The 61,806-nt window shown below is 42.6% G+C and overlaps 2 protein-coding genes across 5 annotated transcripts; one reads left to right on the top strand and one right to left on the bottom strand.

The window, feature by feature from the left end:
• Positions 1-2,078: 2,078 nt before the first annotated feature.
• IQCB1 (IQ motif containing B1) lies at positions 2,079-25,361 on the bottom strand. 3 transcript variants are annotated; one of them, XM_017740157.1, is made up of 15 exons: positions 25,174-25,361; positions 24,620-24,855; positions 23,653-23,815; positions 21,884-22,013; positions 19,151-19,244; positions 18,004-18,103; positions 17,450-17,622; positions 14,836-14,948; positions 13,657-13,766; positions 8,752-8,894; positions 8,186-8,334; positions 7,594-7,722; positions 7,057-7,213; positions 5,751-5,980; positions 2,079-4,770 (listed from the first exon to the last, which is right to left on the bottom strand). In XM_017740157.1, the coding sequence occupies exons 1-14, from the start codon at positions 25,344-25,346 to the stop codon at positions 5,751-5,753; spliced, it is 2,100 nt and encodes a 699-aa protein (XP_017595646.1). In that variant the 5' UTR covers positions 25,347-25,361; the 3' UTR covers positions 2,079-4,770. The 3 variants fall into 3 exon arrangements, with proteins under 3 accessions (XP_017595646.1, XP_008636475.2, XP_017595647.1); XM_008638253.2 differs by lacking the exon at positions 2,079-4,770 and adding an exon at positions 5,183-5,470; XM_017740158.1 differs by lacking the exon at positions 2,079-4,770 and having other exon boundaries at positions 5,183-5,980; positions 25,003-25,266.
• Positions 25,362-25,483: 122 nt separating this feature from the next.
• EAF2 (ELL associated factor 2) lies at positions 25,484-38,596 on the top strand. Of its 2 annotated transcripts, XM_008638252.2 has the most exons (6): positions 25,484-25,668; positions 27,948-28,042; positions 28,719-28,855; positions 29,620-29,765; positions 33,017-33,283; positions 37,751-38,596. In XM_008638252.2, the coding sequence occupies exons 1-6, from the start codon at positions 25,566-25,568 to the stop codon at positions 37,795-37,797; spliced, it is 795 nt and encodes a 264-aa protein (XP_008636474.1). In that variant the 5' UTR covers positions 25,484-25,565; the 3' UTR covers positions 37,798-38,596. The 2 variants fall into 2 exon arrangements, with proteins under 2 accessions (XP_008636474.1, XP_017595648.1); XM_017740159.1 differs by lacking the exon at positions 28,719-28,855 and having other exon boundaries at positions 25,492-25,668.
• Positions 38,597-61,806: the final 23,210 nt, after the last annotated feature.

Raw genomic sequence — 61,806 nt, 5'->3', positions numbered from 1 at the left:
GGGGACAGGGCGGGGGGTCCTCGCGGGGCCGGGGGGCAGCGGCCCCGCAGCCCCGGCTTTAGTGCGCTCGTCTCTCGTTGCCCGCCCTTCTCCCCAGCCCTGCGCCCCTCCTTCCCCAGAGGGCCGGGCAGTTCCGAGCTGGGTTTAGGTTAGCCCTCGGCTTCCTCTTACAGTGCTTGGGATCCCTCATTTTCCATATCCGTAGCTTTTCTTTAGACTGGCCACCTCGGGAGTCCCTATCTCCGGTCACAGATCGCACGTTCTTTTGTCCTACAGCAAGCTCGGCTCTGGTGACTCTCTTGACTATCTTCCTGCATCAGCCTCCACAGGCTCTTACACGTGACGGGCAGTCTCTGGAAAGAGGGGAGCTGCTCTGAGAATAAAGCCAGCACAGGGGTAACACCTCCGTTTATCCCTGTTCCTGGGCATAGGAATACGAATTGTATCCTGCATTTACAACTGTTTTAATTGACCATTCATTTTAGGGATAACTATGACAGCTTGAACCTCTTCCCTTTCAGTCAGTACGGACTTGGCAAATTAATGGTTATGTTGATTGTTTCTAGGATTAAGTGCCGCAGTTCACTGGCTTTATAATGTAATACTAGATTGAGCTGGGTCCTGTTACCAGACTTGTACGTGTGTGTGTGTTCATCTCGTTCCGAACAGGCACATTCTGGACTGGTGACACATGTTAAAAGGAGGGTCCCTGATCAGAATTGCTCACATTCAAGGGGTTTTTTGAGTGATCCAGCATAGGTAAAGACATTGTTTCTGTTTAAGGACATTAATTAAAGAACTAAATTCTGCAGAGAAAAGTTGATTATGGAGAGAAATAAATAGCATAGCAACCCTGAACTCTTTTTGTGTGTTCAACACCTGATTATACAATTTTTTTTTTTTTTTCTTTCTGAGGTCTGTCAAACTCCCATTTCACCTTAGTAGAAAGGGATTTCAGTGGCACAGGGCTCACGACATCTTCCACTGAAGGCTCTTAAATTACAAATAAAACATACGAAACCTCTTCTGCCTCATCTGACAGAGGAAAAGACAGAGACAGAATGTGCTCAAGGTCACAGAGATGTTCTCTGGCACAACTGGGAAAAACTGCCAGAGCTGTGGCATCCCATCCTTGGTCTTCATCTGCCAGACTTTGCCATTCTGTCCCAAGAAGGCACCTGGGCTAAACCCAGCCCTGCCTTCAGGGAGGGCAGGGGAGAAGGAACAGGAGGCAGCTGTTCTTTAGTTCCCCTTGGTCAATCTGGGCCCATATTGCTCATGCAGTAAACAATCTCGTTATTAAAGGGTTTCTCACTGGAGACAAGGATGCCCGGGGGATGACCTAATGTTACTGTGCTGTAAAGAAGGATGATAAGGAGAACTTGGAGACTACTGTGATGGTATTTGCAGCTTCCCCTGCAATGAGCTGCCTCCTTTTCTGATGCATGCTAATTTATAAATAGCCCTGGTTCTGCTACTAGGAGAAAGCTTTTGTTTCTCCTTGTACTCAATATATGTGATACTCTGCAGTGGAGAGCAGATGTTTGTACCAGATTCTGCTCCCATGGAAATGGGCAGCACAAGACTCAGAGGCGAGGGGTGAAATAGCATCGGGGTTATCTCTTATCCTCAGCTCAGAGCTCCTGTTACAGCCAGTCTGAAAGGCCAGGAGACGCCCTTGGACTTAGCAGCACAGTCTCGAGTGTATGCCTGTGTCTCTGCTGGAAATGAACATCCTGTTGTTTGCAGAGTCCAGTTACAGCTAAAGCTAAAAAAAAAAGTATCTGTCTGCATAAACAGGAATTTTCCTCAATTGCAGGAGCCAGCAGAGGACACTGCTTTGTCTCTGTCTCTGAAAGGGCTGAGTAATGGTTTGTTTGTTTGTTTTGTTCTTTTTGTTGCCTTCTTCCAGCTCCATGACTTTGGTGGCGCCTTTGGCAGAAGAACAGTTGCCATTGCTTCCATTTTATCCATATCCACCAGAGGACTTTGTTTTCCAGATTGTTTGCTGCTGCTAAAGCCATAGCAATAATGCTCCTGTATGGCATTACTTAAGGGAGGGAAGAAACAAAACCACATGACAAATTGGTCCAATTTATCACAGCAACAGAAACCTGCAATTCAGCTCAATCGCCCCCACAGGCCAGCTTAGACAGCGTCAATATTTAACGACCTGAGTGCCACTGCCTTCGCAGCTCAGGCTCCACCTCTGCCCCTCTCGTCATCGCAGGTACCCCCCCAGGCGTGGCACTCCACCAGTGTGGAGAGCACCCCTAAAATTCCTCTTGGTGAGCAAGGTCTGCCTTCAGCCTGCCAGGTCAAGCCTGCTTGCTACCCAAAGGGGCACAGCCAAGACCTGCTGGATACAACCAAACTCTGCCCCTTTTTCCTGCCTGGCTAGACTACCCATGCTGTAGGTTTATGACCAAGTAACAGCTCCAGGCTTTCTGGGCATGCCTGTGGTCTGTGGCAAACAGGAAAGCAGGAGTAGGACTGGACCATCACAGCTCACGACCTCTCCTACAGTCTTGTTTTGGGTAATTGTATAACCCAGACAGGACTGTTCACTTGGTAGCAAGCTGGAGGTGACTTCTGTTCAGATGTCTGTATCTGTGCCCATTATTCAGGCAGGAGTATTTTATTCCAGAAGGAGCTGCAGTGAAATAAAATGCCAGCAACATGTCCTGCCCATGGTGCAGGAAGACTTGAAAAGAGGATGAGTCAAGCTATGCCAAATCCCTCCCACTGTGAGCAAAGGTGGGCTACAGAGGAGGCTGGGAATCTCTTTTACTGGGCCCAGGCTCCAAACTGGCCACAGCAACTGGCATCCAAGAACATCTCCCAGCTCCACCCCATCATGTGACCCCTTTCTGGCTCGCTCTTCCTGGGACAGTAACAGGAACAGGTGACAGGTTATACAGCTATATATCGCCATAGGCATATTCCCTCATGGCTCTCTTGCCTCAGGTTTCCTGGTCTGTAAAATGCAGCTGACTGTGATTTCCTGGTGACAAGCACAAAGTAAAACAAAGCATTTTTATCAGGGCTGTGGTAGAGCAGAGGAATTTGTGCTGCTGGACCAGCAACTTGAGTTCCTCCAGCAAGACAGCATCTTCCACTAGGCTCTCTGTTCACTTGAAAATCCCCATGACTTAGCAATTTGCATATTCCAAAGGGGGAGTTCATTATCCACTCCACTGGCAGTGAGTGGCAGAGGCCATTACAATAAATGGCTTTTTGGGAGGATGGCTCTCTAATTCACTTGGTATTTAACACTGGCCATGGGGGTCAGCTGTTTATATAAGATAGATTCAGCAAAGCCCTTTTGTGACCATCTTCCTGCACTAAGGAGCTGTTAGAATAAGTGTGACTAGGAATAAATATAAGAGAAGAGGCGTCTGCATCAAAATCGTTTGGGCCAGTGGCTGCACAGCTGAGGGGACAATGATGTGCACAGAGGACTCAGGTATTCAGGAGGGAAAAGCTGGTTTGCTGCAGTTCATCCAGAGGTGTTGGGCCATTTCCAGTGCCAGAGCTTGGCTGCTGAGGGATAGCTTCCATCCCATGGAGCACTTGGTCACTGCCCCCAGACCCTCTGCTCTTGTACTTGTAGGGCACTTGTCTTGTTATGGACATGACTCAAATGCCCAACAGAGCTGTGCAGAATAATATGTAACTCAACAGACACCTGCAAGTGCCCTAGCAAATACTTAATGGATTGTTCCACCAGTTAAGTGTCCAAGAAAGGAATTGTGAGCCAATTCAGTGCATTCCAAATCACAACTCTGTTAAAAAAAATTAACATAGAGCACAGCTCTTCCTCCTGGCAGCCATCCAGTTATTAATTTCCATGTATCAGCTGCATCTGAATGGGCTTGGTCTTCTGCCCACTGTTTCTATTTATTTGTTTTCCATTCATCTCCACTAAAATTAAAACTCAAAGCCTTCCAGAGAGAATGGAAAACAAACATGCTGAACCAATACTGCTGCCCACATACAATCAGCAGAAACCACTGCACTTTTTCCTCCTCTGCAGTGAGGCATGATCTAATTTTTGAGACTCTGGTCTTTCACCTGAAAAATAGCACAGGTAGCTATGGCACTAGCAGAGCCTCAAATTCTTCTTCCAGACACATCACTAGGCAGCACCATCCAGCTCTTGACTAGGGTTTACTGTCCTCCAGGTCACAGTGACTGCAGAGGCCCTGCGCTGGAGATCTTTCTGGATTAAGCAACTTCTGCTTGGTTTAAAAAGACAGAGCTGATGGTCCAGATGGTCACACTGGCTGAAGTTTATGGGTCAGGATTAAAGGGAAGGTAGGGACTAGTGACATTATAGTAGGGGTCTGCTTCAGACTGCCCAAACAGGAAGATTGAGCTGATAAAGTCCTCTACAAACAGATAGAAACAGCATCATGTTCACAAGTCCTGGTCCTCATGGGGGACTTCAACCACCCCAATACCTGTTAGAGGGACAACACAGAGGGGACAGGCAGTCCAGGAGGTTCCCAGAATGCACTGCTGATTACTTCCTTCTCCAAGACATAGAGGAACCAACTAGGAGAGGTGAAATGCTGGACCATGTCCTCATCCACAGGGAGGGGCTGGTGGGGAATGCAAAGCTCAAGGGCAGCCTTGGCTGCAGTAACCATGGAATGGTGGAGTTCAAGGATGGCAAGGAGGGTGCGCAGCAAGCTCACTGCCCTGGACTTCAGGAGAGCAGACTGGCTTCTTCAGGACCTGCTTGGTGGAGTACCCCGGGACAAAGCCCTGGAGGGCCCAAGAAAGCTGGTTAATATTCAAGAATCACCTTTTCCAAGCTCAGGAGCAATGCATCACAATAAAAAGGAAGCGGGCAAAGACACCAGGAAGCCTTCATAGATGAATAAAGAGCTCCTGGACAAAGTTAAATAAAAGGAAACCTACGGAGGGGGGAAGCAAGGACAGCTATGTGGATACTAAAAAACTAGCAGAGAAATTTTCTAGCTTTCTACAGCTGCCTGTGAAAGTCTCCTTTCTCGCGCAGACTAGCTGGGAAACAGTTTGAGATTTTGTAAACTATCTCACAGGTGCAGAAGTGTTTTGGTATACTGGGAAAAATATTTTGGAAATGGGTGTTATACCATTCAGCCAATCACTCTGGTAGGTAGTTGATCAATGGACCAATCATATCATTCCTCTATTGCAAGCCAAGTTATAAAAGACAGATTTAATTCATTAATAAATCGGCCATTTATCCTGGACTTGAATTCTGTGCTGTTCTTCTCACCATCCCCGGTACAACGGCGACACAGCTATTCTGGGAGGCAGAATACAAAGAAAGCATCCAGCCTCCCTCATGCTTGCTTGATTTCTTACTGGTGTCTTGGTTTGTTCTGGATCCATCTCTATTTCAAAGCATATCACCCAATAAAATGTTTTCCTCTAAAATCCCAGGCTTTTACAATGGCCTGATTCTTTATGCATCCCACTGTGAATAACCGAAAAACCAAAGGTTATGAACTTACTTTTAAAGTGATACAAATTACAAAATACCCTCATTTACAAATACAGTATTTAAATCCTATTTGCAACAGCACAATCAATAGGGCCCAACTGTTGATGTACAAGAAGGGATTCTTACTAAGTAAAATCCACTAAAATAAGGCTTTGGTCTTTTTCAAATGTTTTCCTTCTATAAAAGCATACACAAGTGAGTGCATAGTGCTAGATACGAGTCTGGTTGAATATGAAATTCATCTGCTTGTTACCTAAAAGGATTTCCTTCCTCCAATAAAGAGAGTTTCCAGTTCTGTGTTTATGGCATCGTCAGGAATTACATCATCCTCCATAAACTCATCCCCAAGCTTCTTCCACCATGGCCAACGAGTGTATTTCAGCATAGTGTTGTGGGTTTGTCTTGCCTTGGTAGCTACAGGGATTGATCGACTCATAAAGGCACCAAGATCTTTTTCTGTGGTCTCTGCTAAACCTGGAGCATCTGCAAGAACAAGGAGGAGAGTTTTCTGTATTTTGTTTGTGGTTTTATGAGTATTTACAAAAAAAAAAGGAGTACTACCCTCCCACTTCCCACTGTCCTAGGTCACTCCTTTCCCTGTGCGGGCATCGCAATTTTATGACTACATGATAAATCATAAATCTGATTGGAGAGGCAATCCAAATAAAAATAAATACATAATACATTGGGCAGAAAGAAGAAAGGGGAAAGATGGACTACTTCTTTCAGGTGCAGTGGTGGCATCCACCAAAATGACTTCCTGTGGAAGTATAACCTCAGAGAATGTCCTGGTCACTACTGCTGGATCAGTGTTCCTGGTACAGGGTGACATCAGCATGGTGTTCCCACTGCTCCGGCGCCGGAGCACTGTGAATTCCCTGCTTGGGGGACCCAGCACAGTGTAAGAGTGCGTTGTTGATTTGCCTGCTCAGGGAGTGATGAGCTGCAGTGACACAGCACGTGACAGACTAAATAATGGAATTCAGTAACTTGCTGAATTCTGCCCGGCTTGGGTGCTCTCTGGTGGCTGCAGTTTGCTACTCTCATTCTTTCATGCAGCCACTTGTCTGGGATTAAGACAGCACAGTAGGGAATTCTGTTTCACCTAAAGCCAGGCCAGATAAAATGAAAACGTGGAATTCACAGCTCAAAGATTTCCCTCTTTATCTGGAAGGGGTGAGAGTGCTTTAACCAGCAGCTTACTTACAACACAAGAAAACAAACCAAAGCAAAAAAAATGTGGGTGAATATGTTGTGTGAGACCCCCTTTGAAGAAATTGTATGTCTGTTACAGTGCCATTGCTTTTCTTGTGAACATATCAGAGAGACACTTTCAGAAGAAGAGTAAGATGCTCCTTGAAAAACAGGTGTGTATACTTAACCTACAGCAGCACTTGGATAATCTCTAATAAAGTCTGAATCTCAAGATAAGGCATATGGCAAATGAAGAAAGATATTTCAGTTTTGAAATGAGGCTTTACCACTGCTCACTCTAATTTTCCCTCTAAATTGGTTTAATCCAAATGGTAATCAAAGCCATGATCAGAGCAGTCACATACTCATTAGCAGCTCCACGTCGGTGTTGACCTGAGCCAGTAAAGCCTCTCTCCGCTGCGCTGCTCTCTGATCCAGCCTGCTCCTCAACAGGAACTGTGCCAGCTTTGCCTGAGCCTGCATATGCAATTCTTTACTCATTTCTTCTGACATTTGGGAAGCCTGGAGGAAAGTAACAGTTTGTTACCATTAGGAGCTAGTTATTTTAAAACTTTTGGGGGAAGAATAATGCCAAAACAAGGAAGGCAAATGCTGTTCTTAATTGTTAACTTCATAATTTTGCTTCCTCTGCAACTCTCTCCAAAGTTATCCATCATCATGTATACAAATTTTCCAATTACAGTTTGCTTTCACACTTTTTATTAGATTAATGGTTAAAATCCCCAATATTCTAGCGTCTTGCTGTCAAACAAGCAGGGTTAATACATACATACCTCAAATGGATTATCTTGATCAGAATTTATGAAGCTGAATATATTTCATCCCTACAGTATTTTATGTTGCATCATTAATGCAAATTACGAAATGACTAAGAAACAGACCGGATGCAATTTGATGTAGTCATCCACCTTCTGCTGCAAAGCTAGTCTCTGCTCATCAGTCAGTCCCTTGGGCTCTTTCCAAGGAGAGAGAGGTCTCCTCCTTCTTCGTTTCTCCAAGAATTTACAAGCCTTTGTAAGGAACATATGAGAATATGACAATCACAGAGAGAAGGTTTGTCTTCCTGCTTTGTTTGTAATTGATCAGCAAAAGAAAAGTGTTTTAGTACTGCATCTGCTAGAGCCTAAATGCAGCTATTATGCTGAAAAGACAACTCACAACGTCAGCATGAACACTAAATAATAAGTAACAACACTCATAGTAAGTTACTGACTCATTTGTAGTATGGTGACATTCCAAGCCTGGGTTTCAAAGAAGCAGCTTTCATATTTTAGTTCATGACTGTATTAGGCTTTATAGCCCGTACAAGGTTTAACCCTTTAAAGCAACTTGTGGCTCTAGACTATCACCCCTTGAGTAATTTTTTAATAAATTATGGCTACATTGACAGTAAGAGAATGAACAGGGTTTTATGAGCCTTCACAATAATCTGCTCAGTCCTATCTACTGTTAGAACAAAGTATAAATACTTACAGCTCTCTGAATGATGACAGCTGCCTTATACTCCTTAAGAGATTGCTTCTGCTGATGAAAAATTCTTCTTGCTCTATACCCTCGCCAGAACCTCTGGATAGTTAATGCTGATTTCTCCTCCATTTCCTCCATGTATTTATTCACCTGACCTACAAAGGTAACAAAAACCCAGTTACAAGACTGTAGGTTGGGTTCTCTTAACAATTAACATCGTTAATCATCAAACTAGATAGTACCAAAAAACTTGGGTGCTCTCAGTTAAAAGCCCCCAAGGTCTGCCAGCTGTTGGCCAAGTCTTGCAGATCATAGCTACAATGGAGCTTTGTAACACAAGAAAACTGGCTCTCCCTTTCCCCTGCACCATTTTGAAGGCAGCAGATCTTGATCAGTAGTTACTGAGCCCTGGGGGAATTAGCACATTCTCTTTCAGATAACTGGGTCAGGAGAAGAGACAGTAAGACTACAGTGCAAACAGACATGCAAGATTAGGAAATAGATTTGGGGAAATTGTTCCTAAGGAGTCCCCTACAGTTTAATCTTCTGCTATAGTTTAATATCAATCATACTGGCATGGACAACTTCCAGTAAGGCCAGCTGTCGTTCATGGAAGAGTCTCATGGCCCTCTGTCTCTGAAGTTGCATTTGCAGTTTTAGAGCTTCATCTTCCTTCTGTTTTGTTAAATGCTGCAGCTCCTGTTCCCGTTTAGCTCTGCAATACAAAAATCATTAACAATTACCTTAAGCTGTACATTTCTTTAAAGTATCTCTCTTTTTATTTGTGTTAAGTGGTCCAGCATCAAGAAAGAAAATCCACAAAACACTCTGCTATGCCAGCTGTTGGATGCAGAATGACACCAAGCAATGAGAAGTCTCCTGCAAACTAACAAATTACCACGCTATCTATAGCCATGAAAAACTCTGAACCACTCTATGAAATCAAAGTATAAATCTTTACTTAGGATAAAGTTCCAAAAACCCTGAAGGGAATGATGGGACATTCACAGCCAGAATGAACTGGAACAAAAATTTTGAGTCCATCATCTGGGGCAGAGGTAAAGCAACATTAGCCATCTGCTCCAGCATGCACCTTTTCCAGTCCATCCATCAGCATGCATGGCACCTGCTTCCCATAATACATATCATTATTTCTGTAGTGACTGCAAAACTAGATCAGAATTTTGGCTGCCAAACCTCACTTCTTAATTTTGGAGGGATTTTTTTTCTCCAGGAAATACAGACTGACAGATTTGCTCCATCAGCTTTGTTAAGAGAACACTATGAAAGAATTTTCCTGCAAATTCCTCCTGATCGGTTCTAGATTTGATGTTAGGATGTTGCCCTGCTCTGCACTCAAAAAGCCGCAGCAGATGTTTCACAGATGAGACAATTGAAAACCTCTGCAACTGGCCCTGGCGTGTTTAAGCTAATAACAACATGTACATCAGTTATACACATAGCAACATATCTATGTAGAGTCTAACATATAAATACTTTACATACTTATGTATCAATACTAGTAATTTGTGAGATCACTTGGCCATGCTCTCAGTGAAGTATGAGGAGGTGTGAGCTGAGACTCTCCCTCCCTTCACTGCCCTTCTCATCCCCATGGACCCAACCCCATTAGCAGGTTAAGGCCTGAGAATGTACAACTTTACCCCACAACAAGGTAACAATGGGACTTCTCTGTTCCTATTGCAGCAAAATCACTTCCCCACTTAGAACCTGAGTACTCCCACTGGGCCCACAGCCCTGCATCCTGCTCTCCTCTAGCACTTTTCTGGGGACAATGAAAGAAGTGCTTTAAGCACTAGGAAAGAAAACCAATAGACAGAGCAGAGTTATAAGGGATGCTAGAGGAGGAAAATGTCCACAGACTAGAACTAATGTCCAGCAATTTTGCTATTGCTGCATGGTACATGCCTTTAGATTCACAGTACTACTGAACTATTTGTGTGTTTCCCATCACTAGTATAAATTGAGCTATAATTTTTCCACCAACCATAATTTCTCTTCAGTCTTTTTAACTGGTTGGAGAGAGATTGGGATGAAAGATGTTGCGTAAAAGAGATGCTCTGGATTTAAAGATCTGACCCTAACAGATAAAAAAGCCTACACCACAATCTGACAGACCATAATCCTTTTACAACTGTAATGCAGACTTGAGGTGTGCCCATACACCTACCTACAGAGACAGATCATGATACATGTGATTATATCAGAATGATTTCAAGGAAATTAAAGGTTTTCAGCCCACACATTTCTGCAAATTAGAGCTGTAAATTTTTACAATTTTAATTCAGGTAATTAATATTTAAATCCAAATATTATATTTGTAAGGCGAATGAAGTCACAGGACCAAACAGGACTTCTGGTGTCATTTTCTTGATAAAACTATTAATATTTTGCCCATCAATTTTTAATCAGCTTCACTACATTGAAAACTACAGAAATGTTTCATGAACTTCTCAGATGCACATCTGTGAAACCAAGAGTGTCTGTCAGGTATTTAAATGATTCTTTGATACTGATTCTTTCCTATGTAGTCTGCAGAACACATGGTCTTAATCCTCTGTTTCTCCTAATGATAGATGTATTTGTTTGCACGAGACCACACCGTGACAGGGAACTGCCTCTGAGCTAAAGTAAAACACACACAGAGAGATCTAAGCTTCCTTCAGCAGTTCATGGCACAGAGCAGCCTCCCTCTGGTCATCTCTTTAGAAATGTAAAATGGTTTCATTTTTGATGCATTATTAATAAAAATTCTTGCCATTTTAAATATCCTACAATTAGCTATGTAACAGTGAACTAGCTTCAAGGAGAGACTACAGGCTTTAACATTCACTGAGGAGATATTTCTGAAACCACAGTTTAAAAGTTTATAACTTGCAGAGTTTAAGATCCTCCTCTGCAGCTGCAGGTGAGCAAAGTTTGGAGTTTCAGTCTCAGCACTATTTAACCACACTTATTCTAAAATAAATCTGTGAACATAACCAGAACCCGACTGCTAAAAATTAAAAAGTCCTCTTAAAAACTCATGTTTACAATATTCCAAACACTATTTTTCAGTGTAATGTTTTGACCTAGACAGAAGAAAACCAATACTGGCACTCGACAGTTACTGTATTTGCTCAGTACACTGGCACTGAGTGAGCCATGAACACTGTAAGTTTCCATTCCTCTCAATATTAAACAAACACTTTCAAAAGTCCATTCAAATGACTCAAGAACTACTTAAAAGGCACACACTAATGCTTACAATATTGAAAATACGACACAAGGGAGTCAAGCAGCTTGGTGGCTGCTGATAGTCACACCACCCTTTCACTGCTGCTTTTCCATGTTATGTCTGAGCCCATTAACCAAATTTTTTGGGTTATGAGTTTGGCTTGCAGGCCTGCAAGGTGCCTGATGAGGGAAGGAATATTGGCTTCAAGTGTATAAGGAATATTTACTTCAAGGAGTAAAAAGGAGTGACAAGGATGCCTGACTGCAGCACAAAAGTGTGGTGATCAGTAGCCCTCAACAGACACACTGCTTGCCACTGCAAACCTTTCAGAATTTAAAGATTACACCTTAGATAGTCCAATAACCTCTTAAGGCCAGTCTAGACAATAAAGCATAAATGTTTGCTTTGTCTTACTTTGGTCACAATGCAATGTAATTTGACAATGATTTCTAAGATCTACTTTTGACACAGTAATGATCAACATGCAAGAAAAGTTTGAAAAACCTGCTGTGGAGTCTGCATTTGATTTAGATTCCTTAACCTACATTGGATTCACACTAAATTTCTCAAAAGAGCTAGCCTAACAGGTGCTAACATTACTGCTGAAATCTTATTCAAGTGAGACAAGCATTATTTACATAGCTTCCTTCTTTTGTGCTGCTCCAAGGCAGAGGATACTATTTCTAGGTCACTGAAGTGACTCTACTTCTGAGAGCCAAAGATTTAAAAAATTAATGAAGAACAAGGTCTTGAAAGCACAACACTGAGCAAGCACTATGGGCCTTGGTTTCTGCAGCACTCTGGCATGTGGAAGCTCCAGGATAGCTCCAATATAATTTACAATTTTGTGTCAAGTTAACTGTGAATCAGTTAACTGTCCTACCACCAGTATATCATCTTCTAGTGCTATTTAGTGCGATCCCATGCCACAGTATGCCACACTTTCAGTTTTCCATATGCCACAAATTTTTACACAGAAAACATGAAAGCATCACAAAAGTAAGTTTTTTCCATGGAGAAGTCTGGCAGCTGGGAAAGGGACAGTTGGAGCTTTTGGCACCAGAAGTGGCAGCTTGGTACTGCTGAAAAAGCACATTGTTTGGATGTTTCTGCTAAAAAAATCTGCAGTGAAAAAGCTTGTATTGGCATTACATTACCTTTATGTTTGAGAAATAACAGCTGACTGGAAAAAGGCATCTTCAATGAAGGAACACTTGGTCAGCCCAAACTTAGGGCCTGGGACATGGGAACAAGTTCTCAAGGAAGCTATATCCAGGAAGGACAGGAAAGTGAATGGGAACAGCCAGCATAGACTTATCACAGGCAAATCAGATTTGACCAGCTGAATTGCATTCTGTGATGACTGGCTCTGTGGATGAGGGGAAAGCAGTGAATGTCATTTTCCTTGACTTTACCAAGGCTGTCATCACAGTCTCCCACGCAGGGCAGGGCTGACACTCAGAGAAACCTCCACAAACACAGAAAATGCTTCAATAAAAGCCACATGAAGTTCAAACGGGAAATTCTACACCTGGTACAAAATAACCTCATGAACCAGCACAGGCTGGGCACCAACTACCCAGACAGCAACTCCACTGCAAAGGGGGAACAGGCTGGACATGAGCCAGTAGTGAGCCCTTGCAGGAACAAAGGCTACAGCTTAATGGGAAGATTATTTGGCTTTACTTGGCAAACCTGGAGCATTGGTCACACTCTACTGGGCCCCCCAATGGAAGCCCAATACTGACAAATGGGAGGGATAGACACTGTCCAAACAGAGACAATTAGGGCCATAGAACGTAGGATATATAAGGACAGACAAGGTGTGTTTAGCCTAAAAGAAGGCAAATCTGTCTCTCACTACCTAAAGAAGTATTATAGAGCAGACACAGCTAGACTCATGGGGGTGCTCAGAATAAAGACAAGAGGCAGTGATAAAGAGTGCAACAAGGAAATTCCCACTGCCTGTAATGGAAGAATTCTTCCCAAGGCAAATCACCTAGCACAAAGAAAGGGATCAAGTGAGATGGTAGGATCTCCATCCTTGGAGACCACCAAAACAGGATGTGACCCTGAGCATCCAGATCCCATTTTGAGGCTGGGCCTACTTCAAACAGGACATTGAATTAGATGACCTGAATTTTTCCTGCCCCTTTGTAACTTGAGAAAACCCAGCCCAACCCAAACCTTCTTACTAGATTCTATTCTTTACCGTTTTTCACAAAGCCATGCTGTTTACCTGAAGCTTCTCTGTAAAGTGATCACTGCTTGGGGTAGCTTTTTCAGCCTTTTCCTTGTCTGAAATCCCCGCCACGCAGCCTGGATTATACAAGCTGCTTGATGCTGCTTCTGAAATTAATAAAGCAGTTGTTAGAATATTTTCTAAGCATATGAAAACACTTTATTATGGCTTGCATAATTGGACAATCTCAACATTTGGCCAAACCCCATCAGTTTTAAAATGCATCAAATTGGGGAATTTAAAGTCTTACAAGACAGTTATTATCATGAACTCCATACTTGCCCCAAAAGCAGCTAATCTGATCACCTGTATTGATGCTCTCTGTGGTAAACAAATGAATCTACAGCACATACACACAAAAAACCCCATATATATTATCAATATTAGAAATTTGTATTTAAAACACATGAAGCACTTGATATTTCAGATGGTGATTCAATCAAAACACCTACACTAGAGAGGACAGAAAGACAAGTTTGGAGAAAGAGCAGCAGGAAAAATGTTACATTTGCAGTATGATCAGAAGTCACTGAAATGCAAACATGAAAAAAAAATCAATTCCATTCTTAAATGGATTTTAAAAAACCTCACAAACAAACAAACAAACAAAACACCCTGCTCTGTTGGAGATGAAAGCAGGTCTCAGCAAACATAACTCTGATTTTCTTTAAAGTATTGTCTCTGAGAAACCTGCATGTAAAATTTTTTTAAGATGATCATGAAACACACATTGTCTCTTATTGGGAACATAGTCCAGGTGGTGTTCTTACTGCACATTTTCTGCATATGACTTAGCTCTATGTAAATGCTGCCTAGAATTCAGAGATCTAAATTTATAACACTGATGTCAGAAAAGCAGATGCAGTTATTTTAATTTTACAGTTAGCAAAAAAATAAATTATTTTGCCCCGTTGTTATATTGAAATCTATGGTGAATCTGCACAGAAAGTCAGTCTCTTGAGTCACAGTCCCATATCTTAATGACTGAGCAATTTCTTGATGTTTTAAAAAAACCACAATAAAATAAATTTTAAAAGGTAATTAAAAAATTAACATAGTGAAATAATAACACAAGTTTTAAAAAGTGTCTACAAAGTGATATAGTAAATCCATTCTAAACATACACAAATCACATGTAAATAGGATTTCACATCTGAAAGTCTCATTAAACTTCACCTGCATTTCTCCTTTTCCATTGGATTGTTCCAAATATAGCAGGTCCAAGAGCTGATTGAGCTCCCTGTCAAATCCTTTGCCAGTCCACTGTTTACTTAAAAGCCCTTTTAATCCTAAGAAAAAGAGAAGTTGCTAGTTCACTAAAGTGAATTTTTCTTTTCAGGCTTTTAAAGTAACAAACTGCAAGTCAACAAATCAAATGTGATTCTATGTGCAAAGGAGCATGAGAGCTGAACAGCATGAGCCATCTTTTAAGTGTCAATGCATAATCTTATCAAAGAATATTTGATGCTCCAACTATCACAGAGAAGTATTATCAAGTGATTTTGTATGTCCAAGGCAGTATTGTGTCTATACCACTGGCAGTCAAATTGCCAATGTACTTTCAGTGTCTTATCAGTAAGTCATTTTAAGGTAATAAAAAGAATTCAAAGCACCACACAAGTGCTGGGTGTTATTAACACTCTTCTCATATTTTTCATTATATATTTTATTTATTTCTAACTGGAATTGTTTGATGTCTTATCTGTACAGCATAGTTTAACTCTGAGTGCATCCAATCCATGAGACAAAACAGCTTTTTGGGTCTGCAGTAGCTAAAAAGCACACTTGTACTCCCCCACAACACACACATGTGCTAAAATGTTTGTATCAGACAAATCCCAGAGCCTAAGGGCTCTGCAGAGAGTTGGAGGGAAGAGGAAGGAGGGCCTGAAGTAGGCACGTGTTCGCCTTCTGAACTGCAGATTCAAGTAACTTTTCCATCTTCAAATCATTGTCCATAAGCATATTCATACACTGGGCAACTCCAACACTCACATGTACTTACAGGATCTGGAGCACACAGAAATGGCACCTCTGTGGCACCATGTGCACCATTTTGGAAAGACAACAACAGTTAAACACTTCAGGAGAGAGACAGGCAGGAGTGTAAATGGAGTCAGTGAGTGCCCAAGGCTGCCTGAGCCCTGCAAAAGCAGGGAGCTAAGCTACACAAGAGAAGGGCTGCGGGTCTGACACAACCATTTGCCAGTCTCTGTACAGACTACACAGCCATATGCACCTTTTGGCTACTGACAGGGAATACCTCAAATGTGTCTCACAGATGTGTCAACCCATGCAGACAAAAGGCCAGGCCCTCCTGGAAACCTGACTGTGCTGGTCTTGGAGATGCCGTCACCTCTGGCAGGCTGCCTTCACTGGCAAAGGTCACACCAAAGCACCTCACACTGCTGACAGCTCTGAGCCACTGTGAAGCCAAGGGACTTCAATGGCCAGATGGTAGAAAGGCTGTAATGCTTTCTTTGTTGCTTTTATTCCTCAAAATCTCTAAAGGATTCCAAAGCCTGAGTTAAAACTAACAGAAGGATTCTAACTTAAAAAAAAACTAGAGTAAAAAAGTAATTTCTTTTTCTTTTCTTAGTGGAAAGATGAAACGTACAGGAGACAGATGAAGAGTTTCTAAATGACTGTGGCATACTGTGATTCTAGAGCAAAATAAAGCATCCTTTGATGGAGATTTGCACCTCTTTAGACAAATCAGCATTCTACAGCTGGGATGATCAGACCATCACAGCAGCTTCCCAAGAATCTACAATGTGATACCAGCCTTAGGCACACTATTCTTAATTCCATACTATAAGGAATCCCTCCTCTCAGTTCTGTAGGCAAAAAGGTGGCAAAGCTGTTCACCTGGTCCAGAAATTTATCTGGCTGGTACTGTATAATAAGTAGTCAGCACAAATGCAAAAAAGGGGAATTGGGCATTTTTGCCTAGCACTCCCTCTTCTTAATGTCCTTGTCTTTAACGGACTGAGGCTGCTCACAAGTAGTTTTGACCAACAATAACATCCAGAATATAAAAGACCTGGCAAACATTATGCCTCTTCCCTAGTCTCCATGGGCATGATAGTGTACAAAGGGGTTTCCTGGAGCTCCCTGCTAGGCTAGAGACAGAAGCATTAAATGGGGCACCTGATTAAAGAATGAAAAACATGGAACAAATTATACACATACTCAGCCTCATCATCTGAAGGCATCAAGACAAAATGATAAACTCATTTCATGAATTCTTCGAAAGAGTTCATTCCAATTACTTGGATATCAAAAGACAGCTCCTGGATAACTAAACAGCCCCTTATCAGATGAGCAGTCACTGCAGCAGCCAGGGTCAAAAGGTTTACTTTATCTAAGTAAAACTTTCATATTCTGGATTAGTGAGCCTTAGCACTGTGGCAGATGTGACACAGGGCTCCCTGACTGTGGCAGTACAGGCACCCTGCCAGCGGATTCCTCAATAACCAACCTGCACAGGGAAACAGAAAGAAGTAAAGCCCATCAGGTTGGAAGTGACAAACAACAGCTTTAAAAGACAAGCTGCCACATGCAGAGTCCTCAATATGCAGAAGAAAATAAATCTAGGAAACAAAAAGAGGAGTGGTACCTTAAACTGCAATGAAAATGAATAGAAGGGAAAAAAAAACCAAAGCAACACAGCACTGTAGTTTCCACCTGTACTGGAGAGTTATTGAACCACAATGGGAAACCTGTCTTTTTATTTTCACGGGGAATGTAAGAGGAGGCTTAGTGATTGGTCCCATGCATGTTTACAAACCTTTGTAGCGAGCTGTGAGTAACTGCACAAGCTGTTTGCAAAGTTTTGCCACCAACAACAGCAGTTTTGTGGCAGCACTTCCTACAGCAGGATTGGTGGTAGAGGAAAGCTTGTAAACAAGTTCATCCAAAACAGAGTGAAGGGTCTCTTCTTCAACTTGAAGCAAGACAGAACTTTAAAAATAAGAAAGGAAAAAAAAGAGGAGGGGGACAGAAGTGTTCACTAAAAAACATGAGCTTTTTAACAGTGACTTATTTTTAGCTATGTCAGGCTATATACAGCAACCCAAGATGCCCAGCTAGCTGGAGCAGGAATCTAATCCAGGCAGTACTACTGTTTCAATCAGCCAATTACCACTTCCTCAATTTAAGAACACTAAAAACCTAGCTCTTTAATGTTTTCAATTTCTACAACAAAGACTAGAGGGAAAAAAAAAAACCCAAACAATAAAACAGAACAATGCTTGTATATGAAAAAAAATTATTTTACCAAGCAGTAACAAACTACCTTTTATATTTATTATCAAGAAAAATAATGATATGAAAACAACTAACCTATTGATCCTCAAAATATTGTGTAACACAGACATCATTATAATTCCTGTTTCAACATCATCTGTTATTAACAACTGTAGGAAGCGATCATTTTGCAGTACTGAAAAAAAAACCAAAACCAAGCAAACAAGAAATCATGCAATTACAACCAGACTTGAAAATACCATAAAACAAATTAACTTTGTCATAAGCCATAGCAAGTAAAACCAGACACTGTTTCTGGAACAAATTCCTTCATTTATAATTCTTATACTGAAACTTACTGAGATAACTACTTCAACATCCAAAAAACATGCTGAACCCTGTTTTTTCTGCCTTTGGACATCCCTCAGACACTGATGCAATGGAATGAAAGCTTTAAACCCCTTCATGTTACACTAGTACCCTTTTTCTGCAACAACAGTGGAATTAACACTGGGGCAACAATATCCAAAAAGGTTACGGACCTCCACCTTGGCAGTTTGTTACCCCAGGTTATTTAATTCAAGTCCACTGATGTCATTAAAGCACCATCTTTTTTATCCTAGTGTATCTCTAGCTACATATTCAGTAATTTTTTTGACCATGTGTGGTTTTAGTTACACATCTTATGATCCTTAGGTTTTTGTTCAATACTAGAAACAAAACCAAATTCTGTTTTTCAAAATCAGTGTGATTAACATCAGTTTAAATGAAAGCTTATTTTGGTTAGAAATACATAGTTAAGTTTGCTAGATATTAGTAAACTTTCCCATCATGGCAAAATTTTCAGAAATCTGTCTCCAACTCTATCTACTCGTCAGGCCCAGAAATGTACTCTGGTCAAATTTCTGCATATTTTAATCACACACAGGAAAAGATCAACTGTCCCTTACTGGAAAAAAACCCCAAAACTATTTTTAAAAGGTATAGACTTACAAAGGGAAATTACAGGATGACACTTTAAATATTTGTCTCTGAAAGACTAGAAGGGGAGCTCTTGAGTATTTCCCTTTAGAGGATGTTTACCATTTTAGATATTGCTGTTGAGCTAACTACTTAGAGAGACTGATTTACCATCTACTCCAATTTAGAAGACTAGGTGGAGATTAGCTTAAGAGTGATTCTTGGTACTTGTAGCTGCCATAAATAAATGTTCAGGTGTTCTGTGGGTTGACATTTCCCTTACCACATGCTGCTAGTTGAATATGCCCACCAAACAGCCAGCAGATGGCATCAGTTACTATTTGGAACCAGTGTAAAAAGTCTTGTTTTTCCTTATCCTAAACAAAAGAGAAGTAGGTAAAAACACGTGTATGTATCTTCACTAAGGACTTCAGCTTGATGTCATGGGAAAGTTTGTATGCCTCAGGAATCTGGAGACCAAACCACCAAATTTCCAAATGAGGTTGGTTAAACTGTAGGAACTAGTGAAAAAAAAAAACCAACCCAGCTTGTGAGATCTTTAAGGTCAGAGATCAATCAAGAAGATCTGAATATACTGAAAAAAAAAAAGGCATCCATTTGGGAAAAAAAAAAAAAATCACAACAAGGAGAGAGAAAGCTTCATTTACTCCTTAAAAATATTTGATGGCATAGGAGGGATAAGAAGACAAATAATGGCTCAGCAAATATGCATCACAGATTGAATGGACTAAGTGGGAAATATATTACTTTAACGAAGTCAAAATGAAAAAGATTCCTGAAAATTGATATGGTGAAGCTTCAGCAGCACCTCCTAGTTGGAGGTCTGGGAGCAAATACCAAACCACTATTTAGCTGAAATTTGATCTATTTGCCAAACAGACTACATTATGTGCTTGCTTGTGATAACACTGGACTGGAAAAAAACACAGAATCAATCATAGAATGGTAGGGTGGGAAAGGACCTTAAAGCCCATCTCGCTCCAGCCCCATGGGCTGGGACACCTTCCACTAGACCAGGTTGCTCAAGCCTAGCCTTGAACACTTCTGTGGATGGAGCATCCACAGCTTCTCTAGGCAACCTGTCCCAGTGTTTTACCACCCTGACAGCACAGAATTTCTTCCCAATATCTGATTTAAACCTCCCTCTTTCAGTGTAAAGCCATCACCCCTTCTCCCGTCACTACATGCCCTTGTAAAAAGTCCCTCTCCAGCTTTCTTGTAGCCCCTTTAGGTACTGGGAGGTGACATAAGTTCTCCTCAGAGGCTTCTCTTCTTCACACTGAACAACCCCATCTCTCTCAGCCTTTCTTCACTGCAGAGGTGCTCCAGTGCTCCCCTATGACCAGCAGGAATATTCAGGTTTTAACATGTGAATGCACATACAGATGCACATTCCAGTCTTTATTCCAAGTGTGAGCCACAGGCTACTGGAAATCTGAAATCCTGGTGTGTGGAAAAGCAAAGGGGCGTTTGACAGTACCACAGTGCTGACAAATGCTGTTACAAAGCACATGGCCTTATATTAAGCCTTAACTGAGCCTCCACAAATGAAACCCTGGGAAGCTTATTCCTAGATCCCTGCTGGAGCCCCAGTCCTCAGTCAAGGTTTAACTTTGTATTTCGTCCATACTGACAAGGAGAGATACAAAATAACACTAATAAGTTCAGCTGTGATATTATCTGCTCTGTGTTTTGGCAACATGTGAGTTTCTGAAAGCTATTTCAGTACTTCCCTTGACTTCAAAGACTTGTACAAAAAGCAAAAGAGAGCAGAATAAACTTCAAATCTCCACTGGTAGAGTGGGATTTCCAAAATTCCACTGAGCAAGCACCAAGTCTGGGTGCCCAGTCACCTCTGAGACCACGAAGTTTAAAAGCCAAAGTACTAATTATAACGTAGACTGGATTTGCATTCAAAAGAAATCTTTGCCCACAAGCCTGACTCAAGTAGCATGTAGGCTGAGACATAATAAGAAAGTATAGGGGAAATTACATATTGTGGATAAGAGTCTCCTGGGATGTCATTTAGGAAGCTTCCTCCTTAAGCACTATATGCACTTCTCAAGTACTGGACTAACAGAAACCATGTCATTGCACTGGTGCTTTCTGAGAATTTATTGTTTGTGGTGTCTATCACAATACTTTGTAGGAAAACTTTGACTAAGAGCAAGAAGCCAGTGGGCCAAGAAATGAGATAATATGGGGAAATGGGGATATTAAAAGAAACTGTCAGAATCCATGAAGTTGGTTATTTAAATTACTCATGGGTTTTTGTTTGTTGGGGTTTTTTTTCCTTCTGATTCTAGAACTTGCAATGCTTCAGAAGCATGAGGGAACCTAGCCAGGCAAAACCCTTCTTCACTGAAAAAAAGGAGGGAAATTTGAGAAAGTGCTTAAATCTATAAATTAATGAAGTCTGCCTTTGGTATTCTCCATGTGCAAGTTCAGAAGCAGTGAGCATTCTTGGTATTTTTTTGCCAATTATGCAGCAGAAATTGAATGACAAAATAAACTTCAGCAAATCTGATTTAAAATCTTAATACTTCCTAAACCATTTTTTGTAAAGCTGAACAAAATCAGTGGGAACTAAGTTATTACAAAGGCTGAACTAATGGTATGCAAAGTTGAGACACTACCATGACTGGGATGCTGCCTTTTGTAGGGCTTTTTTTTTCCCATCTCATACTGCTCTAATTCTTCAATCCTTCTTGTAATTGCACTTCTTCCCTCTACCTTTAAAACTTGTGAAAAGTAGTAGCCAAACTATCTAAACAGGCCTATGGTAACAGAGTGGCTTTGCACAAGTCACGGAGCAAATGCTGCACAATGACAGATTTCAGCTTCAGAGCTCCAAGGCATAAGAAAAACTACTGCAATTTCTGGAAAATAAAGTTTCCTAATACCATGTCCCTAGAATAACATCCTACTTATCCAGTATGTGACCTCAGAAAGTTAGCAGGCATTCTCTGCTCCTTTAACTATGAAACTTAAATACCTTGATTGCTCGGATAAATCGTGCTTGCAAGCGTTTTCCCAAAACCAGCAGGCTGTCTATAGCTGAAGGAAGAAACTTCTTGTAAAATTCCTCAGGATCTTCTTTCACCTCTAGCCCTACACAACAATGACTGCAGAGGAGGAAAAAAAAAAAGAAAAAAGAAAAAAAATCAATCTGAATAGTCAAAGGACTGTTTGAACAACTTTGAATGAATGTCACATCATCAAAGAAATGCTTCAGTGCCATGGGATAATTCCCCCCTGAACAACAGCTCACTGCTGTGACTGGCTCCAAGGTGGCTGCCTCCAAGGAAGAGCAATCACTTGCAGGTTGGAGACCATATTACTACTTATTACGGCATCTCTCAGTTAAAAACATATCCAAGGCACTTTCTCCTTCAGCTTCAAAGAATCTGTTCAGGCTTGTTCCATATTCTAGGGAAGGGCTCTGATGGTCATAAAGAAGCAAAAAAAAAGGCAAAATAGAAAGGTAGAAAAGAAAATTATAAAGGAAGCCTGATGATGAAGAGAGTGCACATCAGGCAGTGAAAATATGTATAAAAAAAATATACCACAAAACCTTCAGCGAGCCTGCCTACAACTTTTCTCTAACTGGGGAAGACATGTGGGCTAGAAATCAGTTCCTCAGATCTCAGCTCTCTTATTTTACTCACCACAACACGTTGGTTGTTTCTGGAAGACTTTTTACAAGAAACTGCATGTTTTACAACTGGTAAGTTGTTTCAATTCTGCACTCGGCACTGATATCAGTGCAACAAAAGAGTCTTCCTGACTTTTTATGAATTTTGCATTCTGATATCTTATCTAGGCTATGTTAGCTTTTTGGGAAAGCACACACATAAAGATGTCTACCAAAGCCCTTGGAAAACAAATTCTAGGCATGAAGCTGAGATTCATCTAGTTACAAAAGGACATTTTTACAGCTAAAATAAATTTCAGTATTCTCTGCAACTGAAACAGCTTATAAGGCATGATTTAAGTATCACACTACTCTGGTGATAACTCTTGCATCCCTTACTAAAATTCCTTGCATTAAAACTTCATACTGCAGATATGGCATAAATAAGATATGGTCACATAATTACTTCATGCCTTAGAATTTTGCTCCCTAGTTAAGCCAAAACTAAATACAACTTGAGGAAAATTTTAAATGTATTCTTTTTCCTGACATTTAAAATTGAGATTGGCTCACTGGGGGGTTGAGTTTAAAGTTCTCTTATTTACAATGCCATTCTCACAATTTCACTACATCAGGTTATCTAATCTGTATGAACTGTGTCATCTATTATATTTAAAAATGTAAATACTTAAAATGGGTATATTAAATAAATATTTAAATACAGTCAAGCTGAGCAGTGAGTGAATCAGGCTGAAGACTTTTCAAGATGAAATCTAAGCAAACAAACCTTTTTAAATAACTACAATTCAGAATTACATAATTACTGGGTAAGAACTGTTGCACTGGTGAGTACTGTCCACAAAAGAAGGTAAAGCCAACATAAACCCTGTTCCCACCATACAGTTCCCCCAGCTCAATGAAACACAATGCAAATGAATTAAACAGGACCAATTAGGCTATGCCTGACCCCTCTGCTCTTGACTGCTCCCCGCACTTTAACCCTGGCCTTTCCTGAACAACAAGCCTTGTTCTGGATGGGAGCCAAAGTATTACAGCTTGAAAAGAGAAAGAGCAAGATGAAAGGACAGAAAGAAAACTAGAGGAAAACTTCTCAGCTTTTCTTTTTTTACCTTAGTATCTCTGCTAGCTGGGCAGCAGTAGCCCAGGCTCCACACAGCTGAGAGTGGTCTCGCTTAAGGACCAGCAAGCAGTACTGAGTAAGACCATAATCGTATATATCTTGCTTAATTTTATTTGATTCTTCAGATCCTAAGGAAGAACTACTTAAAATACCTGTGGGAAGAAAGCAGGAGAGAGACAAAGAGGAACATAAGACTCTGATGTGCAAGATTTTTTTCTTTTTCTAAAATGTCAGAAGAGTATATGTACACAGAGCCAGGATTAAAGTAATTGTAAAAGTGCTAACAACAGCATAAAATATTTTGTCAGCAATCTTTGCTGCTGCAGCTACAACTCATTTGTAAGATTATATGACAATTGGGAAGGATAGCTAAACTTAGCCTTCCATTTTCTCTCTACATATTTAGTAGCAAAACATACATTACCTGGGATATGGACCATTTGTATGAATTTCCTAGGCTAGATAAAACCACAACCACTGGGAAACATATAGCTTCCTTATAATTAAATCCCAATTTAGAACAGGACCTGACTTGTTTCAACTGTTCCTATGAGCAGTGGCTGTATAGCAGAAGGAAAGACAGGGAAATCACACAGGAGCTCATGATCTTGTTTCTGTGTTAAGATTTAAAAACTGAATACTGACAACCACCCTGGCTCTCTCTCCAAAAAGTACTGGGAGAAATTGTTTGACCAAGTGTAAGACCCCTGCCCGTAGCAGCAGGGAAAAGGCCTACTTTATCAGGGCGACAGCTGAAAGGCAGATAAAACTTCTGTCCATTTGCTCCCCAGCTCCTCCTCCTTATTGTTGCCAAGCCAAATGCCACTCAGGAAAAGCTGCCGTATCAACCTTCCTTACAGAGTTTCAGAAAAACCTTCTGTATTTAAGGAAGCAGACGGGAGGGCTGTCCATAGTTCACTACCTCATCCTTTTCTTTTAGGAACGGTATTAATTACCCTTTAACTTCAGCAGCAGCAGGGGGATGTCCTGTTCTCTGCTCTCAGTGATCTGAGCAGCCAAGGCCAGGACCTGGGGGTCCGTGGCTGCCATAGGGAACAGCCAGAGGCGCACACCACCATCGATTCCAGCCTCTTTCCTTTTTATGTTAAGGCGCGGGGTCCTCACGCCACTACTCCATCCCACCTCCAGCTCCTGCACCACCAGCTGGAAGCCTCGGGCCGCAGGACTCCCCCTGAGAAAAGAAACAAACATGGAGGGAGCCCCATTCGGGCTCCCTCCCGCGGCCGCGGGCAGCCAGACCGGCTCCGCCGGCAGGGAGCACCTCCGGCCGGGCAGCCTGAGCGCGGCCCCACGGGGCGGGCAGCGGGAGCGGCCTCACCTCACCAGAGCCGGGGAAAGGGCAGAGGGAGTGGTGCCCTCTCCTGCCGGCGTCACCCCGGTGCCCCTACTGTCCCCGGGAGCGGCGGCGCCGGTGCCGCAAAGCCCCCAGGCCGCGGGGCCCCCTCGGGGAGCTCTGAGGGGACCCACACGCACCCCCGACCCCTCTCACCGCCGCGCGGGGGCTCCCCGACTGCGGGGGGAGGGCGGGGGGATTGGAACGCCGAACCCGCCGTCTCCAACGCGACAACTCCCCCACGCCCCCCCTCCCCTCACAGCTGCGTGGTCGCGGCCTCTCTCCGCCAACCAGCACTCTCCCCTAAGGGAGGAGGGTGTCATTTGCATATCCGCGTGCGGGCCGGCGCCTCCGACACCCCCGCTGGTGGAGACGCAGAGAGGGACGCGCTCCCTGCCCAATCCAGCCCGGCGGGGGCGGGGCTCTGCGGGTCGCAGCCTATCGGAGCCCGCGTGGGCGGCTCCCGCCGGTGCGGGCGGTGTGAGCGATGCTCGGTGCGGGCGGCGGTGGCGGCCCCGGGGCCCGCCATGGTGTGAGGTGCTGCCGCGATGAACGGAGCGGTCCCGTCGCTCTACGACCCCAAGGCGCGGGTGCTAAAGCTGGGGGAGAGCTTCGAGAAGCAGCCGCGCTGCGCCTTCCACACCGTCCGCTGTGAGGGCTGGGGTTGGGGCAGTTCTCGGGGGCTGTGGGGGTCGGGGAGGGGTTCGGCCGCCCGCGGTCCCCTGAAGGGCGAGGGGTGGCTGCGGCCATGCTCGGGGGCTGCCTCTATCCCGGGATTCTGGGGCGCAGCTGGGAGCTGAGTGCCGTGGAGTGCTGGTCCAGGATTTCGGGAGCGGTGCAGGTCTCAGTCGGTTCTGGGAGCACGTACGGCCATTCTAGCCAAGAGCTGCCCCTCGCTACCCGCTGGGCACTAAGTTCGCTTTTTATGCCTTTTCCATAGTGTCTCCCTGCTGTTCTGCTGTAAACCGAGCTAAGATGAACCTGTGGCTCTGCCCTCTTTCCTTGCGCTCAGTTTTTAGAAGTTCCGTACAATTCAGCAATCAAAGGTTAAAGGCAGGCAGTGTTAATCACGGAGCCAGTACGCCCTCCCTGAGTACATAATTACTATCTAGAGCGGTGTGTGCTCAAAGATTCTGAGGGTAGCTAGGGAACAAATGCTCCCAGGATTATAGTCCTTGGTAATTTAGGACCGTAGCTTCTGTTTTTGTTGTCTGGTTATTTATAGACTGATATCCCCAAGCTTCATTCTCACGTATGTTCTCTGGAGAGTGTCCTGTGTGCAGGATGGGTAATGTGCTCTCTGTGAGCAGAGGGAACGGCACTTAGGCAGATAGTCTGCAACTGTGCAAGCGGAGGAGAGTGGAAAAAAGCTATAAAATGGATTTAAGCAAATGCTGCAATTTGAAATTTACCCTAATTTTAAAGAGGAGTAACAACCCCGTCTGGTACCTCCTACCCTTAGAGTTTCATGCTGACTCTTGTAATTTGATGATTTATTCTGAAATCTGTTTTGAAATCTCTCTTCCTTTCCAACAAATGAGACATAGAAACTGGCACGTTCATTAGTTCTATCAAATGCACATGCAGAAGAAATATCCTCTGATAACTGACGTTTTTCTTAACAGTTGAGTAAAGGGAAAACAGCTGCTGGTTAGAAGTTAAGATTAGAAGTATCAGTATCTTCATTTTCTAAAGTATTAACAGCCCAATGGCCACATATTAAAGCAAATATTCTCTGATTTGATGAGAAACTTTGGAACTGTTGTACGCTTATTCCTGTAAGATGACATTTAAGGGTTTGTCCTAAGCAAGGTTAGCAGGGGCTGTCACCTGTGTGTGGGCTCCGAGCCTCCTGCTGCGCGCACAGCCCTACCCACCAGCTCCTGCAGCCTGGTTTTCCTGCCCGGTTGGTGTGCTGGCTGGAGCCATGCTTCCCAGCTGCGGTCTGTGCCACCCGGCCCGTGGCTGCAGGCCGAGTTGAGATGGGGCAGCCAGCCAGGCGAGGAGTGTGTGCCGGCCGATGGGTCCCCTCCGCCCTCATTCGGCGTTCGAGGCAGGGCACCGGCATCCCCGGGGTGCGAGACTGGCCCTGCCTCACCTGGAGCCGCGGGCTCAACCCCACATATGTTATCACAGACCTCGAAGAGCCTCTTGATGCCATCCTGTTTCCCTAAATCGGCACAGGCAGAGTTTTGGCTGTAGCCTTTCCCAATTTATTTGCGGTGGAAATAATGCTTTGTAGGTAATGGTATGTACCAGACCTGCCGTGCTGATGCCTGAACACATGCTCGTTTGCAATGTCTCAGAGTTTTGAAAAGGACCAGAAATGGATACCTTCTTTTGCTCAAAACTTATTTTAACTAGTACTTTAGATGCTGAAAAAGACAAAATGTAAATCAATGTTAAATTGGGAAGGAATTTCACTTGTAACAAAAAGAACTATACTGAAACCCCAAGTTTTTGTCAAGTTCTGACATGCTTGTTACAGTAAAGTCAGAAACAGAAAAAGGGATGCATATTGAGGGTTGATGTTGTTCTTTGCATTTTCAGTCACTTGTCTACATCTCCCATGTTTGGGATTAACATTTTCAAGAACTATTTATTGATTCTTCTGAAGATAATTATATGAGGATTTATCTTTTGAAATATAAGACAGCTTGTTCAGCCTTTTTATCCATTAAAACCTAAAGGTGTTTTCCTAATTTTAACCAAAAGATTTAAACACTTACAACGAATCCTGAGAAAAGCAGCTTGACTTTGAATTCTACTGACTTATGGAATGATCTGCTCAGGGGAATGGTAGATGATGGTAGATGATACACTAACAAAAAAGGCTTTTACTTAACAGCCTCCAACTGCAATTAAGTGGTGCCTACATTTACAAGATTCCTGAAAAGCCTGTAAATAATCTAGTTTGTTTTTATATTTAGATGACTTCAAGCCTGCATCGATTGATATGTCCTGTGAAGGAGACCTTGAAGTTGGCAAAGGTGAACAGGTGACAATAACGCTGCCAAATATTGAGGTGAGTTGGTGTGGCTGAAGAGTGGCAGGCTTAAGGGAATGATTTATTTTGTTGTCCTAAGTATATATCCTGACTATGGAAGGGCATAAAGTTTCAGTGCTGTTTCAGAGCTGCCTGTGTGACTTTTAGAGTAGAAAAACAATTGCTCTAAGAATGCAAGATTACAAAAGACACAAAGGTTAAACAGCTGCACTGTAACTTTAAGTGTATTTGCCACACTGGAAATATGCTGTAGGATGACCCAGAAGTGTTGTGTGCACAGAAAAGCTTCATGTGTGTGTTGGCAGTGCAAGTTTCCCCCTGGTATTTATTGCTCTAGTGCAGTTCTAAAGCAGGAAAGACTGGAAAGGGAAAATTTACTACCTGCCATGCTTTACTGCTCTGCTGATACGGGAACTGAAACCCCTTTTGATGAGAGGAGTCCTAGAGAGAGTCTGCTTTCCTTGGGAAATAAGCATTTAATCAGTTTCAAACTAAGCTAAGCAAGTAAAATCCCATGCCAGTCAAACACCAGCTGCTTTTGGACATGGCTACTGTGAATCTAATTTGAATTAACCAGGAACATTTTTAATGGCTAGAAATGATCACTTGTAGTGAACTTGTCATCACTGATGGATTGTTGTTTCTAAGAAAAAAGACTACAGGAGTAACACTTACTGGACTTCTGATTCAATAGGGCTCAACTCCACCAGTGACTGTGTTCAAGGGCTCAAAGAAGCCTTACTTAAAAGAATGTATCTTAATTATCAACCATGACACTGGAGAATGTCGCCTAGAGAAACTTAGTAGCAACATCACTGTGAAAAAAACCAGGTGGGTGATTTACAGGAGAAACAACTGTGCTTTACTCATTATGAAAATCAATTTGTTAACGAGTCTAAATTGAGATATATTACTACACATTACTATTTTTAGGAAAACATAATTTTAGAAAGTACCTGGCCTTGTTCAAAGGCGTGAAAAGCCTGCTTTCTCAGCAAACTGACTTCATGTGTTTTGAGTCATGATGGCAGAAGAAATGGAAATTTATTTTTTTGTAAACAAAAGATGTTATATTATTGAAAGAAACAGTAACTATCTTCTGGTGTGTTTAGAGGGAGGAAAAAAATATCTGTTTGGCTGGTACTTGCCTACCTTCTTCTGACTTGTAAATGAGGAAATCTAAAAAAAAGAAAATTTTGTGACACTTCTCAGTAATTTTAATGGCTTTGTTTTCTCATACCAAGTTTTTAAATATTTTTTTTCTGCTGCTGAGTTCATATAAGTGATTTCCAGCAGAATTATTATTAAGTGATCCTTGGCAAGGGTAGCAAGGTATAAAAACAAATCAACTGACAAAGTGTTATAAAGTTATTAGCACTATATCAAAAAAATAATTTTTAACACATTTATAGATGATATTAATAGTATAATATTAATATATTATGTGTGTTAGCATAATAACTTACCTAAGAATCTAATGGTGCTATTTAGAAAGGCATGAGAAATAATTCCATGGTACCATATCCCCTTTATTCCTGCCTTTTTCCTTGTATCTTGCCTTCTAGTAATTAAAAATCTTTTCCCTTCACACACAGAGCTGAAGGAAGCAGTAAAGTCCAGTCTCGCATTGAGCAGCAACAGCAGCAAATGCGAAATGCAACAAAGGTTCCAAACAACGTTAAAAACTCTCCAACAAAAGAAAAAACATTTCCATCTTCTCCTATGGATGATATTGAACAGCGTAAGCTCCATTGGCACATAAGTTTCAGAAACTTTGCTGTTAACAAGCAATTAGTTTTTAAGAGGTTTTTGAGTGTGTGGGTTGTTTTTGTTTTGTTTTGTGTTATTTGAGAAGCAACTTTACTCTGATATGGAAATGGCCACTCTGGCTCAAGTGGGTAAAAGAGCAGTATTTGTAGCTTGCTAAGGTAAAAATCCAGCTGAACCATTAGGCTTTATAATGCCAAGGGTCCTGCTGTTCTCTGCTTGACTCTGTCTTCCACTGCTACTTTAATCAAGTATTTAGTTGGTTGTATTGTGGTACTGGAGCTAAGTCACTTCCATTTTGACATTGCTGTTTTTTCTTTCTGTGCACTCAGCAAACATGGGTTACAGTACCTTACAACTCAACATACAGTTTAAATTACCAGATAGAGCCTTGTGAAAGATGAGGTTCCAATGAAAAAGACAGCTAAAAACTTGCACAAATCAACCCTTGAGCAGTGCTGTGTACTGTTTCCTTGAGCGACTCTGGTTTAGTATGACACTCATATTTCACTTAATAGGAGGCCTTATTTCCTTTTGGAGGACAAGGAAGATGGCAGGTGGTAATTACTTGCTACAGAAATGCTGACAGGTGGCAGTTTCATTGACTAGAACTGACATCTGCTTCCTAAGTTGTTCTGAATTCCTTTTTAAACAGATTTTTTTAGACGTCTCATTATGAAGATGGTTTTTGTTTCCATTTTGGTCTTAAGCTCTGACCAGAAATCTATATGGCAGAACAGTACTAGAATGCATCTAAGGTTGCAAAGAGGAAGGAAAACTGGAGCACATGAAGTAAAATGATGCTTTTTCTAGGTGGTCTGTTCTTTTGGGGGGAGTGGTGGTGTCAAACATTAAAAGTCTCCAAAGTGGCTGCCAATGTACCAAACTCTTGTGTAGTGCCAGTCCAATTTTGAGTACTATTTAAAATGCAGAAAAATTGAAAAGGATGGTAGAAATATTATCAAGTCATCTAGTCCATCCTTCTGTCCTAAAGTCAGATTTCTGATATAACTTTTAACCTCTTCTTAAAACCTTCCACTGACAGATCCTTGTACTTGCTGGCAAGCCATTCCAGGGCTTTGCTCTCCTTACTGTTCGGATTCTCCTGTATAAATAGTCTGACAGCAAGCCTATTACTACTTTCATATTTATCATGCAAGTACACAAGTACAGACCAGATTACTGTGCTGCTTTTGAGCAGTCCTTCATGGACTTAAACTCCTCTGTTTTTCCCATTCTTTACGCAAAATTACACCAGTTGGTTTAATCTTTCCTTAGAAGTCTCCTTTCTAAATCTCTGATTTGTTGTCAGTTTTCTTTAGCTTTCTTGCAATGAGTCCAAAAACTTCCTGTAGTCCCTAAACACATCTACTGTTTCAACTAAGGTTTTAGCAGTGCTGACTTGAGCAAGAAGGCTGTCTTACAGGCACCATTCATCTTTATACACAAAGAACAAATAGTATCATGTCTGTAGTATCACAAGACCAAATAGTATCAAGTCATTTCTGCAACAGCATCGTGTGGTAGAACAGTGTGTAGGGATCCCCGGTGACTCTCGGACTCTTCAGAAGCGTTCCTACTTAATCGTTCTGCATCCCATGGTTGTGTAACTTACTATTCCTGCTTAGGTACGCTACCTGGAACTTGGTACTAACTTTGTTTTCTGGGGTGGGGGGAGCTCATTCTGCCATTATCCTCTAGTGTATGTACAGCTCTTCCTTCACTGGTTAAAAGTACTTAATTTAAATTCTGTCTGATTAAATGACATCAAAATTCAAGGCAGAGATCTTATTTCTTAGCTTTTGGTATTGGCCATTCACTTAAAATTTTTCTTATATTAGACATTGCTTAGCAGGAAGTGGAATTAAATGCTTATGACTTGAGTGGTGTCTTTCAGTTAGGTGTCTTACACCTCCAGATGTGTGGTAGATCATATTATCTTATACACATCCTTAGCAAAAGAAGGATGCTTAGATGCTTCCAATTCTTACTTTTCTTCTGCTTCCCTTATCTTTTTGCTTATGTTTGAGTAGCCCAGTCTTTTATTGTTCTTTCTTTCCTAGCACTGGGTTAATTTGTCCCTGTAGCCATTGCTGCACTATTTCAGGTGTCATATTTCCTGAACACCATTTTCTTTTAGACTGGCCTTTGGTAAAACTGGCCTTTCCTTTAGACTGGCCTTTGATAACTCAGAGTCTGTTTCATGGAAGTTTGTGTTAAAGATTAATTTAATTAATTTTTTTTCCCTCTCCTTTCTTTTAAACTGTGCACTGTCTTGCATCTCAGTGACTTTCACCTTCAACCTATTCTGTATTGGGTAAATTTGAAGTGAGATGAGCCACTCCCCTACTTGCCTTATTGTGTCTGCTATATCACAGCTGTTCCTGAAGTATTCTAAGAGCTTGTAAGACCATCTTAAATGTCTAGGTACTTACAGTCTTGAATAGTGATGAACTTCTGCACCATAACTCCTCAAGTCCTCCCTCCACCATGATTCAGAGGTCTGTTTCAGACTTCTCTCAGCACTCATGTTTTGCACAATTATTATGTGTACCTTTCTGCAAAGATTAACTTCCTCTGGATGTTGGTCTTAAGCTAATGTATGTCAGAAATCCATACTGTGCAGCATTATTCGCTCCTCCAAATCTATAATGAAATGAGGATTTGGAGAAACCTTCCTAATATGAACTTTGGATGGTTCTTTTGGATATTCTTCGTGCTTAACTTGATTTTGAGCAAAATGTCACATGGTCCAAACAACTGTATTGATTGTAATGCTGAACTGCTGGGAGGCATTTTGGGTGCAGCTGCAGACATCTTACAGTCACTGATCTGTGTAACTGCAGTTTTTAGTCAGTGAAAGCCATCTTTTGGGGTGCTAAGGAAAACACAGAACATTTTCTGCTAGTCGCAGAATTTAAAGGCTGTGTGGGATGCATTACCCCATGGAATGTGGGGTTAAGCATTCGGGTTCACAGTCACCCTTGTTCTAACACTTGGCTTAAAAGGGAGCTCAAGCTATGAGAGAAGAAAATCACATGACAGGCTGGATACTCACTTGTGCCCTTTTCTTTGTTCTGGAGAGTTTTGGTGGGCTTGGTCTGGGTTTTTTTTAAGTCGCTGTAGTGTGTGTGCCCGATGTCTGTTGATTTTTTCCTTTTTCCCTCTTCCTTATATTTCAATTATGATGAATGTAAACTGAGAAACAAATCATATTGTTTGCAGAGCTAAAAGCAGAAGCCAGTATCATGGACCAGCTGAGTAGCTCTGACAGTTCATCTGACTCTAAAAGTTCTTCGTCCTCTTCATCAAGTAGTGAAAATAGTTCTAGTGATTCTGAAGATGAGGAAATGAAGCCCTCTCTTCCTATGTCGATGCCGTATTTGCAGCCTCAGCCTACTGTGTCTGCCATACCACAACAGGCTGTTCCTGACAAAGATGCCAGTCATAACAGACCCCAAGAGAGCAGTGGTCATATGATGAATACACTACGTAAGTACAAAGGCTGTTCTTTTCTTAGTGCACAATTCCAGACATCAAGATTCTGAAAGGAAACCATATTGTTTTTAAGTATGTCTCTGTTATAATTAAAACTGTGGGAAGTGATGCTAGGGTTTGATTGTTCAGCAGCAGGCTGAATTAGACACTGAGCTAGAAGGTTTGTGGTTCACAGAGATATTAAATTAAAGCTGAAGCAGTTGAAAATATTTCCTATTCTGGCTTCCTCCCAGTTCTATACATTGGGACTGGAGAACAGTAATTTTGTATTGAAAATACTTGAATTAACAGGGCACTCCCTAAACATATACTTATAATTTCTTGAATAGAACTATGGGAAGGATACTATGGTTGCAATGCTCTGAGTTACAGAAGAGATGGTGTATTCTTAGCTGTGTCAGTTACTATTCGTGGCAGTGTTCCACTGGCCAACATGGCAAAACTGTCCTTTACATATAAGGAAGGAGGTGATCTTCTTTCAGGTGATATTATCTTATTCTGCCCATTCAGGCAACTGAAAATGTAATTTGAAGAGTAGCTGTGATGTTCAAGAGGGGTTGCTGCACAGCCTGGAATTGAATGCTCAATGTATTCAAAAAAAGGAGAGTTTGGAAAACAGTCACATAAAAAAAAACCCCACTAGGTAGAGAAACTTAAGTTCACTGCCTAAATAACAGGAATACTCAGACATAGAAGTGAGTATTCAGCTATGGTGACTCTTCCAAAATGATTACATTTTTAATTAGCTCCTTAGCTGTTGGCTCTTGGTTTGAAGAGATTTCCATCAACCCTGGTTTGCAGCCTAAGATCTTTATGGTTTATCATTTCTATGTTATACTGAACTTTTATACTGCAATTTTAGACTGGCAGATCTACTTTTATTTCAGGTCTTAATGGATAACTTGAATGGGATTTTTTTTATTTTTTCTTTTTGTTTTTAGCTAGTATTTAAATACTTAAATAATCTGCATTGGTATTTAATTATGTACTGCATTAACAGATAAGATCAGACTGAAAAGTCCTGTGACTTCATGTGCAGAGAACTAAATGCTGCTTTCATTTTACTGTCACTGCAGAGAACAATGTCTTCATGTGTACAGTTTGCGTAACGTTAGAGTGCCACTTATTTCAGCCCTTACTCACGAATGCGATTCCCCATTCTCCATGCTTTAAATAAAACTGTTATGAAAATGTGATTAAGCTCTATCGCCGGTGACAGAATCTCAGCTGGCAAAGCTTCCAGTGAGAAATACAAGTACAGGTGACTAAGTCCACCATTTCCAGCATAGGGAGAAAATGCTGCTTAAACCATGACGACATCAAGACTGTTTCAGGGGAAGTTGGTGGCTTGATGTTGTTCCACATCCATGTTGACAGGTAGAACCTCTGCCTGTAACCTCAGGCCTCTTGAGCTTGTCCAGCTCTTGAGATTAATGCCATTTACTTCTATTATGGTTAGAGATTTGTTACTGCTTAAAACGATTCCATCCCCAACTTCCAGTGCAGTTAACACTTACAAGACACTTCCACTAGTTAAAGATCAAACCAGCTACTTCCAAGGAGATTGCTTTTCTCTAGCTTTGTTGCTGAGGGAATTTGGCAGGAGAGTGAAACCTGGAGAAACTAAATGGATAGCACATTGTTCTACTTTGAATGGCAAGAGTTCTCAGTCAGGATTTTGTACAGTCATTTCTTCCATCTCAAGGTTTTGCAAAATTAAATATTGAATCAACAAATGTCAGCACAAGCTGCTTGCTTGTCTAATCTTGCTTTGAGGTGTGCGTGCTCATGTCTGTGACTAGTTTTGTGCACCTCTGTAGAATCAGAGCCATACTGGGTAATTAGTGAAGTTGTTCTTTGACTTTCTGTGTGCAGGGAGAAGGCTGGGGGAAGCTTAGAGAGCAGAGTTTTATCTTGCATGTAGAAATTATACAGGTGAGATTTTGTAGAATTTGGAAAATGGAGGAAGTGGTGTCTAGAGCATGGTAACCAAATACTTCTGTCAAATACATATGTACCTCTTCAGGAATCTGGGGCTCAAGACTGCCCCTCACTCCCAGAATACTGTTTCTTCCCCTTGCTACCTTGAGAAGATGGTTATATAGGCTCACAACTTGCCGTATAACGAAGTCTGTAAATGGTGGCACTAATAAATCTGTTCTTCATGAATATTTGATCATATGTTGCTTTATATCTACTTTTTGTTTAAACAAGGTTATGTTAAACAAAGTAACTTTCCAAAGAAAACCCAGCACAGATGGGCTATTCTGGGGCCTTGTGTTAGGTACTTAGTATTCAGCAGAACTTCACTTTTGATACTGGTACAAACATAGCTGTTTTACTTTGTCAGGTAATAATTTTCCCTTACATTAGTTTGGTGTTGGTGTGACCACTAAGATCTGTGAAGCAGTGATCACTCCTATGAGTTTCCCTGTCCCCTATAACTAGCAAGAATTCAGTTGAGTATATTATATTCACCGATTTAAAAACTTAGGAAATACTGTAATTTGCAGTGCAATCTATTTCCCCAATTAATATTGCTAATAAGCAACTGGCACCATGAAAGCAAACAATTCAACAGCTCTCCCCCCCTTCATTGCTGCCTCGTAAGTACAATAGTCTAGATGTTTCTTCATGGTCCTCATTAAATGAACTTTCTATCTTTGCACCAAATCCACCTGAAAGCCACCAGCTCTAGATTGTGCTATTTTGCCCTCTCTCTGAAGGTGTTTTTTGGAGGTAGGGCTGCAAAAATGAGGCAGAAAGTTTAGCCTGAAGTAAATCCCAACATATTAATTCTGACTCTGGAACTTGGAGTTCTTGCTTTTCCCATCTGCTGGTTTTCACAAGCATTGGTATTTTTGGCTGGTGTTACAGGGTTTGTGTAATTTCTATTAACTGTGTTGAAACAACTTTTGAAGGCTGCAGAAACACTATTTGGAAGGTTATCATCTTGTTCACACTCCCTATCTTCTCGTAAAGTAGGTACTGCATAACAGGGCTGGGATTTCTAAGAATTCACTGTAATTCTCCTTTGAGTGATAAATACATGAGTTTAATTTACCAATACCATTTTCTGTCTTGAAAGATTTTTTAGGATATTACATTGTTCTGAATAATTATTGACAAATAACTTGATTTTGTTCTTTCTAAATTGCTTTTTAAATTTATCTTAAAATAATATAGCTGTAAATATTTTCTCTATATAGAGGATTGGAAACAAAAAAATTATCAACACTAATACTTTAAAGATTGCTGGAAACAGCCATCTTCACTATTCTTTTCTTATATAAAGTGTTTTTGTTGTTGCAGAGAAGCATGTACCACTTTCTAAGCTTTAGTGATGACACAGTGGAAAACAAAGGAAGGCTAAATGTGGCCATGTTAAAGACTCCAGTGTTCTGGAAGAAATGATACGCCTGAGAACAAAAGATCCAATCTGAGTGTCTTGTGGGGTTTACCCCCTTGAGGTTACTTTTTCACCCATCTGCAAAAGGGATCTGTGAAGGGTGCTGCAGCTGAGGAAAGGGCATGTGAAAATAGTGTGTTGACTCATTTTTCTCAGTTTCAGTGATTTTTCTTTTGTTTTCAGGCCATTTCTGCACAACCTGAGATGAGTTTTTTTTCTTTTGTAATGGTTGTTTGGCAAGGGAGGTGTGGATAAAAGCATACCAGTTGGAACAGACTCCTAAAAATGTGTGGGAAGTTGCTAGATATGATGTAGATTGTGTAGAGCATGCTGCTGTATTTTTTGTTACTTATCTGTCATCCTGGGAAGATTCCCTCCCTCCCACCCCCTGAGCTTATGGACATCCAGGGCGAGCACAGTGTAGTCTTTTTACTTCCTCATTTTGAAATATATATATAGAGAGAGCCACCAAATTAAAGTGCTGTGTAAAATTCCTTTTGATGTTTTGTTTGCTCACTTGTTCCAAAACCAGTTTGAAATAGTAGGTCACTGATACATCTTTAAGTGGTATGTCAAAGAGCTGCTCTTCTTGATTGAGACACCACTTTGTTTTCAAGCACAGCTGAGTAGCATTCAGATGTGTTTCAAAAAAACCCAACAACTTGTTTTTCATAAAACTGCATTCACCAGCAGTTTTTCCACTTGTGAAGCATGAAAATGTGGGTGGCAGAGATAGCTAGGTGTTGTCTTTTGTGATCTGGTGATATTAAATAAATGCTCTTGTGCAAATAAGCTAATGGCTTCCTTGCCAAGATTTTAAAATTGTAGAAAAGTGATATCTCTAAGGTTCTTCAAAGGGGAGTTTGGTTCTACACCTATTTACTCTTTTATCATAAAATAATTTGGGTTAGAAGGGACTTGAAAGATCATGTAGTCCAGCTTCCCTGACCTGTTTGGTACTAGCTTTTGTAAGCCTTAATTGGGAAAGGCAATACTTTGAAAGAAAATTATTTCCTTGAAAATGACTAATCTATTGACTCTTTCTCTTCTAGGAAATGACTTGCAGCTGAGTGAATCTGGAAGCGACAGTGATGACTGAACAACTTTTTGGCCTTAAATGTATCACCTTTTTTTGCTAAATATGTCTTAGCATCTGTTTTGCACTAAGATTAGATTACCAGAGACTGGAATGAATGTCCTCAATTTTGATAATAGACATCCTAATTTTCTACTGACACATCATGTCTATAATACAGCAGCATTGATATCCTGTCAGTGCTATGGTTATGAGTTTATCTTTCAAATTACTGTATTTACAGTAAAATTGTGTATGATCTGATTTTGATTATTTTTGCCTCAGCCACCTGTTTTACTTGAAACTGATTTGTAACAGCTAGTTACTTTATATAAATAGCTATGGAATGGAGAAATTTCTGATATTTATGGAGGCAAGTTTCCTTCCTATCATTTAAATGCTGATCTCACAACTTTGACTTGGAGGGAGTGAAAGGGAGAACAACTAAATGAGGTCTGCTGTGTCAGCTACACTTTTTGTTCAGTTCACAGTTCATACCTTTAAGGAAACTGCTGAATAATGTGGTCCACTAGTGCAGTTACAGTTTACAATTGTTCAACACATTGCTGAATTATTAATTTCATTGTATTATGGGACTTCGTATTTCTGAGCCTCAAGATTCCTAAGGGAACTTATCTATTCTCTGCCTTTTTTATGTAACTTGACTAGGGCGGTCTTTTTACAACCTTTTTGTATCTAAATGTAGGTAACTGCAGAGACAGCAATGAATTTCCTTCATTTAATTCTGTAATGGAAGTCAGAAAATTTCTTTGTAGAAGTATAAAAGTAATTTAATAAAGCAAATATTTATCATTTTCATGCATCAGATGCCGTTTTTACTGCTTATGAATTCGATTTTCTACCTAAAGTAGTCGTGCCAGTGAAGGGGTCAGGCAAAGAAATAAAGCATTGAAATAGTAGCTAATAAGGACTCTCCACCCTGTCTACAAGACTGAAATGTTTGTTGCTTTTGTTACATGAGCTGACCCTTAGTAAGAGCTTGCCAAAAGTTTATGGTGATGTAACTGAATGTTTATTACAGATTACATCCAAATGCCTGTGGAAAGTAATACTGTAGTATTAGACAAGAAAAGGTCTTATTTCTTCCACATTTGAAATTATGCTTCAAGACCTGAAGAACGGGGGATCAGACTCCAAATTTCATCCTGTAATTTGCTACTGAAGAGTTTTGTAACAGTAGCAAATGTCTGTAGGGTGAGGTCTGACAAGATAAGTCTCCTCAGTCTCACACAGAAGTCTCCTTTGCTGGATTGCAGTGACTGGGTCACAGCTCTGTGTCTAAACGGTGAGGGTTGAATCCCATATGTCAGCCCGAATGTGCAGACATGGAAAAAAATGCACACTCAGTAAATGTATACAATAGATGGTACTAGAGGAGCTTATCCCAGTAATATATGGGAAATGCTGCTTTCCAATGCTTCCATACCTTGTGCTCTGCACTAAATCACAGCTCATTAGTCTTCTGGCTTCCTAAAGTTGGTATCATAAGAAGCAAAATGTTCTTGTGTTTATACTCAAAGGAAAAAGCTCCAGTTAGCAGCCATGGGCGAGCAGGTGTTAGAGAAGGGCTAATACCCAACCTTGAGGAAAGATGCTATGTAATAACACCGGTAAGACATTTTAAACTCTTGAGGGAAAGGGTACTGAGGTCTCTGATGGATCCTAGCTGTTGTGTGGGAACTCTAGTGGAGTACCTGACTCTCTTGGCACATGCTGCTGATAAAAGTCTACTAGGGCAGTGTGAGGAGCTGAGATGTTGCTCCTTCACACTAAGGAGCAGCCCTGTGTGCTCAATAAAGGGGTGCATGATAATGCAGTGTCCTGAACTGTCTTCTCTTTGCCTTCCACTGTCCCCAGTGGTTTATTTACATCAGCCTTCCCTTAGGATGATGCTAAATTCTAATTCCAGCCAGAATTTTTCTGAATAACAGGGCATTCAGGACGTACAGAGCAAGCAGATGTGTGGAAGTACTGAGCAGGCCACAGTCTAAAACATGCAGAGCACATGTATTCATGGATTATAATCATCCTTCAGTGATAAAACTGTTGTGTGCAATCTGTATATAACTGCCTTCACAGGTATATATGTGCTTAAATACAGCTCTGGGAGTAAAGAAGATTTCCAAGTTCCTGGGTCTCAGGACTGTAACTAAGCTTGTGCTATTTTTAGGGTTTGATCTTTGGGTTGAAAGCTTTCTAGGAAGAGAAGAATGTTAGTGAAGCTTTTGTATAGTGTGTAGTAAAGAGTGGTGAGTAGCCAGTCTGGCATTTTGTCAAATGCACAATTGTGATAATTCAGGAAAGCTTCCCTTTAAGTAACATGACAGGAGATAAGATTCTCTAACAGTTCTTGGAGAGAGAAGGGGAAAAAGATAACATGTAAATGCATTAAGGAATAAAGCTTTGCCTGCTATTTCCAGCCCAAATATATGTGATTGGCTCCCCCATTATCCATGTACCTGTCAAACTTTGGCAGGTGAGCTAAGGAGCTTGTTCAGCCTCTTGGCATGCAGTGGACTTGTCAAGAGTCTCATTTGGGACTTGCAGGGGCATGTCCTCCCCTAAGGCTTGGGTCGTGTGCCCTGAGCGGTGTTGAGCCTCCATATCTCCTGCTGCAGGTTGTTCCCAAATGGCAGGAGTGAGAAGGGGATTGCATTGAGATTTAAAAGCAACTTTCCTTTTTTGGACCCTGATTTGAAAATTCTATTCTTCTCCCTTAAAAGCAGTTTTATTCATGTGATATTAATTTAACTACAAAGTAATAATATCAGTAACAGCTGTAAGTTTCATGAGCACTGTTCCTACAACCTCTGAGTACCTCTTTCAAAATGACTTGAAATACATCTGGTTCTATCTTGTTGCTTTCAGTTACGTCTTTACATCCAGAGGTTTAAAGCATTTTTATGTGTATCTCTAAGCAGCAGATACATTTGAATAATATTTTGAGACATTATATATTTTTCTGTGACATTATAATGAAGCTATTGTGTATGTTTTGGATTTGAAGAACAGCTGCTTATGACTTCTATTGATAAATCAAAACCACCTTCCCAATGCAGCTGAAAACTTGAGAAATTTTAGTCTTCAGTGCTAAGGACCACTGCAGCCCCAGTTCACCTGCCCCTTCTCTCTGCATGGCATGTGGTACAAGCACAGTTTGTCTGGTAGCTCCTTCACAGTTGCAGTATTCAACCCCCGTTAAGTCCTGAAATGGGGATTAAGTGTGCTTTCCAATTGTACCTACCTTGCCTGGCAGCTTCCATTTTTTTAAGAACTCTGTCCCACTCTTGTTTTTCATGAATGCTGCCCTGGGGCATGTGGAGAGGTTGAGGTCATCCCTTCAGGGTAGCTCTGGCACCCCTGTATTCCATGATAAACACTGGGATTGCCATTTACTTGGGGTTTTCTGAAGGCAGGATATAATAATTTTTCAGATTAAAGGACTTTACTAAGTCACTTCTGTGCTAACAGACAGTGCATCACCTTCAGAACAGAACCACAGTATTTTTAGGAATTATTTGTTGGGTCTTTCTTGATGGATTTCTGGGGAACCAAATATGAACAGATCATCTCAGATAATAGTTTGATTTGGTACTCAAGACTTTGGTCCACAAAAATCATACCATTTCTGGCCAACACTTTTTATTTTCTTTAGAAGTTGTACAGGAAGGTTTCTGAGCACAGCCAAGCAGACTGTTGAATCCTCCTTAAACAGAAGAGATGAGGATGCATAAGCTGGACAGAAATGAAGAAGCTCGGAGGAAGAAACAGAAGATAACTTGGGTCATGATGGTTGATAGGCTGAATGCTTGCAGTACATGTGAATTCCTTCTCTCACCACTTTTTGAGGTCATTCAGCCAACCACATAAGGTGCTAAAGACAGTCTTAAGTACGTATGGGTTTCAGACCAGCTTTTTGAGGACATGTAAAAAGAAGAATGAGGAAGAATAGTTTTGAATATTGTTAAAATACATATTCTTGCTGCTTTGATGGAGGTAAGGGAAATGTAATAAGAAGGTGAAGATGCACTGAAATGTAGAGAAAAAAAGTGAGAAATGATAATTTCTTTCACAGTTTAGACCTCAAATATGATAGGAGTAGTCATCCACATCTGAGGGAGGATGTCTCACCTATTAATCTGCCCAGTTCAATGAAACTGCAGTAACAGCTGGTTGTTAACTGGTCAGCAGCAGCATCCCAAGGCAGCAGCTCCTTGCTTACCAGATACATGCACAGGAGTGGCCTGAAGTAGTGAAAGTATCTAAAGAATCTGTTACTGTGGGGTTTACTTCCCCACCTGTGGATTCTCATGATGGAGAAAAGCTCCTGAAGGGCAGACTCAGAGCTCAAGGCTTTTGTTGGCATGGAGAACGACTCAGCTCCTAAGCAGAGATCCCAACTTCATACAGGGTTTGTGTAAAACCAGTGCCACATCTGCTGGGAACAGGGCTTGGGCTCTAGTTGTTTCTGTGGTTTTCTAAATCCATAGAAGAAATGAGTGTGCTCTCAGATTTTCCTTCTCTGAAAAGCAAATCCCTCTGCTGTGGTGAGGAAGGAATGGAGGTTAGAGGCAAAGATGAAGGAGCCTTTCATTCAACAGAGCAGGCTTTGTTGATGTACAACACATACCTGGTGAGTTAGCTGCTGAGACCTCTCTTGACTCGCTTTGAACAGGGGCCCTTGTTACAGAACCTGTTCTCCATCTCTCATCTCCCATGCGCTGAGCAGCTTGGCTTGTTCTCGTAAGTGCTTACGCATGACAGAGGATTACTTGCTCTGTCTAAGAGATGAGGCCTTCTTCATGCTGTTATTTAAAGTTTAAAGAAAAGTGGAGTGTCTTAAAAAGGTAATTAAAGAAGACCCAACAGCAGCCCAAACTCTTCTTTAATATCTTTAGTTTCACTTCCACATGCTGTGTATCTTGTTCCACCAGTTTCAATGCTCTTGCAAAACAGTTGCACAATGGCTTCCTTTCAGCAACCAGCAGAATTAAACTTGAGCTCACTTAATTGGATGTACCTTTTCTAATATGTGCTGAATTTCCAATAAACTCTGCAGACCCCCCTTTTCCTTGTGCCTTTTCATTGCTACGACTTTTGGAATAAATACTCATGGGCATCCTCATATACAGCTCCCAGAGGGACATGGGAGCTGGTTGTAGCATGAAAATACCAACTCATCCCTTATCCAATTATCTTTTTTATGCCTGACTCTCTGCACATTGGCAATTTATGAAAATATTTAGGCATTTACCAGAGTTTTGATACAAGTGTTCACGGTAGTATTAAAAAATTTCCCACTGTGAAGTGTTTCTAAAAGCTAAGGCTGTTTTAAAGGCCAATGTCTGATTGAAATTCCCCCTTCAAATAAAAACTTTTTTGTGCCAGTTTGCTGGAATAATGAGGGCACAACAAACTATTTTGGAATTATCTGTCCTTCAGTGATTCTGCTGGAAGTGTTTGTGTACCTTATGATCCTCTCCCACCACAGTGTGGAGTAACTTCCATTCCCATGCTGCACAATGATCTGGGCTTTTGGGGTTTTTTTGTTTCTTTTTTTTTTTCCCCATGTGTGAAAGCTGACATTTAGCTAACACTTTACAACTGCTTTTTTTTAGAAATGCTGGTCATCAAAAATGTTTGCCAAATGTGACCTGAATGCAGGTGGGGAAGACTCCATGCAGATTATCAGCTACACTTGTGTTACTCCCTTGTTTGAACTCTTTCTCCCCTTACAAGCCAGACTTCACCTAGTAGCCTTCACCAACACGGTGTTTGTCAAGGACAGTGATCATCAGTGGCTATGGCTATGTTTAACTGAGGATGCAAGACCGTTAAGCTATTTAAGAAGTTCTTTCCACAATGATTACATTTTAGAAAGTACCACCTGGAAGCAGTGTACTGAGCTTAGTGGGGACTTTTTATCCCCATTAATTTGTAAAACAAAATGACTGCTAAAAGATTAGAACCCATCCCTGCCTTTGTACTTTCCATTTGACTCCCTCCTGGTGATGAAACAACAGCTACTTACAGGTGAATAAGTCAGGGCCCCAAGAGAGAAACTTGTTAAAATTCTAATAATGTCTTGCCTATATTTATAATTCTGTAGGGATGAGCTGAGCTGAGCAAGCCAAAGAATCTGCCGTGTTACATCAGAGCCTTTGATCCAAATGCCCTCCATGGTGGAAACAGTACATGCTCATGCTGCACAAATCTCCCTAAATCCAAGAAAAATTCATGTGAGATTGTCTGTGCTGTACTGCAGAACGACTGCTGCCAGGTAACTTCAGCTGCTGTTCAGTGGGAACAGCTTTGTGACGGGAGGCTGACAAACCCCCAGTGTCCATGGGAATGCAATGATGGATTGATCTGCTGCTTCCTGGGGCTTTGAGAGCAACACCCAGGCAGGTGCATTTGTTACTGGAAGGGCTGAGGCTACAAACTGCTCCCTGCTGTGTGGTAGCTGTGAGTCTCCTGGGTCTTATCAGCAGCTCACACCACACAGAGACCTCCTGCCTGATAGAGATGCTCAGCTGCGAGAGGCTGCCTCACAGCTGTGTTTTCTTCACCTTGTGCTTCTTTGACAAGAAGGATGGGCTTTACAGATGGTAAATTTGTTTTCCAAGCTAAATGAAAACTGTAATTTCAAGCTTGCTTGCCTTGGCACTTCTCACAGCTTTCCAGTTTACAGGGATACTGGCAGGGTGCTCAGCGGGGAGGGAAATATTTTGGTCATCCCACAATAAGGTGAGGTGACTGTTCCAGGTAGTGCAGTGGCTCAGCAGCAGGGCTCCTCACTGCTGGACTCTGCTCAGGTGACAGAGCCACACAGTTTAACACCCAACCAGCTTGTTGTGCTACTACAGTGTTTCCAGACTGCCACAAACCCAGTTCCAGTGAAATCAGGCCACCTGGCCTCACAGGTTTCTTTTCCCCCATGCTATCATGAGCTTCCCTCCTCCCTTCTCATGCAAGAGAGTATTTATGCCATGAGTCTCTCACTCTACTCTTCATGTAGCTACTCTGTATCGTTCGAGCTGATGTAACAGTATTTTACATCATTGCTATGCCTCTTCTGACAAAGGAATGAGGCCCAGTCTTCCTAAAAAGGTGCCCATTTTGAAGCATAAAGAACATCTCAGAAGGGAGACAAGCCTTGGGAACCACACCAGGTAGCCCTTTTCCCTCTGGGTCTGAGTTAGTCACACATCCAAGCTTACAGTCCTGTCAGGACATAACCCACCCAGCTGCATGGTCTCCCAGCCTCCAGCACTACTGCCCATGAAGAAAGAAAAATCATAAAGTGTAAATGTTTGAGTCACAAACAAAGGCTGGGTGAGTAGGTTTAGGTGAGGCTGTGCTGACTAACCCACCCCAACAACAGGCAAGTATTGCTCCCAATTTGTCCTGAAGGAAATGGATCTGGCTGTGTTAAAGCTCAAGGTGGTGTTGAAAGGTGCAGAAACATTTTAACTGATCCTGGGCCACCCTGCCAAAATGATATCCCAGGCCTGGATCTGTCTGGATTTACACAGAGACAACACAAAATCAGTGATAAAAAGCAAACTAAGAATATATCATTGTTGCTCTTGCATCTGACAGTCAAATCCCTTGAGGCAGAAACAACTTATGTGTGGCCCAAAATGACTCATTAGGAGCTGTTTCAAACAATTGGTGTCTTTGTATTGAAAAAGCAAGTCCTGATGAAATTGGCAAGGACACAATTTCAGATTACTTTATACTCTGCTTTGTAAAGCTGTACTCAGGGTTAATGACAGTTTAGTACTAATTGTGTATCTCTGGCAATTTGCAGAGAGACATTTGTCTGACCAGAATCTTGTTCCTGCTTTTAACATTGCTAGTTCTTGAACAACAAAACAACTGGAAATTAGAGCACTCCTTTCTCAAATGAGCTTTCAGGGTATGATAAAATTAAGTATTTAACTGTGAGGCCCTCCACGGAGAGTGTAAAATTTGTATGTCCCCAACCATAGGCACAGTGCAGCCTCCCCCAGACTAGAGTGTGATGGCTGTTTGCTAGCAACCAGCAGAGCCAAAAAAACTCCTTGGAGCAGCAGGCTGGCACGGGGCTGTGAGGAAACAAGATGGTCAGGGCACCTTTAGCAGTAAAGCAGCTTACCTGTTCAGTCACACTAACAAGCAGATGCAGAAATACAAAAGTGAGGCCTCTTATCACAAGCAACATGTGTGAGCAGGGTCTGAGACCTGGCTGCTTTGAATTTCCAGGAATTAGCTGGTAATGCATTAGCTGTGTTAAGATAAACCCCTGTGTTGGCAAGGCCTGCTGTTAACTCTCCTTTGTGCGTGTGTGTGTGCGTGTGCTGAGATACAGATAGCTCTGAAGAAAGAGCATTTGCTGCTGCAGATTCTGGTCTCAGCTTCAGCAAGATAAAGACAAGTCTTACGCAGCAATTGTTCAGCGAAGGCCACTTGTTCAGTGCAAGGGAGAAATGGTTGATAAACTTAATTTCTCATTTACAGTGGCTTTAACTGCCCTAGAGAAGGAACATGGATTTTAAATTCTGACCATTATTTAAATTAATTGCAAAATTCTAACTGACTTCCACCTGATTAAAATGACAACTTGAATTTACAAATATCCAAGTGGCTTTCTTCAGGCATGGAAAAGTAATTTCCAGGAGGGTTCAGTAAATGCCCAATGACATCTGCAGCCCCTGTTCTCAGCTTATTTTGAATGACTGGTGTGGTTTGATTGGTCTTTCTGCACTTCACTCTTCTACTGATTACCAGCAGGACTGCTCATCCCTATGCACTAGCACAGCTGGACTGTAGGTGGGAAGAGAGTAAAGAACCAGGGAGCATCCCTTCTCCTGGAGGTTTTGGTGCCTGGACGTGGGTTGAGCTAGAGCTGCTCCTCAGCATAGAGGAAATTTAAATTGAAGCTGGATTTTTTTTTTTTTTTAGTTGCAATTAGAGGACACCCCAATTGGTAAACGTGCTTGTATTTCATGTGCTTGAAGGTTTCCAAAAGCCTAAACTTGGCATGCCGAATAGTTCAACCTATTTGACCAGACTGACCCCCAGCTCTGGTTTGTACCCTCTCTGGGCAAACCTTTGCTTAAGTTTCAGTTCCTTCGGATACACAGTTTTCCAGGAGACTGTCTTTCCCCAAAAAGCTAGAGTCAAATATGGGTGACATGCATATATAACTTTCCTTAAAACTGGTATTTCAGCACATGGCACTGGGTGAGCAGTTTGTGGCATTTGTGTGCAAGACAAGAGATGGTGCTGTGTTCAGGAATAGTTTGACTCCCTGGACTTGTGGTTTGCAAGGAAATATGAAGCTATTTGGTTTGGGGCCTCTTCCCACAATTTTCTTAAATCTGTTATTTTTACATGCTGCATGCTTTTCTTTTTGTGCAGCCACAGTTTTCCAAGGAAGGCAGACCATTTTTCCACAGCCTCACCCCTAACTTTAGCCTGGAGAGAAAGAGGCTCTCAGGGGACCTTCCCACTCTCTACAAACAACCTGAAGGGAGGGGAGGTTGTAACCTGGTGGGGGTTGGTTTGTTCTCTCAAGTAAGAAGTGACAAGATGAGAGGAAATGGCCTTGTGTTGTGCCAGGGGAGGTTTAGGTTGGATACTAGGAACAATTTCTTCACTGAAACGGTGGTCAGGCATTGGAACAGGTTGCCCAGGAGAGTGGTGAAATCACCATCCCTGGAAGTGTTCAAAAGGTGTGTGGATGTGGCATTTTGGGACGTGATTCAGTGGTGCTGGGTTAACAGCTGGACTCGGAGATCTTAAGAGTTCTTTTCCAACCTTAATGGTTCTACGATTTTACACTGCATTTTTGTTGTTTGTAAGAGGAAAATTTCACCTGCAATTCCCAAGATTGGCTGCAAGCACCTCATCCTACAGTCACACTCACAGAACCCCTGACACAGCCTGAGAGCACCAGCTTGGCATATAAGCTGTTTTGCAATGGCTCAGCGGCCATTTCAAGATTTGAAGGTAGTGACGACTGGGGAGAGCGGCAGGGAGAGTGCTGAGAGCCCGGCCCAGAGCAAACATCCTCCTGGCCTCAGGTCCAGGCACTCGCGGGGGCCCTGGGCTCCTCCGGCTGGTGCTCCAAAACTTCTTCAGCAGCAAATGTCCGGGTCTCCTCAGGCCTCTGTTTAACCCCGCCCGCTGCAGGCTGCCCTGACAAAACCTCATGTTTCCCTCCCGGGGTGACCGCACTCACTCCCGCTCCCGAGCCCCGTGTTCCCGTGGCAGGGGGGGCCTCCCCCCGGCGGGGCATGACTGAGGAGGCACAGCCGGGCTGGGGAAACGCCCGCACCGCGCCTGGGAGGGCTCGTCCAAGTGCAGTCGGTGGTCGAAGAACAACCCGATGCCCTCAAGCCTGGGTGCCCCGCCGGCCTGCTAGCAGCTTGGAGGAGAGGCGGGCATTCATAAAACCCCTCAGTAGTGTTCTGGATCTGTGCTCCTCTCCCCTTCCTCACTTGCTAACGGGGGCTTTTATCACTTCCAGCCCGGTGTTTCTCAACCCGCTCAGCTCGGGGCAGAGAGCCCAGCGCGGTCCCAGGTGCTTTGCCAGCTGTGGAAGAACGCGCTGAGGGCTGACTGCCGGCGCTGGCGTGGCAAGGCTTCGCACGGGGCAGCGTGGGCCATGCAGGCCTCGTGGCCTTGGGAATCCTCGGACTTATTCTGCCCAGCAGAATGCTAACTATGAGAACACAGGAAAGAAGATGCACCGATCTCATTCGTGTCAGGAAGCCATGGGAAAGGTGTTTTTCCTGGGCGAAGGTGGTGGGATGTGTACTGCCCTGTCAGACACACGTTCTGAGGGCTGGGTAAGTACCTCGACCCTGTCCCGAGCGGGAGTCAGAGCAGGCGGTGCTGCACTCACCCTGCTCCCTATTTCCAGGCAGGATTTGGCTTGTGCCAGGCAGGTCAGAGCGTGAGACTGGTGGGACCTGTGCCTGTCTATGCAGACATGCCCACGGAGTCTGTGGAGGTGTTCAGTAAAGATCTTATTTGCACTTAAGAACCTCCCGAATTCAGTGTGTCTCAAGGAGGAGGGCGTAACACTCAGTCATTGCTAAGCATTGACTGAAGGTGGGGTTCTTTAGCAATCATGCTGAGGTTTCACAGAGCTGTAGGAGTTAAGAAGAGGCATGGTACACTGCATGCTGGTTCCCTCAGTTTACTCAGGGTCAGCCTCAAGAGGTTTTCATGGTTGTTATCTGAGGGATCAAAAAGAAATCTCATCAGTACGTCCTTGCCCTGATAACTGCTACTCTGCATGGATCCTTCGATGGTCTGCAATGAGTGAGACAACCAAGCAACCAGTGAGAAATGGGAGATTTACAAAAATGAATTGCACTTCTTGGCTAATATGCACTGATGAAGAAAGTCTGGCCTAGCTAAGCTTTGGGTATGCTAATGTGGGAATGCATAATGAATGTCATGGAGTCACTGCCTCTGTGCCTTTGGAAGGGACTAGCACTCCCCATCCCATCCTTCTGCCATTTTCCCAGACTGCAAGCCCTCAGCTCCAAGGCCCATCTCTCACTAGGTGTGGGGATGACATCTTGCACAATGCAATTGTTGTATCTGGTGCTTTTAGGCACCAGAGAGCATTTCTGCTAATGACTATTCCTTGCAGGAACCCCTGTGGTGGTGCTTCTGTTGAAAAACAGGAAACTATAGAAATAAATCTCTTCCTCTCTAGGGTGTTTTGTGGTTCAAGCAGGGTTACAATGCAAGGGACCACTTTTGCCTTGCCATTGGCTTGGTGTGACTGTAGGCAAGTAATTTCTTCTTTCTGGAGTAACTTCCTGTCTCTGAAAGTCTGAGAAGCCTGTTTCTGATGTTAAAAATTGTGTGTGGAATCAATTGTGTAGCAGTAAAGGAGTGTTTTGTTCTTGTTCAATTGTCTTTTATTATTTACCACATCAAAGAAGAAGGTGATGGAGGTCATCAGCATACCTTTTGAGGAATACTGGATTCACTGAAAAACAGTTTTGCAGAACAAAATTATCTGTGAGTCTGGGTTGAGTTCAGTGAATTGTTTTGGGCAAAAATGAAGATGGAGAACTTTTTCAAGGAAAGGTTTTTTTGACAGCCTCAGAATAAAGTGTGACACATTTCATGGAAAGTGATGTTTGTTTAAATCACTACAATATCTAGGGAGGAAAATGGGATGTGTAGTGTGGCCTGGGGGAGGGAAGAGCTCAGAGCTGACTGAAAAAGCCTCAAAAAACCTTGAACTGCCTGAGGTCAGACTAACTTATGGGTTATGATAATTTCTTTTCTCAGCCATCATTCAAAGCTCTGTGTCCTCATCATTATAAGCCTGGACTGATGAGAGGACTCCCTGATGCTTTTCTTATCTCAGAGTTACAGTTTGCTGCTGCTCTCACCTGCAGGAAGAATTTGGCTTGCACCTCAGTGAAGAACACAGTGGAGTGATAACAATTTCCAAATAACTACTTGAAACTGGTGACTGTATCCTACGGATGGGCTTTAGGATATGGAGCAAGCCCCTAGAAGGGCTGCCAGCCTTCTTTTCCTCATTGAGTAGGAAGTGCTCAGCATCATCCTCTACACGCCTCTGACACACAGCTTTGTGTATCTCCAGGACACTGGGAGGGAGCCCTGTTTTCTGAGACAAACAGTGCCAGGCTCAAGCTGTTTTCAGTTGTGTTATGTGGTGTCCCCGCTGTGTTCTAATCTGTTTGAACTGCAGATAGATTGTCGTATGGGGAAAAGCTCCTAAGAGACAAACCCTATCTATCTGTTAGTTTGGTAACGAGCCCTGAAGCCTTGGAGGACGAGGGAGAAACTGCTGCAGCTATGCCCCAAGATTTGGTGGTGACTGTGAGGTCTTTATGTTGGGAAACGCTGTTTTTTGGGTTTTTTTTCCTTGAAACTGAGGGGCTGGACTTGGTGTCTGTAGTTGTTTATGTTTGAATGTGCTGATGGGGAAATTGAGGGGTCCTTCTGTAAGAACTTGATTAGTAAGGGTCAGGAGTGATAAAATATTTGGAAGACGTGTAACATCATCTTAAAAGCCTGGTTCATCCATCAAACGTGGACGTCAATGAAGAAGCACTCTGCGCTACGTGCTGGATTGCATCCTGTGTGTCTCTGATGCAGCAGTGACTCGGGATGAGCTCTGCAAGTTGGAGAGCCCGTGTGTAACACCACTGCTGCAGCGGGCAGACGCGAGGCTCGCGGAGCACACGCCAGTTCCCGGACTGGCCAGGCAGTGGCACTGAAAGCAAAGCTAAAGCCCAGACGTCAGCCCTGGCAAGGCGTGTGCTGGTACACGGGAGGTGCTGGGCAGGCTCTCTTGTGCTGGGAGGATGGAGCAGGGATGTGGAAGGAAGGTCAGCTGCAGTTTGCAGAGCACAGGGAACGTTCTCCGTCCCTCGCCGTTTGGGAGTTTGCTCTGTTAGCCTAAGTGCTCACAATGTGCTTCTGCACTCCCAGCTGGCTTCCTGGGGCTGTCATTCACGGGGGCTGTCACCAGAGGAAAGCGAGGGTCTTTGTTGCTTGCTCAACTTGCCCTGCAGAATTACAGAGTCTTCAGCTTTTCCTTCTGCAAGAGAGATGTATTTTCAGCCCTCTTTTTATTCTGCCTCATCTGTCCCATGAAAGACATGCTGACTTGGCTTACAGAGTGCCTGGATGCAAAGAGAAGCTGAAGGCAGAAGTGTTCTTAAAAGCACGTGAAAAGAAGGGAGTGTCTGCATGGCAAAGGTTCTCACTGTTAGCTAGCGACAAAGGCAAAGATTTCCTACTGATTTTCTAAATTGCAGAGTTTGCACAATGCAACAAATGGGTTTGAGCTGTTGTGCTTAAAATGGCTGAAAATATTTTGATGAAATAGTTTTGTTCAGAAAACACTTCTCAAAAGGGGGGTGGTTTTGATTAAACTCTGCTCGGATGAAAGAGAGAAATGATTGCATGCTCTATTACAGCGCAGAGCATGGGAGTTAACAGCACTCATCAGGACAGCAGGAGCTGAGAGAGAATGCTGAATGCGAGTTTGGGTGAATGTATCCCAACTTTGTGTACCAGGCTGGGATTTTTTGGGTAAAGTTTTTATCAATTCATCCTATTGAAACAGTTCCACTTTGTAGAAGAGAAATAATGATTAGCCCTGAGAAAGCTGGGTTCAAGACACTGTTTGGTTGAAGCTGTGATGTTTATGCAGTGTGAAGAAGCTCCAGCAGCAGAGATTGTAGCATGCCCAGTAGCCTGCTTGGAGGAGACCTGCTGAAAACTCAACCTGGACTTGAAGAGTCTCACCCTGTTCTAGTTGATAGCCCCTCACCACTGGGGTACACATGCATTTATTTCAGAAAGGATTTGAGAGGCCTTGTTTTTATTTTAAAATGGGCTTTTTCAAAGTTGCAAAAAATCTCTTTTAGGTTGGTAACCCATTTTCTACCCAATATTTGTCTCAGTAGAACAGCTATGGGAGTGAAATGCAGGATTTACTGTGCAGTGTGTTCATATCCATGCAGTCTCTAATGGAATAGGACAACGAAACTCCAACTCAATAGGTTTCTCTAGTTTCCAGATAAATTCTAAATTGGAAACATTGCCCAGAATGCTTGCTAGAAATCTTTGAAAATACATGAACATAAGTTTCCTTTCAAACTCTATTAGGTATTATCTGTGAAGTAACCAGGCGAGCACAGGGCACAGAGCACTGAACCCCTGACCTCCTCAAATTAAAAAGTGAATCTGAATTAAAATAACCCCACTGGATGGGCAGGCTCCCTTGCTGCTTTGGCTTTGCAGGTCAAACACGGTGAAAACAAACAATCTCCAACCTTGTGCCCCATTTCAGAGCATCATCTGCCTTGTTCTTGTACAGTATCTCCTTCACTGGTACTACAGCTATCCCCCTCCCATGTGTAGGGGCAGAAAGGCTGATGGGCCAGTCCAGATGTACTGTGGGTTGCCAGCTGACTCCACTGGAGGATCATCTGGTGCCCCAGACTATCTGAGTTCATGTGCAGTGTTGTTCACGATGTTCCTACTGCAACATGGGATTACCATCTGCAACCTTTGGTTGCCTTTAAGTGCTGTTCTTTCCTCAAGGTGTCTTTAAGGAATGCAGTTATTGCAACTTGACTTCCTTTGGTTTTCCAGCCTCTGAACAAGAAATCGATTCTACGTGGTGTGTTTGGCCTGTAAATGAGCAGAGGAATCACAGGGGTTTCAGTTAGCAGTGGTCTGCACTCTGCATCTACCACGTCTGCAGCAGTGAGGGACTGTGGTGTGCAAACAGACCTGAAAGAAGCCTCTTCTTTGGCCTGTGAGGTCCTGTGGCTTTATGTAAGCAGCATGTAGAGAGTCCCTGAGACAGGAAGGGATGGAACCAAAGGGACTTAGTGTGTCCTAAAATACAAGCCAAACCTGCTTGGGATGCAGAAAGCTATTTTTCTTTCACTGCTAGCTCCACGCCTCTTGCCAGGTGGGAACGTGCAGGCAAAAACCTGAGCTCCTGTCAGTCCCAGCCTGGCTGCCTGTGCCTTACATCAGCATTCCCCTCAGCTAACAGGTATATTGCTTTCCTCCTCTGCTGTCTGTCTCTGATTGATGCTGTCATTTGTGTATTGAGACAACCAGAGCTTATAAATCCTTCCAAATACCCTGTTATTAAAAAGGGATCTCACCTTCAGCTTCAGGGTAGCAAGAAGGGCTCATTATGCTTCTGTTTGTTAGCTGTGCTTGTGCAGGCAGCACCTCTTGAGGCTGGAGATAGCGCTTGGGTGTGTGGTGTAACGCAGGCAGTGAGTAGGTCGCATGTGTCAAAAGGCATCTCGAGGGCAGGCAGAGATTTCAAAGGCAGCAGCCTGCAGAAATTGAGATATTTGCACCTGCACTGTGAGGGCTGGCAATGTGGAGACAGGCATTCGTGACTTCCAAGTGACTGCTCTCTCCAGAGCAGTTCAGAGTGATGGCACCAGCCCAAGGACCCTTTCTTGTTGTTCCTTTCCTGTGGCTGAGGGTGGAGATAGGTGTAAAACCAGAAGCCCAGCTTAGCAGTTGCTAAGTCTGCCTCACAGAGCCCATTTGCAGGGCCAGAAACAGCCAGGATGAGCAAGGCAGGCACTGTTACGAACCAATGAGAAGCTCCTCATCCTGCTCCCTCCTGTGTCCTATGGGCTCTGCTTCCATAGGGGAGGGCAGGTGTTGACCGGCCGTACACCAAACCTCACTTACAGGCTGGAATACAAAAATATTTATGAGAAGAATCATCCACGTACAGATTTGGCAGTATTGACTGTCTACTTCATGTCACCTCCAAAAAACCCATAAAGCTGAGGCAAATGTCTATCTCTGTGCCCAGGTGGATTGAGTTTTCCTGCATTCTGAAGGTTTCTTCCCCATTTTTTATTATTTTGCCTCAGGCAGAAGGGTCTGTTTTAGGGCTAGTGTAATAACTATCATAACTTTGTCAGGCTGACACATCAGTATGGTGCCAATCATGGTTATAGAGACCCTGGGACCACTTCATCACAGCAGCTTCACTCCAAGGCTCCTTTTAATCTTTCCTAATAAAATTTAAATGACAGTAGCTGTTCCAGTCATGAACCAAGAAAAACCTCTCGTATTATTTCCTCCTTTTCTTTTTCTTAGTGTTGGGTTCCCTGTTTTATAGTGACTAATTTATATGAGAGCTAACATCTTCCAGAGCTGGCTATGTGAGTCTGAAACAAGTGGCACTTCTTTTTAGTGACTCTCTTCTCAGCAGATAGGATTTTTCCAGAAAGATGCGGAAAATTGTATAGTTGGGCTTTTGCCATCCTCTTCATAATCCAGGCTGAGGTTCCTGAGGCTTATGGGTGGTTTTGACAAGGAGCTGTTATTGAGCTTGGGTAGAAATTTGCTGCAGGTTTTTCTAATCAGCCATAAGAGAACTGACCCACTGGTGATGCTGAGGTACCTGTCAGTCCCACATTAAGTGAGCCAATGCTCCTCACATGCTTCCACTTTTCTCCTCTCCCAAGCAGAAGATGGTAGAAGGAGGAGTTTAACAAAACTGCACAACCTCCTCTGTTTAAGCATGAGTGGCATTAAATGGCCTGCCCTGCTGGGAAGTGGGCCTGGCACTTGGAAGGAGAGGTAGAGTGGTTTTTAATAGATTTTTGGATCCTGCAGGCTTTACAGTCCACAGACTTGGAGCAGCCCCTGAGAAAAAAAATTTTTGGCACTGAAAGTCAAGCCACAGAAGACAGTCTCAGCCTTCCTAAAGTGTGAGGGGTCAGAGAGCTGTTTGGAAATCCTGTGGCTTGAACCTCTGTTTGAGCTGTTTCTATCACTGAACACAGTGGGACTGGAGCAATAATTTGGATTATGTCTATGTCTTTTGCTTATTTTTCATTTAACCTGCTGATGGCCTATGTCTTGTACTGTTTTTCAGATCCACTGAGAGTAACTGCTCATGACTGCATTAGTGGGAATGGATGTTTATGACTGGTCCCTTGGTGGTTGCAAAACCCATCATGCTTCATCAAAATATAACACTCAGTGTGGTTCAAGCAAGCGTGTTTTTCTGGTCTGTTCCTCAATCTGTTTCAAGCAGAAAGCTGGAGAATGACCAGAATCACTGAGGCTCTGAGTGTTGGTGGGAAAGAGGAAGGATGCTGGCGTGTGTGGGGGTGTCAGTCTGGTGGGGTGGATGCTGCCCCAGGCTAAACACCCCATGAGTGATGAGCTCATGTGCTGGGGTTGTGTGCTATGGAAGGGAAGTGCAGGATTGCTGGGCCAGATTCCAAGCATTGCTATGTTCCCTCTGTGTCATTCATAGGTCATGAAACTGGAGGGAAGGCAGGGGACTGCACTGGTAATGTGAAATCCAAGTGCTGTGGCAAAGAGGTGGGAGATGGGGATGGATGTCATTACTCATTTCTCTTAACCTTTCATACAGTGAATTTTCACTGGCCTAGTATGGGGAAGACCTGCTCCAGGTCCTGCACCAGCACAGGCCTCCTCTTTGACATCAAGACTTTTTCTTCCTTTCTTTTAGGAATTGGCCAAGTCTCACATGTAAAGAAAAAGTCAGTGAATTTAATCAAGGTATCTTCCATCTCCTTTCAGAATGCACACCAGGGAAGGTGATATCTGGGGCCTTATTAATACTGCAGCAGTGAAATGCCTATGGCACAAGCAGGCCTTGATTTACATGAGTATAATAGACATCAGACTGGGATCTTCAGACTTCAGTGTCCAAGGCCTGCAGAGTTGGATTACATTTTCCTCCTTGGTGATGGAAATGAAGTCGTGGGGGAAAATGAGTTGTTTGGTCTCATCTGAATTCTTTCTGAAGTAGTGTTGCCTTCAGAAACTCTAACTGGCAGCCAGTGCCTCTCTTCTTGGCAGTCTCAGCAGGGAAAACAAGGAATTAGTGTACTGGGACATTTTCTGTCTGAAGTAGTGTTCCCTTCAGAACCTCTAACTGGCAGCCAGTGCCTCTCTTCTTGGCAGTCTCAGCAGGAAAAACAAGGAATTAGTGATCTGGGAACAACATTTTTGGCATGTCTCAGCCATCCATGTTATCTCATTTAGCTACAAGAGGGATTGTTACCAGGAACATCTGTGGTGTCTGGGTGGAGGATGAGAGAGCATCTAGGAGACACACTGTGCATCCCAACCTCTGTCACTTTCTGGAGTCAATCCCAAACAGACCATCTTTGAAGGAGATTTTATCTTTTGTTTACGTTTCCTATCTTTACTCAATATCCATGTCCTTCCATCAGCCTACACCTTTCTGCATGACTGTTTGGCCCATACCCACTGGCATCATTGTCCTCTGGTGCTGATACCTTTCCAGCACGCCTTGCTGGAGATCTGGTCCTTTAGCAACCCTGCATGTTCTGGGAGACTTGATCTTCAAAGACTTCTGGCTAAACTGTATCTGTCTCAAGAACTTGGATGTTGCAAGGCACTATCAGCTCTTTCTCTTCTAAGTTTTTTGGAATTGGCTCATTCAGAAACGCTGCCTAGACTGACATTTGTTTTGCTGCCTGTTTTCAGTACTTAGTACTTCTCAAGTTTTAGATGTTGTGGGGGAAAGTGAACTAAGCTCATATGTGTAAGGGATGCTAACATGAAGGTAGGTATCCTGATCATTTGGCCTGTGGAAATTGTTTTTGTAGTAAGATGGGAGTTTTGGCTGCTGCTTTTGCAGGAGATGACTGTGAAGACTATGTACGTGGGTTCTCACCTATTTCTTATTACAGCGGTGTTCTTGGGTACCATTTATCGTCACTTCTCTTCTGTAAGAATTTTTTTTAAATTACAGCAGAAACTAAGAAATTGGGGGAAAGTTGGCATAGTTTCTATTTTTCCTCCTTTGGGTATATGTCCTCCTATGGCATATGTCCTTGCCCCATTCTAAACTGAAAATACCCCCTAAGGGTTGTCTCCCCAGGGACCACCTTGTTCCCACTGAGGCAGAACCAAAGTCACTCATGTCATATGGATTTCTGCCAGTAGTCTGAGTAGTTCAGGGGCTGTTTTCAGGGTGGATGAGGACCTTGCTTCTCATTTTCAAGGGACTAAATCCTTTTGAGCTCAGTCTAACCCATATAAAGATTTAAAAAGATGCCTTGAGTTTGCTACAGACTAAAGCCATCCAGAGACACTTTCTTGAGCCTATTGCTTTTGGTGGCTCTCTAAAGAACATCATAAATGGTCAGTTTTGGAGCTTAACAGACCCTTAGGGGGTAACTGAGGCTCAAAGAGATACAATAACTCAGGCAACACCTTTTAAACCCCTTTTCTTTTCTCTTACATTTAAAATCCTGTACCCCTGTGCCTTTTTTTACCATGTGCAGTTTCTAGCAGAGAGCACCCAGAGTTCTGTTTATAGGGGACTTGGGTGTGAATTATTACCTGTGAAGCTTGCAGTCAAGGTAGTGGGTTATAATACTAATTAAGGCAAATGTCACAGCAAGAGCATGCTGACGTTGTCAGAATTAATGGCCCAGAGCATTACTACTTAGCACACCTTTCGAAGTTAATGGAATCGTATTAATTGGGATCTTGGAGGGACTGAGGGACACAGAGTACATCACTCCTGAGCAGCACCTCTGTTATTACATTAGAGCTGGAATAGCATCCAAGTTCCTCCTTTAGGCCCCTTTTGCACAACCATTTCACAAATGGGTGGCCCTGATAAGGCCCAGGGGAAGGTTGTTTGGTTCTAGGGTAAGAGGTGAAAAAGTCTGTTCCTGCTGCGGTTGCAGAGAATCACTCTGCCTCCAGAAACCAGTGCTGGGGACTGCCAAAATGCCTCTGGCACAATACTGAAGGGACAAGGAGATGTGTTCAAAAATACTGTGTACCCTTGTCCCTGAGTCATTCTGCAAATTCATCTCCCCTGCACAGCGCTTGTTGCAATGAGCACAACCCAGGGTATTGGTGCAAGGCACAGTGTCAGAGCACTAAAACAAAGTGTCTGTCAGCAATTCTGAGTTCTTTTGGATATTAGCCAGCTGTGGTAGCACTGAGACCAGCACAATGCATGGTTAGACCTAATGCCAACAAAATTCTAGTTCTGAAATGGAAAACAGCAAATCATGGGCGGCATTTGCTTTCTTTGGGGGAAAAAAAAAAAAAAGCCTGAGAAGCTGGTACTTATAGAAAACCAAAACTCAAAACTTTTAATACAGTGCTTTGAGCAGATGAGGAAAAAGAAAAAAATCCAAGTTTTCTACTGAGGATTTTGATTCTAAAGCAGAATGTTCTCATTTTCATCCAAGTTTTCCACATGGGGGAAATAATTTTTAAGCATCTCTCATATAAAGTAATTAACCATAGATGAGAAATGGATGATTTCAGAATAAAAGGAATACATACTATCTTTAGATAATGGTACTAAATCCATTGTGCACTGGAATGGAAGCTTTTATGATACTGTAGATTTTCTGTGCCATTTTATCCTTGCTGAGTTTAGATTTTAAAGAAATTACTTAGCTATGAGAAAACATGTTTTTCTGTATTAACAGGATTACAATTATTAATTGTCCTTTGCAACGTTAATGGGATGTATGTTCATGATTACTATTGACTAAATTTGTAGAGTTTCACATTCTCTCCTGGGTTAGCATAGGGGAAACATTCATATTTGCTAGAAATGGTGATGATTCGATGTCAACTCAGTCACCTACTGCATGGAAGTAGAAACAACAGCATGGTTGAGCCAGTGCTGCCCTGATGGGAAGATTCCTCTCAGCTCCATGCTGGCCTCTCTTCCCACCTCGGACGCTGGACTGCAGTATCTCTCCAGAACTCATCCCATATGGTGCTGGTCAGCTGAGTAGGAGCTGGAGTATGTGAGCCCTACATCTGTTGCAGGCTTCCTGCATGATATTGTACACACCTCAGCCTCATTGCTGGGTCTGCTGTGCAGCCTGAAACTGGCTGCAAGGGAGGACAGGGTTTGCCAGCAAAAGCCCTTCTGCTCAGGGCACTTTCTCTCAGGGCTTCTTACCCTGACCTGACCTGCAGAACTGCTTTGCTCCCAAGCAAGTGCAAAGCGCTCCTGGCTGTTTAAATCTGTCGCAGTTCTGTTTGAACTGAAAGATTCCTCTGTTCCTCAGCGGAGTGTGTTGTAAAACAGTGACATTTGTTAAATGGAGAACACATAGGGCAACGGCTCCATCAGCTCTGAGGAGACAGTGAGTAATGATCTCTTAATATCTGAGAACTTTAAAGCTACTATAATATTCCTCAAAGTCAGGGTAGTGTGGTGGGGCCCTGCACAGCTATCCTGTGTTCAGGGGCAGGTCGCTGCTGAACATGCAGCCAGACACTGTTCTTCAGCATCATCACTGCAGAGGGAATCATTAGTTGCTGTGCAATGTGCATCACACCCTATACAGATTTATTATTTACTTGTGAGCATTGCTGTAGCACCCATCACTCAGCTGGTTACCTGCGCCTGCCAGACACTGTGCACTTTGCACTTGGAGTGGTGTTTGCTCTGCCCTCTTCCCGACACATATCAATGTGCTAAGCCTCAGTGCATTTGGGAAGGAGGTAAAAGTTCCACAGCTGTCACCACAAAAGGAGGAATGGAGGAGAAGGTCATGTCTGTCAATGAATGGGAACTTGTGGTACAGCTGGATGGGGATCTTGCTGTTTTGGATCCCTCAGACTTGTGATGCTAGTGATCTCTGTCTGGTGCCATGGCTTTGTCTTATCCCTTGGGCAAGGTCCTGGCTCTGCAGAGCTCAGAAGAAAAGGCAGGACAATAACTTAATTATGCTGTCTCTTCCCCTCTTGTGCCAATCTTTTGAGCCGTCCTGGGCACATGAAGAACCTGTGAAGGCTCTCTTTCGGCCACCATGACCTCTGCTGCCATGCGCAGCACAAAGCTGAACTGATCCTCGTCTGTCACATGAAGATGCGCATTTATGCTATTTGAACCTTGGCCAAATAACAACTAAGTGGTAACGAACTGTATTTTTGGCTTCAGAGTCTCTGGGACAGAGGGGTGGAAGCAGAGAGATGATTTATAGCCTCAAGCCTGTTATTTAGAAGCAGTCATGCTCCTCATCTTTCTGTAGACAAATGGGAAGAGTTGTAAATTTGCCATATACAGTCCCTTGAGCTAATGCTTATGGGAAATGTAATTTTAAAACATTCATTTGTCCTGGAGAACTGATCCTGAACAGCACTGCCATGGAAATAGGTACAAAACCTAAAAATAGGTGGATACGCTCCATACCATCCTTAGTATAAAGAATTTACTATCAATATAGACACAACAGAAGAAGCAGGAGGGAAATTAGGTCTTCTGAGTGGCAATTCACCTTATTAATCACTGCCACTGATGACTAGTTAAGGACTAATTAAAGGCTAACAGTGGGTCAGGAGAAGTGAACCAGCTACCAAATATGCATGACAGCATTGGGCATTTATTCCCTAACCGATCACATAAACCTGGAGGTGTACCCCCTCCTTTTAGTAAGCATGGGACTACCCGTATTTTAGAATTAATTGGAAAAACAATTATGCCTTGTTTCTAAGGGAAGATCTTGTGTATATGTCTGTGGGAATACATGCACTACATGAGATAAGGTACAAAGTGTGTAGGTCAGGATCAGGCCTTAGAATTTTTGCACTTCTTCCTTTCTGGACACTTTTATGAGGGCAGTGTTGTTCTGTAGAACCCACCCCATGCAGAAGCATTTGTTAGAGTAGGAGTGGTGAGTTTTGTTTGCAAATAGTCTGGTGTTTTAGTATCATCACTCCCCCATGCCTGTGCTTACCACCCACATCAGGAGTTTAAGGAAAAGGTGAAATACATCTATTTTGTGTACTTTATCTGTTTTCCTTGCAAATCTTCTTTCCATCTGCAATGGGGATTTTTGAGAGGTAATGTAAAAGTCAATAGATCCAGTTAAATGGATTGGATTCCCTTTTAATTCTAGTAATTGTACTGGCTTGACTGGAGTTGTTACTGATTTACAAGGAATTGCCATTTGTGCCATGGACTTCTTCTGTGAAGGAAGAAGCCAAACCTCTGTAATACTTTATGTCTCAGTTTCTCCTCTTCCACCTTCACAGTCTTGTTCCTTGCTGTGAGTGGAAAGAACCAAGTGCAGTGAATCTCCAGTGTCTGCTCTGGCTCGTGGACAGAGCTAATGACAGGTCCTCAGAGTCCCAGCTAAAGACTATGGCATGAGCCTTCTGGCTGTCCTGCTTAAGGCTTCCACTCATATCTGAAGCACACAATTTTTTCCTACTTCACTATTATAATGAAGTATGGGGGTAAGACTTTGCCTATTTGTCTGGGGCTGCATCAAAGTAATGCTACAAGCAGATGAGAAATTCCTTTGTGCTCTGGATCTGCCATTCTTCTGGTGTGTACATGGATCAACCATGCCTTGAAGCTTTGCAGGGCGTGATGAAATGGGGCTTCGCAGGGTAGCTGCAGCAGACTCATGGTCCTGGGGATGTCAGGGTTCTGTTTGCCTGCTGGTTCCCCTG

The sequence above is a fragment of the Corvus brachyrhynchos genome, unplaced genomic scaffold (assembly GCF_000691975.1).
Source record: "Corvus brachyrhynchos isolate BGI_N302 unplaced genomic scaffold, ASM69197v1 scaffold126, whole genome shotgun sequence".
NCBI lineage: Eukaryota > Metazoa > Chordata > Aves > Passeriformes > Corvidae > Corvus > Corvus brachyrhynchos.
This window is presented reverse-complemented; position numbering and strand designations above follow the sequence as displayed.

Bases quoted from the DNA above. Each gene is read 5' to 3' on its own strand.
- IQCB1 (XM_017740157.1), bottom strand. From the start codon at position 25,346: ATGCAAATGACACCCTCCTCCCTTAGGGGAGAGTGCTGGTTGGCGGAG. The intron at 13,767-14,835 runs GTGAAGTTTAAT...TATTAATTTCAG, and splicing joins ATGGAAAAGGAGAAATGCAG to AAGCAGCATCAAGCAGCTTG. The intron at 8,895-13,656 runs GTAAACAGCATG...TTTGTATTGCAG, and splicing joins ACTTTACAGAGAAGCTTCAG to AGCTAAACGGGAACAGGAGC.
- EAF2 (XM_008638252.2), top strand. From the start codon at position 25,566: ATGAACGGAGCGGTCCCGTCGCTCTACGACCCCAAGGCGCGGGTGCTA. The intron at 28,043-28,718 runs GTGAGTTGGTGT...CTGATTCAATAG, and splicing joins TAACGCTGCCAAATATTGAG to GGCTCAACTCCACCAGTGAC. The intron at 33,284-37,750 runs GTAAGTACAAAG...TTTCTCTTCTAG, and splicing joins TCATATGATGAATACACTAC to GAAATGACTTGCAGCTGAGT.